General features: G+C 39.0%; 2 protein-coding genes across 10 annotated transcripts; both read right to left on the bottom strand.

Annotated features, from left to right (window-relative positions):
* Nucleotides 1-33,961: 33,961 nt before the first annotated feature.
* Nucleotides 33,962-64,024, bottom strand: gapvd1 (GTPase activating protein and VPS9 domains 1). 9 transcript variants are annotated; one of them, XM_086076511.1, is made up of 30 exons: nucleotides 63,878-64,024; nucleotides 62,053-62,123; nucleotides 58,113-58,339; nucleotides 57,715-57,982; nucleotides 57,056-57,628; nucleotides 56,846-56,929; nucleotides 56,621-56,755; nucleotides 55,586-55,778; nucleotides 54,926-55,006; nucleotides 53,560-53,717; nucleotides 53,217-53,346; nucleotides 52,679-52,804; nucleotides 52,332-52,505; nucleotides 48,822-48,959; nucleotides 46,643-46,777; nucleotides 46,078-46,191; nucleotides 45,768-45,845; nucleotides 44,812-45,155; nucleotides 43,562-43,649; nucleotides 42,809-42,841; nucleotides 42,152-42,223; nucleotides 41,920-42,048; nucleotides 40,484-40,610; nucleotides 40,257-40,369; nucleotides 39,781-39,940; nucleotides 39,526-39,713; nucleotides 39,167-39,380; nucleotides 37,513-37,585; nucleotides 36,446-36,643; nucleotides 33,962-36,241 (listed from the first exon to the last, which is right to left on the bottom strand). In XM_086076511.1, exons 3-30 carry the CDS (start codon nucleotides 58,295-58,297, stop codon nucleotides 36,101-36,103), a joined length of 4,452 nt encoding a protein of 1,483 aa, XP_085932637.1. In that variant the 5' UTR covers nucleotides 58,298-58,339; nucleotides 62,053-62,123; nucleotides 63,878-64,024; the 3' UTR covers nucleotides 33,962-36,100. The 9 variants fall into 9 exon arrangements, with proteins under 9 accessions (XP_085932637.1, XP_085932642.1, XP_085932636.1 ...); XM_086076516.1 differs by lacking the exon at nucleotides 62,053-62,123 and having other exon boundaries at nucleotides 44,812-44,933; nucleotides 45,060-45,155; XM_086076510.1 differs by lacking the exon at nucleotides 62,053-62,123.
* Nucleotides 64,025-64,846: 822 nt separating this feature from the next.
* On the bottom strand, nucleotides 64,847-71,625 carry unm_hu7912 (un-named hu7912). The gene is made up of 2 exons (XM_086077017.1): nucleotides 71,417-71,625; nucleotides 64,847-69,235 (listed from the first exon to the last, which is right to left on the bottom strand). Exon 2 carries the CDS (start codon nucleotides 69,184-69,186, stop codon nucleotides 65,989-65,991), a length of 3,198 nt encoding a protein of 1,065 aa, XP_085933143.1. The 5' UTR covers nucleotides 69,187-69,235; nucleotides 71,417-71,625; the 3' UTR covers nucleotides 64,847-65,988.
* Nucleotides 71,626-72,089: the final 464 nt, after the last annotated feature.

Raw genomic sequence — 72,089 nt, 5'->3', positions numbered from 1 at the left:
TGGCGCTGTAATGCTACCACAAGTAGTCACAAAAAAACTGAGAAGAATTATCCATTCAGCCATTTTGAATTGCTTATCCTCACTTGATGTGCGGGATAAACAACAATTCCAGGAAATGCAAAGCAAGTAAGAAAGGTGACATGTGTGCAGCCTGACAAAAAGGTAGGAACTTCTACTTCCGAACCAAAACCTTCCAGATACGGTGAAACATGTTTCCGTGTGAACATTGTCTGAGATCTATACAATGAAAACTCTTGGAGACTTCTTCGTATGCAAGTACAAAAATAAAATATTTGATTTTACAAATTGATAAATTTGGAATCGTTCCAAATTGCTAAAACTCGTACTTTGAGTGGGAACGTTCATACACGCGCTTGATAAATGAGGCCCCTGGTTTATTAAAGGTTTGCATTAGTTTTCGCATTGTAGGAGTATATGTGAAACTACATTAATTTAGCATGGGAATATAATTTATCGAACCTGATACACACAGTAGTACAGGTGCAGCACAAACAAAATAAGAGGCAGCCAGGAGAGCTTTGAAATGCCAGAAATGGAATTTAATGCTCAGGGTTGGGAAATCCAAATCCAGAAAGTAAAAACCCAAACTCGTCTCCACCTGTTGAGTAAAAGCACCTGTGGCTAAAGCTGTTTCAGGGTTTTTACTTTTCTGGATCTGGATTCCCCAATCCTGCTAATGCAGCATTTCATCCATCAAAATTTTAATTTTGGAGCTTCAGGATGATCCAAAGGCTTGAAAAGTTCAGATGGGAACTTTCACCGGTTATTTTATTTTGAATGCTCGCTAGACTAATAATAACAGGCAGGAGACTGCAGATTCTCAATTGAACTATTTACTGGATGCCAGAAAGATCGAGTGCACAGCTTTTGAGCCTTATCTGCTGAATGCAGAAGAAGGTCTAATCTATTCAAAATAGTCTCTACTCTTATACTGTCTTGGCCGCCCGCCTACACGGGGACGGCTCAGCCCAGCCCATGTGAAAATGTGTGGCCTGATGGTCTTAACTGGTTTCAACTGAATAAGGGTGCCAGAGTGCAGATATAGAAAGGTGCCAAGCCAGGACAGGTCACAGCGACATAACGGCCTAGCTCAAGTCACCTGTCTCATCTTTAAAAGCCCTAATCTAACAGGCTGATTTGGAGCCAGTCACAAGAAGGAGTCATGCCACATTACCTTTGAATTTCTTTTTCATTGGGCCATGTGGCAGTTGGTGCTGATCTCTCCGAGAGCAGTTTTTTGGGGGGTGCGGTCTAGTTTGGCTTGCAATGTTACGCAAGATGAGCAGAAACATCAAGTTTACGCACACTCAGAGAGCGTTAAATCAAACAAAACATGAGATATGCCCTAAATTCTCAGAGCTTTTTCTGTAGTTGCTGTTTGTCTTCCACTAACATTTCCAATTTTATCACTTAAAATTTCATCATATGCTTGCCCAAATGCTCCATGGTAGAAATCATCAGAGCTTCCTAAAATGCAAAACTCATCAGTTTTACACCTGTTGCCAATCGTGCACGCAATCTGTTAGAGTGAGACAGCATGCAATTTAGCATCCATTGCTTGGGATCTTTGGGGAGAAAAATGTAATCTTAGTAGATCATCAACACATGCCCGATCTGTAATTAAGCATTTGCTTTGGTTGCTTTTACTCTACGCCTGTTTAGCATTCCACAGCATTATATTAAAAATGGAAAAAAAAGAAGTTTGAAATCAAAGTCACTCATTGAAGGGCAAAAAAGGTGGCTGACATATTGATGACTCAAAATATTTATTTTAGCGTTATTATACCATGCAAGTTAATGTTGATTTTAATGTGCAATTTCCATGATGCATACAGCCATAATTTGTCAACATCGTTCATAAAAATCAATTAATATCTACCTGCGTGTGCTTCACTCAGATTAATTACGACAGAATGACAAGGACAAAACCATGCAGAATGATTTGATTTATCTGGTGTGATTTATAACGCGAGTTGTATCGCAATCAAATGTGTGTAAACTGCTCCTAGTCTATTGTTGAGGTTGCTATCTGTGAGTGCGGGTGGCGGGGAGGGGTTGCTGTGTGTGTGTGTGTGGGGGGGGGGGGGGGCATAAAGATTACCACAGTTTAGTGGCAGCAGCGTCCTGCAGAAGAAACCAGACTAACAAGAGCTGCTTAAAATGATGCTGCTTGTGCACCGCAGGGTTTTGACATCACCTTTTTTTCTGCTCAGATAAACATCTGGCACAGCTTCCACACCTAATTGTTACAAGAGTCATTTGTGGCCTGTCCGTAAGGTGGACACTAACAAGAAAAACAAAATTATAGCAGTTACGCAAGTCTTTTAAAAGTGGGTTGTTATATATGTTGACATTAACTCATTCACTGCCATTGACGGCTATAGACGTCAAAAATTCCTTTTAACTATTTGTATTAGTTTTGAAGAAAAAATCCCATTTATGTTAACAAGTGTATGAAAACCTAGATTTGGGGGGGGGGGGGGGTTAGAACAGTTATGAAATCGTGAGTTAACTAGTGAAGTCATGCGATCAATTATGATGACAAATTTAAAAAATAATAATAATCTTTTCTTTTTTTAAATATTCTTTTTAAGAAGAAAATGAGGGGTGTCAGGTGATTACAATTTTTAATTGTAATTAATCGCATGACTTTACTAGTTAACTCACGACTAATAACAAATGTTATATCTGTTCTATGTGCAATAAAAACAAATTCTAGGTTTTCATATCTTGTTAACAAAAGTGGAAAAAAATGTTAAACTAATTAGTTCAAATGAATTGTTGACGTCTATAGGCATCAATGGCAGTGAATGAGTTAATAAGACACACACTGAGTAATTTATTGTAATAAATGACGTGATGAATAATTATCATTTATTGGAAAGTCGCATACATAGGATTAGCATGATTGATATCATATGAATTTAACTTCAAATTGACACCATAAAAAAAAAAAAATCTAACACTGTTTTCAAACCAATATGTTCTAGTGCTGTGTTTAACCAGATTTGGTCAGTTTGTGTAACTGTGCCACTAAGCAATTGAATCAGGAAGTTCAAATACTGTATTGTCAGTTAAACCACAAACATCTGATTGACATTGTATGTGTGCGTGCAAATAAATGTGTGTGCTGTGCTTTGACATGCACAGAATAGATAGCTTCATAAATGTAAAAAGTGATGTTAAGTTGTTAAGTGAACGACGGCAGAGTAGATACGAACGCAATAAAACTGGTACGAGCCATTTTGCAAATGACAAAAGATGCTTACTTTTAGTACATTCAGAGGACACATTCTTGTGGCAGTTGTGAGGAACAATTACTTAAATAATTGGGCTTTCAAAGGCAAGATTGATTGTCTAAAAGCTGTTTTCTGTGGAGAATCCATTAGAGGAAACCATTTTTTCTAGTTCTTGACATACTGTTTTTATTAATTTCTACTTGCAAAGAAACATGATTCTTGGTCTTTTTCCCCTGCTCTGTCAGTAGCCTGTGTTATGAACGATGCAACACACAATGCTACCATCACACAAGTAATTTAGAATCCATCTCCAATTTGCTGTAATTACATATCTATTTATTTCTAAAGCAAAATCTTTCGACGCAGAGGAATGCAGTGAAAACAATGTAAGTGTGGAGACCTACGATGAGTGAATGGTGATGTGTTTTTATTCTGCATCATGTGATTGTGTCTATATAGTTACAAAGCTTAGCACCTACTTGGTATGTGATGCTTATATTGTACAGGCTGTTATACAGGTTATATTCCAAGCTGCTCCTATACCACAGCATCATCCATATCCAAGCACAGGCCAGGTCAAGCGGGTCGTGCCCCCTCTTCTTAAATTTGACTTGGTTCATTCCCATTTTGTGGAATATTTCCTCATTGAGATCCCAATTTGGCTTATCTGTGATAGAGTCTACCCTTGATTTTAATGTGATGTTCTAAGTGTAGAGATGATTGATTCAGCATCGCTAGGAGGCTGGGTGGAGGGTGGGGGTTGGTTGTTGTTAAAAGCATATCACTGTGGGATGATAAGGCATCTCCCTGAGCGGTGCTAAGCGAGGGGGCCCATGGCCATCTTGAGTCCCCCTCTGTTGTGCTGATGGTACACAGCCATTGCCATCTGTTTCAAATCCTTCCCATTCCCTCACGCATGGGCCAGCCCATCTCTGGTGTCATTCAGCAAGATTGTATGGGCGTCCATGCCTTTTGTTGACGCTGTGTGTGTGTAGGGGTGGGGGTATAGCATGGTGTGTTAGCGCTAGTGTTGAACCGACTAGTCTACTTGACTTTACTGTTCCGCATCCACGTTTCGAGTTTGAGGTCACCAAAACTGCGGATCACGGTATCTCTGGCATCTATAGGTTGACCAGATTTTCAAAATAAAAAACTGGGACACTGCAATTTTGCTGAAAATCTAACTATTTACAACAAATGTAATCGCTAGTTTAGCTAATACTAAATGGTATCTTGGTTGACTCTACAACAGCACTAAAGTCAATACACTCACCATAATCCAACCTTTTGCACGGCCCTGGCAGCTTGGAAGCTAGCTGTGTTTATCTCACGCTGGTCCCGCATTCTAACGTTGGAAATATGCCGCCACAAAAGCTTAGCTTGCGTTGGGTCTGACCAGCGACCGCATTAGCCTAGTAGGACTACATTTCTCATGATTATTAGACACGGAAGCAGGAAGTGGTTCTAGTTGCAAAAACATGCCTGTTCGTGGTTATATGTAGTTAGATTAGTTGTATGAATCGCTATGACAACTGGGTAATTGACATGGCCCAAACAATTGTCTTGCTGACTGGACAGAAAAAAAAGAAAGAAAAAAAACAGGACAAGACCAAACAATGGGGACTCAGAGCTCAAAATAAGCCAATTAACACCAGACTTTGGACTCACCCGTGTGCTAGCATTGCAATATAAAAACCCTCTGTGAAACTCACACATTCTTCACACCTGTGCATGGGTCAGAGAGAACTAAAAAGAAGCTAGGCTGTGATGGTTAGCCTCGGGTTGCTAGCTTTGGCTAGTCTGCTTGCTGGAAGATTCATGCCAGACCACGGAACAAGGGAAGAAATGAATGAAACTCAATCTTTGTCGCCAAATATTCTGTCCAACAACGCAACCCTGTGCAACGAGAACTTTATTTATCACCGACAGACAACATACCAACATCACAACATTTCTGTGTGTGGCATTGGCCATAGGCTATATGCAAATGGAAATATTTGACCAAAAATTAAGTCGTAGTCACGTGCAAAAGTCTATCCTGAAAAACAATCCAGAATCCAGAAATGGAAACAGAGAAATGCTAGGAAGTTTTGAAGCCAGCCTAGTATGCCCCATCATATTACACGCTTCGCTAAGAAACACAAGATGAGACTGACTGGCTTGTTGAAGAGAAAATCGTGCGCATGGCTACCACTGATTACAACTGCTGTACATTCAGCATAAATTGTTTTTTGAATCATTAGTTTTTATTCGTTTCTATGCTGTTCTTTACATGAAAACCAAAAGTTGGATACCTCTGTACCGTGCTGAAAAATATCAGTGACATTATCGACTTCGACTCGACTTTTATCACATGAGTGTGCGCAACAGCTAATCCAGCAAGAGTAAGCATTCCCTCTGGGAATTTGATGCTTCTTTCAGCAAAAATAGTGACAACACAGAAATTGAGTTGTTTTCATCGGATTTGTTGACAAACGGAAAAGTGTTCTTCTTTAAGGCATCTCTACTTTCTATGATTTCTCAGCATTTACATTTGAAAGAAAAATACATTTTTATTTACACTTACCTACTGCATGTGACCCCTTTTAAATATGGTAACTAAATTGTGGGAAACAGTCCTTCACTACAACCACAATATGGTGATGATAAACATTTGGTCAAATATATGCATCTCTGACATCACAACTTCTAACATTTGTTTGCTGTATTGTGTGATATACAGCAATTTAAAAAAGAAAATTGACTTATTTTGGACTCATTTATATGTATTCCAAATATGTCTTCTTCTTTTTTTTTTAGCAGCAAAATACGACGATTTGGGTTACAGCTAATATTGTGAAGGTTGCTATGAATTACAAGGCGACGTTGCTGCTACACGCATGGCCACATGACTCCATAAACCTTGGGGCTGATCGAAGTGAGGAAGTGCACGGTGGAGTATTATGTAAATGTGAGGCGAGGGAAGTGTATTTCAGGAAGAAGAAAAAAAAAACACTTTATTTATGTGTCCTACATCTCAAGTTCTATTTCAATCATCCTGCACCCCCCTTCGACACAATCCCACCCCCCCAACCCACCGCCCGCCCCTCCTTCTGAGAAAAGGGACCGGCAGCTTTGCTCCGGGGCAGTCTGGTCCTCCTGTGACTGACACCCTCCACTGACGCCCCCCACCAGGATGCTTCCCATACAACCTGGGGGGTAGTGTGTAGAATTAGCTTTAAAAGTAGGACACAGATAATTGTGTGGACAAGAAAGTGTATCACTGCTCTGTCATGTTCAAGTTCCTGCCACTCAGCCTCATACGCTAATCCAGGGGAACTAGCTCACGCTGCAGGGGCACAACAGCTCTGCTTTTTGGACTTATACGTCTGCACTGGGACGTACAGTACATGCTAATGCACTCCTCAGCCCTTGGCAGCTCCATGTAATTAATATGTATGAAAGGTAAAAAAAATAAAAGCGAGAGTCAGGGTGTGGGTTTGATTCATTGTTCCTCTACATCGGCTTTATCGTATTAATAACGAGGAGGATTAAGAAGGTCAGATCTGACCCGGTAAACATGTCATAGGAGTGCTGTTGACAGTCAAAAGACAGTAAGCATACGCACACTGGCACAGATATAAATTACTGGCCTAGTGTAACGGCGCGCCGATCTGACAAAAGTGCTCGTATTCCATTAATTACACCCAGACAGGCTCCCATTTATTAAAATGGTGAAAAGTCATGTTTTCTGCAATGTGGCCTATTTTAAAAGCGCATGTGTGGGAATAGAGATGAGATTCCAGAAGCCTGCTGGGCGGAGGTATGGCTCGCAAGCAGCTCTGTGCACTCGTCTCACTTGGCTGGGGAGGAGGGAATATTTTCAAGAATCCTCACTCAAGCTTCATTTCCATTACACTTTGTCTCCAATGTGCTTATCATGTAAAGATCTGCGGGTTTATTAGCCATGAAAAGGATCCGTATATTTTTATGCAAGAAGCTATTAAATGTAATGAAAGGAGAACACCCCTCTGCGCATGAAAATTCTCCAGATTTGAGACGCACCGCAGAATATTGCCGATACAAGGCCATGGGGTCCATTTTTATCTTTTGATTCTTGCATTAACCTTCCATTAAAAATTATCTATGTTATCATCCCCCTCGATTTAGGCTAATAAATTCCAGTTTATGAGCCATCTTGGAGGAGAATTATCATGATGTTATAGTTTAAGTAACATATGTTCCAATTTACTGACATCCACTGAATTTGATGTGGCATCAGCCATCCATCCACATCATCATCATCATCATCATCATTATGCTTCTGTGGCATGAAATTCCCCTCAATAATTCGCCTTTGAATTTTGGAGATCAAGCAGCACATGGAGCCAGAAATTAACAGCGTGCTGCTGAGCAAAGAACATGAAGGAAGCCTCTCTGCTCATTACAAATAGAGAAAATAAGAAAGGTTTCTGACTTCGTATTGATGATGATGCATTTTATTATATGAGAGGGTTTTTTGGGAGAGGGGATTATTGTATTCAAAATTCTAAAATGTGATTAATCTGATTTTTTTTTTTTAATGGATCGTTTGACAGCTCTACTTTGACATATGTTGGAAGAAAGTCACCAAGGTAACAATACTATTTTATCCAAATTCCCTGATGACAACTGTGTCTGAAAGTACTTTAATATGAATTCAAATTGAAATTAATAAATATTTCGTTCCAATATTTTCTTACTCTGTTGTTATGACAATCCAATCATATGTGACTGTTTTGGGGTTGTGAGTTGCGATGTCCCATGTGATGATGAAGTTGTCAGTTGCTATGCAGTATATATGTTCCTGTAATTGTCACTCTAAGGTCCTGTATTTTACGTTCTGTATTTGTGACTCTTATTTTGTGACATGAGCTTATAGAATTGTGCATAGCCCTAGCGAGAGTTACTGAATGACACTTTTGTCAGTACATCAAAGTTTTTCGGTCAAGTGTTTACTTCGAAGCCATCTGAATGAATCCAGCCCTGCTCTCTGTTCTTATTTTGTATTTGTGTCTATGAAGACTCAGTTTCCCAACTCCCGTGTCTTGTCTGCATTTGGGCCCTAATTCCACACCTCACGTGACACTCTGTATCATAATGAGGCTTTATGATAAAACTGTTGTATTGAAAGTAATTCCAATTCTGCAGTTGCACCAAATGTATACTAATTGAAATTGAGGGCAGCGACATTTACACTAATGCCAAATTCAAAACACAAACTCAAAATGCAATTTAAAGGCTTTAATGAATGTAAAGTCAACACAACATAAGCAGAGTAGGAATCCTTGCGAACCTGCCTCTCCCACGTTAAGCAAAAGACACTCTACACATAATTATGCTCAGTATAAATTAACAATCCTTGCATTTACAAAGGGAGAGGTCTTGGACTCTTTATAACATGTTTATTTTTATTACGCCAAATTGAATGTCACAGCAAACACTCTGGGTGACACATTTTTATATTTACAAACTTGTATTAGCATGTTTCTCACAACACAATGCAGACAGCATCAATAAAGGCGAGGACGTGCCCATCAAATCATATTAATGGTGATGTTGATGCTGCGAAACCGAAAACACACACGTCATTATGGTCAACCGCTGTGAAAAAGTGACCACTCAATCCAATGTTGACTTGTGCCTCTTAAAAGAAGCACAACACTGAGGTACTTTTGATTGCAATTTGTTTTAATGTTTGTCGAACTTTGATTTAGTTAGCCAGCATATTTGGAATGATTTTTTTAGTGTCCAAACTGTCCACTAAACTAGTCAGTATCTGCAGATAAAATGGGAAATTGTTAAAAAATATATCCCTGACGGAGTGCATAGCTATCCGATTTAAATTGAGATTTAAGACTAGGCCTGCAAAGTAAAATGAAACAAAAGAAATACATTCTTCTGACATATCACCCCCCCAAAATTGTTTTGGAATATTTGCCGGGACAGGTCCCAAAAAAACCCACATTGACTTGTATTAGAAATTCACCCTTCACAGCTCACGCCTCCGAATCATACACCTGTTTGGTTTCAGCGTGCCAGTTTTCCTCACTCGCTGTCTGCGCAGCCATGTGAACACAGTGCAGGTTGGCCACAGCGTTGCCCTTAGGCCCCACAATGTGTTCATAGCCCGGCTGGCAAGCTGGCTGGGTGGCACGCAGGGGGAGGAAAGAGGAAATAGGAATAAGGGGGAATTAGATATATTTTTTTTAAACTGCCTTTTCTATGGGCGAGTAAGCAGAGAGAAAGCCGAATTTACAAGTGGCAAGCACGGCGTCCTTTATATTTTACAGCCCTAACAGTCTTTTCTCCAAGATTACAAGAATATTTGACAGTTTACTGGATATATCTGAAACATGTTGCTAAAGAGTCAATCAACTATGGTTGTGTATGTGCCTATTTTTAACTAAAGCCAAGCATGTTTTAAAATATATATTTTTTAAATCACTCAAAACTAATAGCCTATACATCATCGAGAGTATTATTGTAATGTTACAGATGCCTAAATAGAGTCCAATAAGGACCTGAGGACTTCTCAGAAATACAAAGACAAGAACGAGACACAAAAACATACAGTGAAAGCATCAGTGGAAGACAGTTAAGGTGTTCACATTTGGATTTGAAACCATACTTCTCTACTTTCCGCCTGTTTACACCGGAGTCACATTGGCAGGCAACCAATATACAGTATATCGCATTTTTATCCACATTTGCTAGAAGCCTGATTCCTATCTAACCAAATCAGATTCTGCACTTTTTTCTCATTCCACCACCATGACAGTAACAAGAAAAATGTGAGATAAAGCCTCTAAGAAGCCTTTTTTCAGAATGTTGCATGAACCTCATTTTAGTGGAGGGAACCACAAAAGGGAAGAGAATTATTACAAAGACCATAGATGTGACGTGGGAACGAAGTTCTCACTTCCTTGTCGTGACAATACAATACAGTATTGCTAATAAAAGAACAGCAGAAAGTGGGCTGCATTTAATTGGTAGGTAACTGTCCTTTTGCAAAAAGCGCACCCCCGTTGCCTGCCCTGCCACCCCATTGTCCCCAGTTATGCTGTCACAGTGGCAGTAGCTCGTTTGTAAGGTCTAAGGCTGCGGAACAAGAAGGTCATGGATGCAGTTCCACTGAGGACAAATACAAAAAAAATGGCTGAGGTGGACCTAAGGCTCATTGGTAAGGGCTTACTGTATTAGTGTTACAACCAGAGATAGGAAGTAACGAAATACTACGTATACTACTACTAATTTTAATACTGCATTACTCTACTTGAGTTTTTTTTTTTCAAGTACATTGTACTTTCCTGAGTATTTATTTTCTAGGCTAAATTTTACTTTTATCCGTTACATTTTAACATGAGTGTCTGTGCTTTTTCAAAACAAGGTTGTTACTTTTGTTTTTAATGCATGAAAACGATTAAAATAGCCGTCAATGTCTCCTAGCTCGCCAATCATATATGAAGGGTTAAACATGGTCCCCTACATCCCAGCTTGTGATTGGCTCTGTGACACGTTATATGTATGCCCATTTTTGATCCAGTGGCTATCGTTCAAATTGACGTAGGAGGAAACATCCTGGAACTTTTTACTTCTACTCGTTGAGTACATTTCGGACCTGTACTTTTTTTTTACTTTTACTTGAGTAATTATTTGAGTGAGTACTTTTACTTTTACCAAAGTTGTTTTTTACCCAAGTAATTTACACAAGTAATTTTTTCCCATTTCTGTTTACATTTTTCACTTCTGAATACGCAGGGCAGGGCCCAAAATATAAATAGTAATAATTTCAGAGGCCCATGCCTCATCCCTCCAAAAAGTAGTTTCTATGGTAATGTTATCAGCACACCTCTCTCGAAGTTATGTCACAAAACCGGGTCCCGGAGGTCTGAAGAAGAAACCAGAGATCTTTCCAGATACTTTGAAAAGATTGGAGCTTCAGTCCACAAAGCAGAGAAATTTAACCCAAAGTCCTGAATCTCAAAATAACGTGACACAATGGTAAACGTTCTTTGCTTTGATATCACGTTCCGATCTTTAAATGTTACCTCCACAAAAAAAGAAACGGCTTTGAATCTTAGTTTGCCATCCTTGGCAAGCGAACAAGGTAATTATGTTTATAACAACACTAGCAGTTGGTATGCTTCACTGTATTTCGTTCTGATCTTGGAAGTGATATTATGTTTGATGACAGCGAATGTGATGTCTGACTGCACGAGCTGCAAATAAAGTGAAGCGCCTGTTTGAAAGTCTACCAACTGTTCATTGAGCTGAGGGACAGCTACAACCTTTTTTCCTAATTAAGTTGCATAACATTTTGTGCAAAATCCAACAAAAGTACTGGTAGAATACGTTGATTACTATACACAATGGAGGAACAACTTTAGCATCAGTTCTGGATATAGAGCACATCCTCTACCTTTATCACAGCAGCACAAATATCACAGCCTTACTAAAGAGTTATTTAACTCATTCACTGCCATTGACGCCTATATACATCATTAAATCATTTGAACTATTTCTATTAGTTTAACATTGTTTCCCACTTTTAGTATGAAAACCTAGAATTTTTTTATTGCACATTTAGAACACATATCAAATTTGTGATTAATTGTGAGTTAACTAGTGTCATGCGATTAATTACAATAAAATAAATTAATCACCTGACTCCCCTAATTAAAAAAATAAAAAAATAAATCATGAGTTAACTAGTGAAGTAATGTGCTTAATAACAATAAAAAAATAATAATCACCTGACGCACCTAATTTTTAAGAATCTTTTCTTAAAAACAAAAAAAAAAGATTTAAAAAAGAAAAGATAATAAAAAATTAGGGGCATCCGGCGATTAAAATTTGTCCTCGAAATTAATCGCATGACTTCACTAGTTAACTCACATTTTATATCTGTTCTAAATATACAATTTAAAAAAATCTAGGTTTTCATACTCTTGTTAACAAAAGTGGAAAAAATGTTAAACTAATAAAAAATAGTTAAAATGAATTTTTGACGTATATAGGCGTCAATGGCAGTGAATGAGTTAAAATGTCAACATTTTAAGGTTAAATAGGGAAGAGGAGGTGAGAATGAGGAAACAGACAACAGGTGTGGACCTCCTTGTGGATACCGCTTCTTAATACAAGGTGAAGGACTGATTTGGGCTGGATGGATGCCTCCCCCGCAGGGTGAGTGATGGACACGATTGAGGCAAAATGCCCTTTTCCCATATAAGGAATTAGTCAAATGATGACAGGCCAAACATGAACAAAAAGTATTTGTGTTTGAGTATCATACTGCAGCTTTGTCGTTGTAAACAAGTAAGATACACCCCCAAGACGGTCAGCCATCAAGAGGGCGAGGTGTAGCTGCTAATTAAAATGCAATTTCTGCTGCTGTGCCCCCTGGAGTGGAGGTGGCAGCGGACTCACCCAGGAGCCTTGGGGCGAGAGGTTCCACCTGCACTACCGCACCACCTGCGCCACCACTGCCTCCCTTCATTAAGCCTGGCATTTATACTAGTGTCTGGCCACCCCCACCGCCGAGCAGTCCTGGTATGGTCTTTACGGGCCCGAGTACGGCAGTGCTTTATTAGAATTAATGTGGCACTTCAGAGGAGAGTGTCAATGTGGTGTGTACCGGGGTGCCAGGAGAAAGAGTCCCCAGTTCTCTTCTGTCAGGTTGAATAAAGCCGCCAGCCCCAGCCCCGAGCCGAGATCAGAGTGGACAGCCGATGACAGAAGTGTTTTCCAGAGCCAAGGGAAAAGTAAGTATTCTTTATTTAATCTGTGTTCATGTTTACAGGATGAGCTGTTTCATTTTGCTTAGGAGCTAATCCAAGCCTCGTCGTTAAACATGGTGCTAAGCATTTACCGATAAAACAGAGTCTGGGTGGAGCACTGAGGAAAGACTATGAACACTTTAAATAAAAAAACATTTTTTATTTATGGTTAGTGGACATCCTTACTCAATAAGAGCAGCAACTAAGACAGGGTTTCTTAATGCAACAATGATTGAACAAACATTGTTTATGTATTTATTTAGTTATTTATTTATGTATTTATTTATTTATTTATTTATTTAATGCCAATGACATTGTTAGCTAGCTAGTTGCAGTGATACATTATTCAATAATGACTGCCCTTTCAAGTAACTAGTAATATAGCGTTACTATTCAAGGATCAAATGGGTTACTTGGTGATGAAACAAAGTTCAGGTAAAAAAAAAAAAAAAAGACTGCCTCTATTTTATATCAAACAAAAAAAAATAGTTTTGTTAGGTGAAGTCCAGAAAGACTTTTATTTTAAAATAAAAACAAGTATTTATTTTCATAAATCAAAATGCTGTTTTTATTTTGTTTTTGGTTTTTTAACTTCGCTCATCCAATAAAGAATTGGTACAGTAAAACAAGTCATTTTTTATTAACCCTACGCCAAACGTATTATGTTAAAAACAAGACATTTTGAGGCCCCTATTTCACGAGTGAGTATAATATGTGTTAGTTTTTTCATTAAAACCCTGATGTAAATGATCTGACACATGCATTGCACGGATGATCCATTAGAGGGCAGTGTCACCCCACTGATTGATTTTCAGCGACCTTGCAAGATCACCCCAATTGAGAAAGGAGAGACATCTATACTTATTAAAAGTGGGAAATGTTCTTTCTGATTTTTGGAAATACTAATATGTTTGATATGTCTATTATTAAATTTTTGACAATTATAAATGTACGAATTTAAAGCATTGTGACCAGATGTATCAAATATGACGCAAATCAAACGTCATATGTGGAAGTTGATTTTCAAAAATTATTAGCATTATTTTTGCTTGTTCAAAAGGACCAATAAATACTCTACAAAGAATCAGAATTTGCTCTCATATATTTTAGGTTAAGCGTATTTGTTGGTGTCTGCTGAACTTGCAATTTAACTTACTTTTAAAATCAAGCAATCAGTAAAGTAATTTTGCAATTTAACTTCGGACACATAGATAATTGCAGTGGACATGACATATTTGCGTGTCTAAACCAATAAAAAACTCATCATTTGGATGATGTCAACACTTCTGGTTCTAGCTAACCGATCACAATCGCAAGTTGATTTGCGTGATGTTCATGTTAAAAATGTTGCATATAAGCTTGGTAACTTTACAACACGTTACAGCCATACGATCCTGGCAACCACTATAACAAACAAAAATATGAGATAACCCCCCCAAAAAAATCCATGTTGTTCCTATGTGGAAAAAGAGTCAAAATCAGTAAAATAAATAAATAAATAAATTGCCCAGCAGAAAGAAAATGCGGGTGTGAGGGGGTTAATGGTAAATATTTTACTACAGTGCATCCCTGAATCACATGCATTACCCGTTGTCAACATAATTTAGGACAGCAGCCAACAGTGCAGAGTCCACTTTTATGATTTCCAGGATCCTCCCAGTTTGTTTTAGAGGAATTTGTCTGCATTTCATCAAATAGTCGCCTTCATTGCTTCCAAATAATGCAATGCATCATATTAATGCAACCTGCCTCTCTGCTTTTACCTGTTGGTTTTCTATTAAGTCAGACAGAACTCAACATTCCAGGACTGATGACTTCAGGATAACACCATAAATCCCTTTAATATGGCTGACCCTTTTGCCTACTCAGCACCTTTAATAATGGGTAAATCCTGTGGGTGAAAAGGCAGTGAGGATTTGGGATAAGTTGATTCTCTGGTTAATCAATAAAAATAAATAAAAATCTTAGTTTATTGTCTGGCTGTGATTAAATTGCTTTCTAAACTAAATCCTACCAATGAAATTTGAGTCCCCCAAAATGTTGCTTTTTACAGTTATTTTTTACTTCTCACGTGCCAAAAGTAAAAATAAAAAAACTGTAAAATTGTACACGCATTTAGCATCTAACCTCTAAAACTTATAATAAAATGTGTTGGAAATTGCGGTTATTTGTAGCCTGATATGTTATTTCTTTCATGATAGATGCATCAGTGGGGGGCAACACTGATGCTACTTGTAGTCGGACAGCAGGGGAGGACATTAAATGCTAGTTTGCATCTCCCGGAGACTCCAATTAAACACGAATAAGCCGATACAAGTTCTTGTCTTCAGACATGTTTTATGTGCTCTTGTGCAGCGTAAGGGAATTCTCCAGAATGTACTGTACATTTCTCTGCAGTTTGGCCATCTCGACTGCACGCCTCAGTTCATTAGTGTTATAAATGGAAAGCATTTTAGAGCCAGATGTACTTCTTAAGTCTTATTAGCTTCAGATGATGTTGTTTAAGGGGCATATGAGGCCTCCAATTAAAGCTGGAGAAAAGTAAAACAGAAGTTTCTCCGATATTTGTCCCTGAGCAAGTTGCAACTTTTTACAGGCAATAGGCCAAAGTCTTCTCTTTCTCCTAATAAAATATTTTTAAAAAATATATTACGTTGAAATCACAACTATTTTTTTGTATTTGTGAAACCTCATTGATGCGTTCAGAAATGTTGATATGTAATTTGACGATAAAGTGGTATACTCTATTCAATCTGGGCTGATGATTGTCCTCTCAAGCCTGCTCTTTGTTGGATTTTTTTTTTTTTACAAAAAGTGGAGCACTTACAACCGAAAAAAAAAGAAGATATTTTGTAGTTTGCATGAACTCCTTGCGTTTCATAAATGAAGTTGTAACAGTAATATGCCTCAACAACAAAAAAACACCACCAACAACAATGACAAAATAGTATCTAATTGGTCATCAATGTGATTAGTCAAAGTTTGTTAGCAGGATCCTTTTTGGTTCATTGTGGACAATCTTATTGTAGCTTTTATCCAATTGAGTGTAATTTCTTTCTCTTTCTTTTTTCTTTCTTTCTTTCTTTCTTTCTCTTCACACTCTAAAAACAGTTGGGTCAAAAATAACCCAACAATGGGTCACAAATGGACCGATCCTCTACTTGGGTCCATTTGACCCAACTCTGAGTCAAGAAATGGGCCTTTCAGCGTAAAACAACCTCTTTACATGATTAAGAAAAAATTGGGTCATTTTGTAAAAAACAACCCAGAAAGTTGGGTCAAATTGACCCATAAAGTGGATCTGTCTATTTTTGACCAACTGTTTCTAGAATGAATGCAGTCTCCAACTCTTCTCTGTTTCAGACCCAACACTACCTCAGAAGATGAAATATTGACAGAGCTCTTCAGTTTCCAATTCCTCATCTTTGCTGTTGTTACGATGCTGCCAGACCAATTACAAAGGTAACAAATAAACAAATATTTACTGAATATTCATTTTTAATGCAAAATATGGGTTATTTTAAAGTACAGTGAGTGCTGACTGAAAGCGAGAGAGAGAGAGAGAGAGAGAGAGAGAGAGAGAGAGAGAGAGAGAGAGAGAGAGAGAGAGAGAGAGAGAGAGAGAGAGAGAGAGAGAGAGAGAGAGAGAAGAGACCACGCGTTTTACTCCACACAACAGCTAGCCAGTACAGTAATCATCAATTCGGGGTTTGTGATCCTGTGATGCAGACAGCAAAGAGTAACATAACATCACTTATGGGTCTGCATCTGTGACCTTTTTCTCATAAGTGAACATCGAAGGGTGCTCACCACAGCAACAGGCTTTGTCTAAAAGTAAAAAAAAAAAAATCTCAGAATATGATGTCAGCAAATTACATACAAGTCTTGTGCTTGGAATATGGAGTGCTAACCACATCATCACACTTGTTAATACAATATGTGAATTGAATTGAGTATACATCCAGGAATTGGCCAAAATGCTACAGTTTGTCTCCAGGAGGAGAACACTCGGTGCCTTGATTTCTTATCACACCCGGGTTGTGAATCACGAGCTGAAACCAGAAGCCTCTTGGGTCACTTCTCTTACAGCAGAACAACAGGAGGTTTCATCATCATTTACAGCCTTTTCCGTGCGCTTGAAACATGGACTTGAGCCTCTGGTGAAAGCTTTCCTTGTGATTCAATGTGATACGCAAACCGAGTACAGTGCTTGACTGACAGCTGCTGGAACACCCGAGCAAAAACACACTACATAAAGTTTGTCCCTTGGTCAGTTTGAACAACCCTGGGGAGTCCAAACAGCCCGAGCTGTAATTGTGCGTAACGGAATAGCTTCAGGGAAGTGTGTAGCAGCGCACATAAGGGTCAACAAATACTGATTGGAGGAAGTGGGCCAGCACAATCAGTCACGATTCGCTCAGATGACTCACCAATTGCAGGAGTGGGATGCAAAGACATGATTTTTTGGCTGAAGTTTACCAACAGTTTGGCACAAATGACATGTTCTACAGTGTTGCGCAACAGACTATTTAATATCATATCCCCCCAAAATGCCTTAATATCCAGCCAAGCAAGGCAATAATCAAAAGCACTCAATCTTGAAACCAGCAGCCATCAAAAATGGTCATTCCGCAGTCTTTTGACACTCCCTTGTTTAAAACAATGTTTACTGTGGTGTTGTAATAAATATCATACTTTTGTCATTTTTATAATTAGTCTGAATCACTGTCCTATATGTCTTCCCTTGAGCCAGGGTTGGAACATTGTGGCTCGTCCGGGATGTAAACTTGGGAAACAGACAAAAGATGTAATAAAAGCAGCTTGAACACACTGTGTCAAAAAAATCTTGGAAATCTAGGGTGGGCCCTTCCATAAATACACTACATAATAATAATAATAATAATAATAATAATAATAATAATAATAATAATAATAATAATAATAATAATAATAATAATAATAATAATAATAATAATAATAATAATAATTAGGGGGGTCAAAAATAGTGTGTTAATTTTGAGTTAACTTAAAGTTCCTTTAACACCACACATTTTATGGCAGTAATACATTTAATAACAATGAATATATTTGTGGAGACTTGGGTCAAGTTGTGCTTTACAATTAAAAAATGTGCAGAATATGAATATAAGAAAAATGCACCAACGTTTTACAAATGCAATTATGGCATCTAGTGGCAGAAAAATGACCTCAACAAAAATCAATATCATGCTCGTTTTTTACAGTACAGTACATATTTTTTATTTTAACTCAATTTTATGAATTATTATGAAATTACTATATCAATGACTAATGACTAAATTGCAGTCATATTTCTATTTAACATTTTTCCACTTTTATGTTAACAAGAGTATGAAAACGTATTGTACATTTTATTGTACATTTAGAACAGATATAAAAAAAAAAAGATTAATCGTAAAGTCATGCCATTAATTATGAAATTAAATCACCTGACACCCCTAATAATAACAATAATAATAAAAATAACACAAAATGTGCTGTGAAAATAAATTCCTGCTTTATCCATATCCTTACCAGCAAAGATTCAAATAAATTGATTGTCATTTTTCCATAATCAATTTTCAATTGGTCAATTTTCTATTTCTTCACAAATTGATGCAGTCAGTCCCAAAGATTCCATCCAACGCTAGCAATATTTTGCTTTACTAAGGCCAAACGAGTGAAACTGGTGATTTTCAGGTTACTAATTGACAAAATGTTGCACTTGTAATGGCAGTCATCTGGCATTGGTCCTGCCCGAAGCTCGAACCCACACGACCACCATTGGTTGGAAGTCGAGTGTTCTAACTGCTGAACGAAGAGCTCAGCAGCCAGCGTCCTCTTTTGAGGATTCCGAGTTGTGACCAATATACATTTTCACAGCGCAAGCTGGCGTCCGTTACACGCTGAAAATTATTTGCAATTGTTTTGACCAGAATCAGCTTTTCTTGTTGTCTTTTCCTTTGCAGCGAATCCACTAAATTGGTTCTTCCTTCACAGCGGTAAAGGCAGGAACAAAGCTCCTTAGCATCCCCCAGCACAGGTAGGCGCCCCAGGCCGAGTCGTGCCGCACTTCCCATCCTTTTCCAGACCTGTCACTATTCATTCCTGGGCTGCCCTTCTCCTCGCGCCACAACCTCAACAGGGGCATCGCTCATGATAGAAAACAAAGAGCGTGATTTGTGAACTCTCTGCGTCTTTGTAATTTCATCAGTGTAATGGGATTATATTTCAAATCACCAGTCCTTTGTTCATTACGCGTTTAAACTCCTCTGACAGGCAAAAACTTAAATAAAATGTGCATGTCAACCCTGGTTGACTCTGGCTGCTCTCGCACTTGATTAGACAAACAGTGCGCCAGGGCTGTGGAACCAGGGAAATAATGTGCTCATTTATTCATTTTTCAGACAAGTCACAATAGATTTTTAACGACCAGCGTCTGACCTCCCTTAGGTACTTCATGCTTAGGGGGGTTAATAAAGCCTAACGCTAGAGCGCCAAGGCGAGGAGCACACTGAGGAGACGGCCGTGATGAAATAAAGACAGGGCCAAATCAAGAGTCTCCCAATGTCCGCTCCAGCTTCACTAGAGGGGTGGGGGGTGGGGGGGCGGTTGCGGTGTTGAGGCTGAAGAGAGAGGCTAGTATTCCACTTAGAATCCAATTCCACAAGTCTCTGTGGGACAATTAAGCTAGGAGGAAGAAGTCGACTTTTCTCAATGCATCGGGGCGTACATATTAGACGCTACAACCGTGGCTGTACTCCCACCCACAAAGAGTTTGCAAAGATTTCAACAAGAAAGCCTCTTAAGACTTGTTTTTTTGCCATTCGAGAAAACAGCGAGAAAAGTCTGCAAATTGATGTCACAGATGCATCGAGTGAGTTTACGTATATTTTTCACAGCCAGAGTCTTTTAAATGTGTGTTTGCTGGGCTATTACGTGTGCAGCCAATAGGCTTTAGATGGCTGGTATCTTGGGAAAATGTCACAAGTTTGAGAGCGGCAGCGACACGCATTGACAGAGAGAGCGAGAGAGAGAGGGCGGCCTCTTGCAGATGTGCTGCCACTTCAAGCATCCGTCTTGTTTTCCTGCTTGGCTCATTGCTCTATTTGTCTGAATCGGTGTCATTTTTGCTCACTCAGGTCAGCAGCAATTCAAGCTCCTCTTTCGTCAGAGCCACTTCACAATTGTAATGTGATGCATGTGGGATAGCAGGCAGCTCAACGTAGTCACTGTCACTGCTCACACACGGTTGGGTATAAAAGGTATAACCTGCATGCTGTGATGTTTCCATGTGTTGTTTACACCACTTCTTCCCAAAGCCTCACATGGTCATATATATATATATATATATATATATATATATATATATATATATATATATATATATATACATATATATATATATATACATATATATATATATATTAGCTGTGTGAATTGCCAGCAGAAACATCCATGTCAAAATGACAAAATACACAACATTTAAGGGGCAGAATGTTTGAGTGGTGGAACCAGTTGGACTGTGTAGCACGACTGCCGGTTCTCTCCTTTGAAAGAACGCACTGGGTTAGCCGTTAGCAGCTCCAGCTCTCCATAAGGCGTCCATGGGCACTCTCAAACTCCTGTGAGAGCCGAATGGACGCTGTCTTGTCAATTGAGTGACTCCAAGCCACTTGATCTTGAAATGTGAGGCGTATTTTATTCATCAACTCCAGAAAATAGCTCTTAAGTGCTCTTGGCCCGCTTGCAGCAGTGCGACCGCGTCAATTCATATCAATGTGCATCCGAGAACTTAACACAGCTGATATATGATCAGCTCATCAGCAAGCTCTGCATAAGCCTGATAACGATCCTGTTGATTGGAATCAGCTTGTGTTGGAAGAGGGAAACCCCCAAAGCCTGCGGGACTTCGGCCCTCGAGGACCGACTTTGCCCACCCCTGCCCTAGGAAATGCACAGATAAACAGATATAAAAGTAATACAATACTGTGTAAAAGTAAAGTCATCATTAGACTTGAGGTGTTATTTCAGGGCCGTTAATGTATTTATCATGTCCTGAAAGCCCTCATTCTCCACAACGCAGTATGGCTTAAGTCTTTAACAATAAACCGGGTTATTAATTGTCGTTATTACCTTTCCTGTTTCCAAGTGATGGTTGTTTCAGTTGGAAGAAGTCCTCTCTCGGTCCATGAGGTTGAACACCGGCTCCATGCCATCTAATTAAGTGTGTACGAACATCTGCCGCGCGTCTTTGTACATGGCGACACTTTTATCCAGAATTCCATTGTTCATATAAAATAAACATCTCCTCCGTACTCGCATGTTGTGAATTTTGTCATGGCATTCACATAATCCTCACAGCAAGCATAAAAACAAGTAAAGCTTTAAATTAAAAACAAATACTCTAACATGCTTTTGTGATTAGCATATTTCTCTGCACAAAATCGGAACTGTACGACCGCAGGGGTGGACTTTAGAGCTTCCACTGTACAAGAAGAACGAGCAACAAAAGTATTTGCTCACAGCAGTCAATGTTTCATTCTTTATTTCTGGTCTCTGCCTCATTTGCCTCCTTTCAGTTGGTGGAGCTCTCCGTTGGGTGCCTCTTGGGAACAGAGAAAATTACATCCTACCTGATAATTAGCAAAGTTCAGAGCAAACTAAAATCTGCCCTGCTCTCCTATAGCTCTCAACACTGGCAGCTTTCTCTTAGCAACTAATTAATTCCGCCTCTGAGCTTTGCAGACAGCAATGGTCCTGGATGCTGCAACAGCAGAATTAAAAAACAAAGGAAAGAAGGATGAAATGAAGAGTAAGTGTTTTTTGTTTTTTTTATGTTTTTCCGTTTCATCTTTTTATATTCCCAAATAAATATGACAATGGTATTCCTGGAGGGAGTATTATTATTTCACACATGGATGCATTCTTCAAATAGAAATAACAGTGTTTGGCTGCCATTAAGACAAGATAGCAAATAGCAAAGCTCCCTCCGTCCATAATGTTCTTTAATTATTATAATGTCATCATCCATATCCGGCAATGTTGCATGAAAAAGGAACAGCAAAGCCCAGCCGGTATTAAATGCAAATCACTAATCTCCCTTCTTCTTCTTCTTCTTCTTCAGAATGAATGAAATCTCACTGCTCACATGGAATTATTAGTTATGTTATCCGCACTGTTGCAAATCCTATTTTCAATCAACTTGTATGTTCACAGCCTGGAGTTGGATACATTGTAAATTGTATTGTATGTACATATGAAACCAGAGAAGAGTGTGCTCTATGACACGTGGACTTCCAACTAATGTCTTTTCAGGTGAGTTTAGAAAGATTTAGTCATGTGTATTAGGATTACTTTAAAAGGGTTTGTTTGTTTTTTTAGTAAATGTTAAGAGAGTAAGGGTGGCAATGGTGGATTAGCATGCGGGATGTGGATAACGCGTTTGCCTCGCTGTTGAAGGTACCCGACTCGATTTGGGTCTTTTTGTGTCAAGTTTGCATGTTCTCACCGTTTTTTTTTTTTTTCTCTTGGTATTCCAGCTTCCACCCACATTCCCAAAACATGTCGGGATAATTGAAGAGTCTAAATTCCCCATGGAGTGAGTGTGAATGTTTGTTTATCTACTGTCTGTGTGCCCTGCTCGAACCGCTTTGAAACGAATATTTTCCTATAGTGTTAACAAAGGAAAATATAAAATCCAAACCCTAAACCTCTCCTGTGCACGTGCAAGCTTTAATGTTCGTTATAGAGCACTATGTCTAACAATGGGCCTAACTCACTTTAAAATATTCACATTTTAGCCTACAATGACTCCACTTCGAACTTGAGAAAACATACACCGGATTTCTACGTAATTGCAGCCTGTCGAGCTTATACACTTTTCTGCGTTTTCATATTGGGAACAAAAATTTATGATTTCTTGTGGCTGATTTAGGACCTTGATTTATGCTGCTTTAAGAATATTAAATGAATTATAGTTTTAGTTGAAGTGATGATGGACAACAGCTGAAGTTGACAATCTTATTTTGTATTTGTGTCTATTTGGTAATATATCTGATGTTATGTTGATGTTAGTACTCGAGTAGTTTTTAACAGTATTTATTAATTAATTGGTAATTATTTGGAGAACTACTTATTACCTTTACTTATGTCAGACTATTATAAAGTAACAGTCGCAAATGTGCAGTTTTACTGTACATTTTTGTGAGAACACATTGGAAATCATGTTCATGTCAGAATACATTAAATCCAAAAACAATGGATTTGAAGCAGGGTAAATGTTCAAATTGCTATTTTCCTATTATATCAATTAACATATGTGCATTAATAGAAAAAAAGAAGTTAATTAGCATTGTTTATATGTGTTTGTGTTTACTTCTTGAACCCATTGTTTGACAGCATACTGCATGTCATTTTGGCGCTGGCTTTTTTCAAATTCTGTCTATGTTAAGCCAAAAATACAATAAGGTCTTCTGTGTTACCTTTTATAATGAACAATTATAACTATTTAATAACACATTAACTCAAAGTCCCTAATTAAATGTTATCTGCAGAAACTAAGTTTAAATTTCTATGATTGGAGTGCAATAAAAGCAGCAGCTAATTGTGATCTGTCATAAAGCTTGAGTTAAACACTCGAGTACAAGTTGCTCATTAGAGACGCTGGGGCCACTGGGCCGCCGATGAGTGGCTGTGTAAAAGCTTTAAAAGGCAACTCAACAACCTCCTTGATAAGGCTGCGGGTTGCACGGAGGTTGTTTGTGATGTGCAAGCCATGAGAGACGGAGGAAGCGGGCAGTCATTATTTTCTCAACAATTACCTGAAGTCCTTGATAACGAGCAAAAAAATGCCATATAATTAGAAAAACACCAGCGACACCATTATTGTCAGGAGAACGCCACGGTATAATGAAGCAATTATAAATGAGCCGCTTTGTGCTTGTCATTAATTTCTGCTTTTAAGGATGTGGAGATGAAGCATGGCTGAGCGGCAGCGGCAGAACGAGCTCAGATGATGTTTTGGGTGGGTGAGGCTGGGGAAAACACCGAGCTGTGTTGTGTGGGGTGCGGGGGGAATTGGTGATGAGTCCGGCAAGTCTCGCCCCCAGTGGACATGCTGCGTTTTTTAAACATGCTTTAAAGACCTTCGATAATGCACGCGCTAGTTAGAGTCTCAGGTTGCAATAAAAATAGTTGACGACACAGGGCCTCCATTGTGGCCAACGGGTGGATGAATATCATCCGGCTGTGATCAAGATGCCTTGTCACCAGTTAATGAAAGAAGAAAATAATATGGTGCAACTCAACATTAGATCATGTATCACAAAGAACAATGTCTTCCTCTTTTACTCGGACATCTTGACGCAATTAGGCTAAATGTTTTTATTTGTTTAGATGTGAATAGAATTGGAAACAAATGTACATGCTGTGAGATATTTTTACCAAGTTTGAAACAAATTTGGGGAAACATTTGGAGGAAATCAAAGCAACAAAAGTAAAAACTAATAAAATGTTAAATATATTTTTTAATTGATCTTAAAACTGCTGGGTCAAAAAACTAAAACAAAAAAGGGAATAAAAAAACGAAAAAAATACTGCTGGGTCAAAATTAACCCAATTTTGGTAAACCCAACTTTGGGTGGAAGGTGGATCAAATTGATCCAATTTTGTTTTGTTTATCAAAATAACAAAACAACCCAAAGTTGGGTCAAATTGATCCAATTTTGTTTTGTTTATCAAAATAACAAAACAACCCAAAGTTGTGTCAATTGAACCCAAGTAGCGGGTCGTCCAATTTATGACCAAAATTGGGTTATTTTTGTCCCAGCAGTTTAAAGGGTGTAGCAATATGAGTACTTGTACTTTTGATACATACAATTTCGCCCCCAAAAAAACAATGGCAAATCATTTTAAAGAAAGACCTATATGTGCCAATATAGATAATTCCCTAAAATTGCATGAAATTAATGTCAATTTCCTATTCATCTAATAACTAATTTAATTTTGACAAATCTATAACAAATGTACTAATGTGAAGGGTCAGTACAGGAAGTGATGTTTTGACCACTTTTGTCATCTTGGCAATGGTAAGTCTGAATAGATGCCAACAGTAACTCTTGTTAGTTTTTCTGCATCCTGTCTAAAACTGCATTGGCAATCACCAATAAAAGACGATTTTTTTTAGCCCCTATAGTGTCCATCTCATTCCAAGAAATTAAGTCTTGTAGTTTGAAGTGCTGTTCAGCTTATCTGAGAGGTTGTACACGTTGTAAGGTCTAGTAATCTTCCTTTTATTTCTAGTTAAATATGTTTGCAAAACAAAGGCTTAAATCACACTTCAGTATGATCCAACGCACCCTTCAACAACAATGTTGCGACCGGTGAATGTGGATGCAGCTGACAGGCGATGTGGCAGAAAAGCATCAAATTCCGTTGTTTGTTCCATCAAAGGCATCCAAAAGACCAAAAGAAAGCACAATATGATTGAGTGAACGAAGGCAATTGGCATCCAGTGAGAACACAACTCCAAAGACTGTCCCCCTCAATTAGAAATGCCGTCTTATTAATAGATCCTACAGCGTACTTTATCATATTGTCTCCAGAAGGCTATTGTAAGGAAGGGGCAATTAGGACCCAGAAGCTGCGAGGTTGCCATTATTTTAGAATTTAATGACCACGCAACACAGAAGTAGATGTAGAAATGAGGGCTACAATGCTACAATTATGCATAATCTGGCAGATCTTACTGCATCCCCCCCCAACACGCACTGTCCCCGCCTTGAATAAATTTACATGGAAATGAATTTCTGCCTAATTTATTCAGAAAAATTAGAATATACATTACAAATATTTTCATGGACGACATCAGCAACATGCGGTTAGACATTTAATGACTTATTTTGCCTATATGCAGGCTTGCGGATTAGGTTAGAGGGGCTCTTCCCCAGGCAAGGTTTTTGGTGTGGTCAGATAATTAATAATACGTGGACGTAGTGATATGTATATTTGTATTTTATATACAAATACAGTATATAGCTGTATTGGGATATTTAGTTTTTTATTTACTACTGTATTTGATGATGGTATTGATGACTATTCCAAGAGTTGGGTGGCTCGTATGATAATCTAGCTGAGGAAAAAAAAGTGGTATTGAAGATAGAAAGAAGATGGATACATAGATAAATAAATAGGCATGGATGGATGGATGGATGGATGGATGGATGGATGGATGGATGGATGGATGGATGGATGGATGGATGGATGGATGGATGGATGGATGGATGGAAGGTAAATCGCTGTTTTTCGAACTGTCCCTGAAGGTAGCTCCTCACATGCTAGCTAGCTGGCTCAATAACTAGCTACATACATACATACATACATACATACATACATAGGTATGAATGATGGATGGATGGCTCGAAGGCCATGTGAAACAATTGCTGTTTTCAAACACACATGCTAGCTGGCTCAATAGCTAGCTGGCTCGATAGATAGATAGATAGATAGATAGATAGATAGATAGATAGATAGATAGATAGATAGATAGATAGATAGATAGATAGATAGATAGATAGATAGATAGATAGATCGATAGATAGATAGATAGATAGATAGATAGATAGATAGATAGATAGATAGATAGATAGATAGATAGATAGATAGATAGATAGATAGATAGATAGATAGATAGATAGATAGATAGATAGATAGATAGATAGATAGATAAATGTAAGCATGTGTAGGCCTATGTGTGTGTGTAAATATGCAGTAAATGTAAGCGTCATTTAGTATTAGTGGCAAGATGCACGACTCTGGACACAACCCAAAAGCAGGGATTATTGACATGGATGCTCAGCCATTAATAAGACGCTGTATCCTTTGTGTTCGGGGTCGCCGTTGCCGCAGTTAAGTATAACTTGTCAAGGCTGCTCGAGCCGCACAATGCCTACCTCATGCATCTCCTGTCAGCAGGCATAATTCCTGGATGCTGGCCCGCCGCTGATTTCTGCATAAGTGATGCGAGCCTTCGAGTAGAGTTAGAGGCATGAGTCTGTTGCCATTGAGAGATGTTCATCATTCTTGATCTGGCTCTGTCAAGACCTGGTGTTTTAGTGCCTCTCACGATTAGGCAGAATTGACAGGCCAAGAAGGCAGTGAATAGCAAAAAATGTGAGGAGCTAAAAGGGGGTGGTGTGGGCTGCAGGGTGAAGTGGAGTGTGGCCGCCATTTAATCTGCAATTTATCAGTTTAGGCTGCACCATGTAACATCAGGGAGATTACATTCGAGGAAGAAGGAGCTCTATCTCCCCCTCGTCCCCCTCCCCTATCTGCTCTCACATGCCTCCTAATGTTGTCTGACGGTAGATGTGTGCAGGACAAAGAGGGAGGACTATCTTTATTGTCACCATTATTGTTTGTGAAACCCTTAATTAATATATAGCACTGAGGACTCCTGTGTGAGTAAGTGTTTGTGCAGTATCCACACAGACGGCCTCTTTTATAGAGGCTCTTGTCATGAAGCAAAAGTTGAGCAAGATTAACACACGCCCGTTGTATTTGCACACACACACACACACACTGCCATTGACGTCTGCTCATGACCTTGGACAACACTGATCACATCGGGCCAATAAATGCTTAATTGCCATTTTTCCGTAGGGCTGCTTTATTGATGGCGTTTCCAAAGTGATTAATATGAACTGCTAACAAGATGTTGCACTCGACTCTAAACAAAGCTGAGCAGGCATGTTGGAATACATTGACTTCTTGGAATTTTGTGAAAAGGGTGAATTCATTTCAAGGATTACAAATGAACCCCAATACAAGTTCCAACGTGACACATATACAATTACAATGTCATTGTCAAATTCATTAAGCATATTTCTCAGTCACACCATGCAGACACAACATCTTATTTAAAAGGGTCATTAAAAGGGCCACTGACTCCATAAACTGTGTACCAACACACAGTATTTCCTCCTTTAGGACCGAAGCAGAAATATGAAGATAGTGAAGCGGGAATATGAAGATAGTGGCTTAAAGGAAGGAAAAACCACAGCAGCCTGATATTAAAATGGTTCATGAGTCAAGTAGAACAAGTCAAGTGGCTGGAGGGCAAACAAAGGAGGAAGAAAGAGGAGGTCGTTCTCAATAGCTAATGGACTGTCAATGGTCCGATTGTAATATGTCGAATGTTATGAAATATGTTTGCATTGATATGCCATTGGCCATTTTTAAATCTGTGCCTAAAATTTATAAATGCATTCTCCACAGCAGACGTCACCAGCATGGTGCCCGTGGGCAATAGCTCACCGGTGACAAGACATTGTGATTTCCTCGGTAGGCGATGTTGTAGAAAGGATTATCTGAAAATGTGAACACTTCCAATTATTTATCTGTTACCTTCCTTGTTAAATCATTGCTGATAATTATTGTGACAAATACTATTCAGTATTTTCACATAGTTTTTTATTATTATTATTATTATTAATTAATTAGAATAAAATCAAATTAAAGGTAATTAGGGTTAGACTTTTCGTTATTTTGGCATTTTCCTGGTAGAAGTGGGCATTTAATTTAATTTAATTTTCATTTTATTAGTTTATTTGACAGGGATATTGCAATCAGACATAGTTACAAAACAAAGCTTGCAGCTGATGTTAAGCATATACAGTATGTAGCTATTGTTTGTGCCGTTGTGGAAGAGAATGCAGCCGACTCCCGGCCAATGGAAGCGGCTCCCTTTCAAATTGAACTTTAATTTAATAAAAAAGATTCTAGAAAATTACTATGGACATTTTGAATGGGACAATAGACACTTTCAAGGTGGAAATCCCCATTGGGATTGGATTTTGGGACACATCCTTCACTTCCTGTTCTATTTGGGTCACTTCCTGTTGATTTAAGGGCACTTCTGAATCACTTTCTGTTCTGTACTTTTGGGCTACTATTCTATTTTAGGCACTCCAAAGGCAGTTCTGTTCAATTTCAACTTACTGTTGATTATGAGACACTTTTGGGTCACTTCCTGTTCAATTTGGCGCACTTCCTGTTTATTTTTTTGGCACTTCCAGTTAGTGATGGGAAAAAGAAGCTTCATGAAGCACTTGCAATATTTTTTTTTACTCTAGATTTAAAGATAAAGGCTAGTGCAATGGAAATTAATTACATTTCCACTGCATGTTTAAACCGAGAGTGCCATCTAAGGGACTCAAAAAATATTACAAGTGTTCCATGAAGCTTCATTTGTCCATCACTACATCTAACTAACTTTCTCTTCAATTTGTGATTTGTGGGGCACTTCCGGGTCACGTCCTGTTTGAATTTGGGGCACTTCCCGGTCATTTCTTGAAAAGGAACTGCAAGAAGCTCTCCGCTTGCGCATGATGTAAAGTTGGCAGTGATGGATGGGCACTTGGAGACCACCTTCCACCCCCGACTGTGTGTGCCCCACCCACCACCAGAGGAGTACTATTTTTAAGATGATAATAATAATAATTTGTTCAAGGAAGGGATTTCTACAATGTTACAAAGGGTTTCTCCCACATATTTATAATATTTATTTTAAAAAACAATGCATTAGATTTATATGGCGCTTTCTCTTTAGCTTTCACACACACAAATACAATGTCCACCACACATCAGATCTGTAAATAAAAATCGCCTTAGATCACCTGCATCACAACTTAGACATGCTTTTAGCTTGTCTAAAATGTAGTCTACTTTCGCACCGGGAGCATTCAATAGACTATGGAGGTGTAACGTGGTCTACCAAATTTACAAACACGCTAAACTAGACTTTCCCCCGGGACCAAAATGAAAGTACGCCGAGCGCCTGTCTACAAAAACAGGACCTTCAGTTTTTAACTCATTTGCTCCCAAAAACGTATACATATGTTCTATTTCAAATGTTTTAAGTGTCCCAAAGACATGTTTATACATTTTTTTTTATGTTTTTTTTATGCTGGAGCATAAAGAAAGCTTTGATTCAGCCTTTGAACTGCAGAGAACGGGTGAAGCAATGGTAGTAATTACAAAAACGGCCAGCAGGTGGTAGCAAAGTACACGAGATCAACCAGGGCCGTGTTGCAAACAAGCTCATTTACCCACAGTTCTAAAGAGATTTGTGAATAATGATGAAGCTTAGCTATATTAAAATGTGAATTGCTGCAAAACGGACACAGATAGGAATATACTTTTTTTCTGATAAAAGAAGAGACTCTAATCTTTCTTTTGGTAAATTCCATGCTTTTATAGCAATAGAACACAATATTTTGTGGGCCTTGCAAAATCTGTCAAAATGCAGGAAAACAGCCGGGAGCGAAGGGGGTTGCTTCAGTGAAAATGGCTGGGAGTGAATGAGTTAAAAGGTCGGTGACCCTTACATAAAGAGTAGTCCGATTACAATAGGGCGCTGCAGATGATAATGTAATCTCACCCCCTAAATAAGACACAGTATCCCAAGGGATATTTTGTACACAACAGCCTCTCCACTTTTGGGACAGAGAACTTGATCCATCCTGAAAGGCGGATTGAACTCTCACAAGATGAAGACGTGACATCTTTGGCTTACTTGATGTCACTGATAGGACAGCTCACTTGTAGATCGGGCATGTTGCCAGCCAGCCAACTCTCTCCGGGTCTTGAATGTTGTCTCTGAACAGAGGCCAATGACACAGATGACATTCAGGGAAACCCGTCACCTGTTGCGTAAGGACGGGATAATCGTACGGGCAGGGGGGTGCATGACTGTGTCTGTGTGCGTGTGCGCGTGCGTGTGTGCGCGTGCACGTGTGTGTGACTTGTCAGGGCAGCAGTCAGTGCTAAGCCTTGAAATCCACCCATAGTGACAGAGATGATCAGCATCAGCAGCCCATCAGCAGCCGAGATCATGTCCACAGCGAGGGTCATGCCAGGCACTGACACCACCACACTGTCCACTTGGAACACACGCAAAAAAAATAATATGCTGCGTCCTTCTAACAATGTTCAAGTCAAGAGGTTTATTGACGTGGACGCATGCAAGTCAAATCTAAAAGTTTTTAGCCTCAGGTACAAACACTTGAAAACTGCTTAATTGTAACCCCCAATGAAAGACGTGTGTTTCAATCAGAGAGGGAATTTACTGTTAAATTTATGGAAATGCACGAGCGAGGCTTGTATTAGTTGTAGGCTACACCTGTGCTTGTCAAGGTACTCAAGTATGCCGGATAATTGGCTGTTGATTGCTGCCATTAACATCTGACGGCTAAGTGCATCTAATTCCCGTTCCATTTTCATGGTTCAATTTGATGTCGCCACCCACTCGTTCCTTCATAGGTGATTAGCTCTGCTGATAGTTTTCCCCCTCTTTTTTTTTTTTAATGATATAAGCACAATATGAAGAAAGAGTCGTAACACTGTAATTGACACATTTCCCTAATTGATAGTCTTTGTCGTGAGCAGTAAAAGAAAATATGGGTAATGTCATTTATCCTCATTCCACTTTTAATGCTCGAATAGAAGAATTGGTACCAAAGGATGCAATATGTCTGTCTCTGGGAATGACGCAATAGCACGTTAGTGTTATTATTTACTGTACCTCCAGCAAGAACCGAACTAGGTGGTGGTTTATTTTTCTCGAAAGCTTTCCTTTTCAACTCTTTGTCTTGCCAGTTTAGCCTTGCACAGAATTGGTGCTCGCTGTTTGCATGTGTACAGCATCACCACCTCAGGGCGCCGAGACGCGGCATCCCTTTGAGTTTTAATCTCCTCGTCTGCCTGCAGCCTTGCGGCTATTTCATTTTAGTTTTAATATGTGTATTTGACATTATGTTCATTTAGACCTCCCTCCTCCTCCGCCCCCCATATCCTTAATTTAATTGACGTGCTTTTGCCTTATGTTGTTTGTTTTGTCCTTAGTGATGAGATTGGGCCACCATCAGCATCTGAATGGTGGATGGGGGATCGTTTTTAAATGATTTCACTTGATTTTGGAGCTTATTCAAAACAGCATTACACGGTCATTTTATATTTTGTCATTTATTTTCTTTCTTTCTTTTTTTACTTTACACTGTTTAACTTTACCTCATCATTCCTTCAGGTTATACTATTACTACTTTACTTGGTTTTGTACCTTACTCAAAGCACTTTTGCACTGTCACCTTGTGATGTGTAATTAAATTGTTATTTTATTCTATACGTCTTGTCCTCACTATCGCCATGTGTTCATTCAGGTAGTTTTTTCTATCACTACTACTAGTACTACTACTGCTAATACTACTACTTGATTTGCTTTTGCACTTTACTCAAAGCACTTTTACACTGTCAATAACACATTTTTACTTTATTGTATTCTGTTTGTCTCACCATCATTTTTCATTTAGTTGCAACTACACTGATAATATATTTCACTTGCTTCAACACCTTACTCAAAGCTTTTTTTATGTTATCACATTTTAATTTGTAATTTATATTGTAATTTGTATTTTATGTTTGCATTTTCATCCATCATCCCTCCCGCAGTACAACTACTACTATTACACTTGCTTTTGTGCCTTACTCAAAGCACGTTTACAATGTGAACTTGTGATTTACATTTTATTTTATATGGTTTGCCCTTTTTCCCTTTTCACCACAACTCATTCAAGGAATGTTCTACTACCAACCACACTGTAGTATAATAATAATAATAATAATAATAATAATAATAATAATAATAATAATAATAATAATAATAATAATAATAATAATAATAATGTATGTCCACAACAGAAAAAATTATATATATTTTTTCTTCTTTTTTTGCCGACAGCCAAATCCCCTTGCTTAAAATGTCACGTAGTCGTGAACGGTGGTGTTCTTTGTCTTGAGCTGCTCCAAGATCAACTCGACCGTGCTGGCGAATGGTGTGTCTGCCATCTGCAGGCTCCAAGTGGAATAGCAGGCACAAGTCATAATTCAGCTTTTCCTTCTCTTCAATGCTTTTGGTTGAGTTGGAATGTAAAGTAAAAGTCAATCATGTGTTTATAGCTCGTGCGACTCCCTAACTAGTCTTGTGCTGCCTAACGAAGAAAGCACAATGTTGGGTGTGGTTAATATGATGTTTTGTTTACCATTACAGAACTTTACCTAAAAATATATTTTTTTAATTTTGCCTTACATTTACACCTCGTTAAATTTGCTTAGGATTGAATCTAATATCAGTATGAATAATATAACATTGCTAATATCACGTACCTTCTTTCCTTGCCTAAAAAAAAAAAAGACCATCTTCTTGAATGTGCATTACCTCTAAAACAAACTAGGCTTGCTGCGTTTGAGGACTATTTAACTCAACTACTAGCTCTCAAATTTATGGTGTAATCTGTTGCTTATTCTGAGACAAAACAGCAGGCCTTTTTGTATCCTTGAACAGCTTCAGTCAAAAAGATCAAATCTCCAAATCTAGCCACTGGTCTGTGCAACTAATTAACTTCCACCCCCAAAATTTGAATTTAAATTAGCAATTGCCAGATATCATCAGGGGATAGATAACACCCCGCAAAGAAGTTTATGATGAAAAAAAAAAAAGATGGAATATTAGGGAAGGCAATCGGTGAAGTAAGGAGGGCTTAAAATGAGGGGATATCGCCAATTACAATTTGCTGAACACTTGTCAGCAGTAATGAAATGTTTGTAGAGGGGTTGCTATTTGTGGCCGCTCGATTGGATGCCGCTGCTCTACTGCACCCACTAACAATTATATTGCATGCATAATTTCCCTGCCATCTATTCTATTGTGTGAAGCGCAGTCCAGATGTACATACAACTGTCCTAGCCACTGAATAAAACAACACTAATGTGCAATTGTGCATTAATAGTAAGTGTGATTGACACGTGACAAAAGAAATGCGTCACACAGTATAAGGGGAAAACACCATGTTCTTTTATTGTTTCTAAAGAATTACATCATTAATCACAGTAAAGACAAACCGACGGTCCCTGCACGGCATAGTGGAGCAACGTTTAAAATTAGATGCAAGGTGTTCTTTTTCTTTTCTCTGCTCAGCCATTCGGCACTATTGCACAGGAAGCAGAGCAATAAAGCTTGAAGGGACATGACTTAAAAATATGGTTGGGTAGTTTTTGTTTTTAAATATATATTTTGATACGGAATTTGGGTCATTTATACAATAGCTGCTTTGTAGATTTGTGCAGTGTGTGTTCCCCATAAACGCAATTAGTAAAGATGCAACCTATAAGTTGATTTTCCAGTGGGTGGTTCTTCTGGAATTGATTACAGACTGGCGTATGTAAGGTTCATGAGCTATTGTAAACTGGAACTCTTAAGTTCACACTGAAAGTAACACTCAGGTCTCAAAATGGACTACTCCCTGCCAATTTATTGAAGGAACATACATGTTTTGTGCAAAATAAATCATTTACTCAAAGTAAAGTGTTTCCGCATCCTCTGACAAGGTCACTTACTGGCCTGTTGCAAGTAGTGACTCTATAACGAATAAAAATGTGCAGACCACTCAGTGACTTCATGCAAGAGGGGCCAGCAGTTCAACCAATCACCCCCCCCCCCTCTCACATACCCACTAGACAAAAAAAAAACACAAACGGCACAGAGCATGAACTGAAAGGCAGTAACAAGTGAACAGTGTTGATTATTTGCTCTCTCTATCTAATGTGTATTGTGCTGTCAGCTCATTAACTATAGGTCAAGTAATGGCTTAGCAAAACTATAATTACACATGGCACATCAGTGCACAAAACGTAGCCAAACAGGAAAATAAATAAGTGCACTGCCTGTCCCTTTCTTGAATGCAAGAGGAGGTAGAGAGCTGAGTTCCAATCTGGCGATAACGTTACTTCTCAGGCATACTGTAGATGAGAAATAAAATTGCTTTCACCTAAATTAAGAAAAAGCTTAACGCCCCAAATGCAATTCGAACCCCTAGACAAGCGATCTTGTTGTGTAATTCACCGATGCAGCAGTCAGTGTAAGCAGACAGATAACAGTGCTGCCAGCAAAGAGGGACATTTGTTCAAATTCAAGTGCATTAAAGTGACGGAGTCTTGGCAATCAGTAACATGTGAAAGACGTGTTGAATGCAGTTGGCCCAGTGAAGAGCGTGCATTAATGTGTGCGTGCGTGCACGCGCGCTGGTATGGGGGCATGTCATCTATGCAGAAATTTCATCGTAAACTGTACAGGGCGCCCCGCATAAAGGCACTATTTTCAATATACAGTATCTTTACTAGGTGTGCACAAGCCGACCCTGTTTGTCCTCATCGCCCAGCATTCCCAAGGCCTTCCTCACTTTGATCAGGATAGCATTCCTTGCCTCCAACATGGGCACGATATGCATGTTTTAAACAGTGAGTTCAAGCATTACACACAAGTAGAGAATAAATATGTGGGCGCTTGTGTCCAAATTATCACATTGACACACATTTGGGTTGAAAGTGACCTTGAATAAGCTGCCATATAATTTGACTCACTAACCGAATAGTGGTAGGTAAATGGGAATTCACAATGGTAAGAGTCGCCTGTTGACTTCTAATATACAATAATCCAAACTATTTTCCTCTCACTCTAGGGGCAATAAAATGAGACAATCACACAAACTAATTCTGGTCCCTTTAAATAAGTTTATCATTTAGGGTTGAAGAGTTTTATCATTTAGGTTGAATTTGTGTAGCTGCTTGGATATAAAAGTCCTAATACATACACCCAAAAAGTGAAACATGACTTAAGAGACAAAAAATAAAAGATAAAAACAAAAAAACAAATCAAGTTCAAGGTTAACATGTTGCAAATTTTCCCCATAGCCGTTTTCCCACCACGGCTAAAACCTGGATTTATCCACATACGAACAGTAATATATATTTCTGTCATCTTTGAGCGTCTGTAGCTATGTACAAGCTATACACACGAGGAGCAGGCTGAGGGCCAGCTTCGAAAAGCCGTGCAGAGGGAGCAGTTGGTTGGGAAGGTTCCCAGTCTCTCGGCTCCTTCCCCCACAGTCTGCCCATACAGGTGGCTGTTCTGCTTCACTTGCGATCGTCGATGGTCTTAATGAATTCCACCGCCGCGGTGAACTGCATCCACCAATAGCACTCCTCCCCACTCAGCCGGCTGGCGTAGAAATTATTGATGTACTGAACGGTGGACAGCAGGCAAGGCGGGTTTGCCTGGAGGGGAGGAGACGCGGGGATGGGCCGACATTAGATTGTGAAAAAAAATCTCACGCTACACTGTTCAGGTTACAAATGCACATATGGAATGAAGGATGAAATATTTTGGGTGGTGTTGATGTTTCAAAAGCACGGTGATAACAAGTGCGTGAGTTAAAAGGAAGGACAAAGACGAACGAGGAGGACAACATGAAGACTCACCCTGATGAGGACAAAGACAAGCACAGGAACAAAGTCGTCAGCTCCGGGGACAGAGTCTTCGTTTGCCAGACTGAGGAGGTTCATGATGGTGGAACACATGCGCAGGATACACTGGACTTTGTCTCTGGGTGTCTTGTAGGCATTGATGGTCTTGATCTCAGACTGTGCGGACGGCCAGGGAGCCTCCTTCAAGTAAACCTGCAACCAAGAAACACACACATAAGCAGCTGATCAAGTAAAAGGGAAAATAGTCATTAACTCATTCTCTTCCATAAATAAAAAAAATAAAATAAAAAATAAAAGATTATTAAAAATTAGGGGCGTCAGGCCATTTAAATTTTTACTTGTAATTAATCACATGACTTCACTAGTTAACTCGCGATTAATTACAAATTTTACATCTGTTCTAAATGTACAATAAAAAAGTATAAGTTTTCATACTATTGTTATAAAAGTGGACACAAATGATTACCAAATACAAATGTGGCTGTATCTTTTATTCAGACAGTCATTTTATAGTCAGTAATTAAGTTATTTGAAGTTACAAAGACATACTAAACAGTTATCTCATTCACTGCTATAAATTCATGAAAACATTTGGTATTCAAAATTAGTGGCGACAGGCGATTACAATTTTTAATTGTAATTAATTGCATGACTTCACTAGTTAACTCACAATTAATCACAAATGTATCTGTTCTAAATGCACAATAAAGAAATTCTAGGTTTTCATACTCATGTTAACCAAAGTGGGGAAAAAAATGTAAACTAATAGAAATAGTTAAAAATGAAATTTTGACGTTTATAGCCGTCAATGACAGTGAATGAATAAAAAAAAAAGAAAAAGAAAAGACAAGATTATTAAAAATGTTGGGCGTCAGGCGATTACATTTTTTTACTTGTAATTAATCACATGACTTAACTCACGATTAATCACACATTTTATATCTGTTTTAAATATACAATAAAATAAATCTAGGTTTTCATATTGTGAAAAAACAAAGTTAAAATGATTTTTTCACGTTTATAGCCGTTAATGGCAGTGAATGAGTTAAAAGACCTCATACCTCTGGGATTTGAAGTGCTTTATGATTAGCAGTCACAACTTTGGACAGCCGCTGGATATGTTCATGGAAAAGCCTGTCGGGATGGAGAAAATTCTGTCTTTAAAACACAACCATGTAGCCACTTGTTTTTCAAAATTCACCAGTGTCTGGTTGTTCAGTTCTTGGTTATCTTAATCACTGGTTAACCCCTAACCGCTGGTTAAATTCTTAACCCTTGGTTAGCTAACCGACCATTAAAGCACCAATATATCCCACAATTAATTTTGATTACTTCTGGTTTTGCAACAAAAAAAACCGGATGGCCAAACAATCCCGAGTGGAATATTATCAACTATTCTGAATTAAGCTCATTCTTTTGGCTATATTATTATATCTAATGTAATCAAATTTTAGACAGTTATTCAAGTTACCGTGAACAAAGAAAATAGACATTTTATGGGTGTTTCATACAGAGGCAATATTTACCTATTTCCAATATCTGTTTTATCTTCATTTTGAAAGGATGTTCAATCGTCCACATTGAATAAATCTTTTAAATTGAATAAATCTATAAAATATGTAATTTTATCTTTTTTTCTTCTTTACTAAAAATATGGATGAAGGATTTATTTCAATTTACCATCTTGAGAGTTAAATAAACTGGCTGTGTCCGAATGTCCACCCTTGTCCCTTAACCCCTCATTCACTACATATCCGCGCACTATATAGTGGCTTAATATGTAGTGCCCTTATTCTGTTTGGCGATTCGGACAGCCAGCTCACTACTTTCGCCTCGTCAAATATCACGTGACCAGCTTAACTGTTTCGACGCACCAGCGCATAAATCACCGACTATTGTGAATGATTTTTTTTTAAACTGTACTTTAGTTTCTGTGTTGTATATATGTTCTACTCAAACGCATTAATTATTTCCATAGCATATATTAATGCGTTGCTTTGATTCGCACACCATGACAACATGTTTTGACATTAAACATGTAAAAATCAAAGTGCAGTGTGGAAAACGTATGTGAAGCATAGCAAGCTTAGTAAGTGCTTGTCCTAAGACCTTCCTCTGTGGAGTCATCCATTAACATCCATTCTGGTTCATGTCTTATTGTAGATTTGTCAACAGAGATGTAGTGTAAGCTTGTGCTAGAGACTTCAGTAAGTCTTTAGGCAACAGTAAGATTATTTTCACATCATGGACGATTCTGCGTCATCTTTACAGGATGGCCACTCCTAAGGAGTGTATATCATTGGGAGGTGCTATATTAGTTTATCTGTTACAGTGAAGATCACATCACATTTTATGACTAATTCCAGCAGAAAACAAGTTAATTATAAAGGGTTCACTTGCAATTGTAAATCCCATAGTGCTGTGAGCAGCACACTTTGATTTTGAAATCCTTATTTTGGAATTGTGAAATCCTTATTTTGGAATTGTGAAGTGTTTGGGTTGATAAACTTAGTTTATCTGTTTGAATGCGTGACATTTTTTTAACACAGTTAATTTGCAGCTAAATCAAGTGGCAGAATAATAATATTTATTAAATACTTTTATGCACAACAGTATTAGCAGAAATTATTTCCCCTCAGCATCCACAAAGATAGAAAAAGCCAGAGTGATAACGGTGTACGGCATCATGTCACTGGAGAAAGTGCAACTACTAACTGATCTCTGAGAATGTCTCCATCCTGGTTGGGGTAAAAGGCCAGCTTGAAGATGCGGTTCATAACGCTGCGCTCGATGGCCATCTGGGCATCCTGCAGCTGGTCCTCACTCGCATACTGCCAAATGGCATCACGGGCCATGGCGCCGTACAAGTAGCGCAGAAAATCCTCCACCGCTGCAGTCTTGTCATCTGATGCTGTGCACACTTGGAATGCTGAGAGGGAGGGGGCGGGGGGAAGCAGAGGTACTAGTTGCTACTAATTCTTTCGCAGAGTTTTTATGAATCTTGTCAATTATGGCAAGATAAAACTTTATTTTCTTTTTTTTTACAAACTATTATAGATAAACTCAAGAGGTACCCTTGATGAAGTCAAGCATCCTGGACTCCATGTGTTCAAGAAGGAGGCGAACGCACACTGTGGTAAAATAGCGGTTTGCTACCTCCTTGTCTCTCAGAACTCTCTGGAGGAGCCTTTCCAGATGGGCCTGGGAGGTCTGCAGGCCCTGGCGGGATCTCGTTAAATAGGCTATGTATGGAGCTCGCTTTCTACAGGAGACAATCAGAGGACTTTGTTTAATTACCATTTGCATGACGCTTAACTCTTGACGGTTACCTGTAATCCTCCGCAATGGTAGCAAGCAACTTCCTACAGGTGCGAGGGTCGAAACGGCTGACGCAACGCGTGGTCTCTTGGATCTGGGCCATCTGATTTTTGTCCTGGAGGTTGATGGCCTCTGCTAACTGGACCTTTAGGAAGCACACAATCTCATTGTCTGGGAGGGAAGAGGGAATCATTAGAAATGCAGCAAAGGTATGCAACATCCAAGTTTGTAATCTGACCACACTGTCGCCTCTGACAACTCTGGAGTCGTGTGGTTTTACAGTTAACCATTTCAGAGTGTCAATTCATTCTATCAACTATTGTTCTTTTATGAGACAGCGGAGCCTTTTTTTGTACAAAAATCTATTAGATTTATCATCTGTATCAATTTATTATTGTACCGTTCTTAATGCACAGGTTCTTATGTAGTTTTTCATGCACCCTAATGGAAACTGCAAGCATGTTGGATTTGTTCTGCGATTTAATACCTTCTGGGTCCATGTGGTCAGGCAACCCATTTCTCGTAGTTGTAGAGGTCAGAATAGGCAAAGCCACCGAGTCTGCAGAACACAATGCCAACCGCAACTTTTTCTTGGCATCGCTGGAAGTCAATAACGATCAGTTAACAATCAATAATGTATTATCACTTTTTTTTTTTTTTTTTTTTTTTAGTATGGATAACAGTAGTGTATATGCTGAATTTTGAATGTCATACCTAAAGGAGAACTTTGAGCCATGCTGCTGGGCTGTCTGACTGGCTGAATCCGGGAGGTCATCATTAGAAATGTTCTGCAGAGCATCTTCTCTGGGAGAGTCATGAACACTTTCCTCAACACACATATCTGTCAAAATAAAATAAAATTGGACTGTTAACAGGTTTGAGGAGAGCTGACCAAATAAAAATGTAGATGTTAATGGCACAATGAGGAAGACCTCTTTTTTGGGTGTTTGCTGGTTATGTTTGTTTTTGTGTTGTGATGAATTGCATTTCTTTTGTCTAGATAGTCTTTGGTTAAGACTGTTTGTCAGATTCTCTGTCTTTTTTGTTGTGTTTTTTGTTTGTTTTTTAATGAAAAAAAGAGAACAATTGTTGAAATAGGAACGTACAAATGTTTAAATTATATACAGTAGGTGTTCTCCTTTATGTTTCTTATTTTCATTTGAGCTGGGAAGTATTTGATAGGAGATGGCTTTGGAAAGTTAGGTTTATATTCTTGTTTATTAGTCTGTACTTTATTTTCTTCCTTTGTCCTTTTTTTAACGTCAAAATAAAAACTATTAAAAAAAAAAAACAATGAGGAAGACCTCTACTATGGGTGCCATGTTTACAGATTATTACAGTAATTTCTGGACTATAAACCGCTACTTTTTTCATTTGCATTCGACCCTGCGGCTAATACAAAGGTGTGGCTTATCCATCAGATAACAATGGGGCGCACTATAAAGGAAGCGCAAGAGCATCAGGCAGAGCAAACCAAACCAAGTGAGCCCAAATACAGTAGGAGAGAGAGAACGAGAGCGAGACAATTTGGGCCCTTATTATGGAAAAGAGAGTAGCGCGGCGTATAGTCAGGTGTGCCGTATAGTCCAGAAATGACTATAATAGCAATATATTTCAGTTCATCTAATCAAGTTTCAATAACTCATTTTGATTGACTGACCAAAAAAATGTATTGGTCTAACTTGACTATTTTACAATATAAACTTTCTAGGCTGTCATTCAAGGTGCGGAAATAGGAGTACACATAAGTACAAAACTAGAAACAGCTCCTGTGTACACACCACAGACAAACCAGGTGAGTTGAGTAGTATTTTGTAATGTTGATGTACTGAGTTTTACAGCAAGCAAGACCATCTGTGGTAAAACACAGAACATTCTTCTAAGTGTGCAGCAAGGACAATATTGTTAAGTTTGAGGGTTTGCATTTGTATCAAACTGCACTGTATCTTACCGCTGGTTCTAATTGTATTACAGTATTTTTGCTACATTTAAAAAAAAAAGCAAAGTTGTTAATCATATCAGATGGTGAACGTTTGTTTACCTGCTGTAATTCAGTTTTCACTCAAATACTAGAGAAAAACTAGGCAAGTGATTGAAATGTTTTCATCATTTGAATGAATCCTGTAAACCCAAATGGTGTCGATTCTGACCTCCTGCACCCTCATAAGCCGCTCCCGCTGTGGCACTATCACTCGGGTTGGTCCTCTTTATATTTCGGTACTTGTCCAAGATGTCTTCTGCTGCCTGGACTTGGGAGCTTTGTCTGGGCAAGGGGTCATCTGATGAATCAACCAACACACACACACAGACAAAAAAAACAACTCATAACAATTCAACTCATATTGGATTTGATTCATCCAATTGGAAATTTGATTAACAAACCTTGTGGGATTCGCTCCGGAGCAATATCATCTTTCTCATGCTTGTCTCGTTTCCGAAATGCAGCTATAGGAGCTGTGAAGAACATGATTGTTTGATTTGTATGGTGTGAAAGATTTTGATATGACTGCATGATAGGCTGACCGTGTACAACTTATTAGCCATCTATTAAATGCACAAAGGCTGAGGTCGTCAACTGATGAAAAATCTCATTCCAGTTAAATTACCAAAAGAAGCACACACAAAAAAAAAAAAAAAATTATAATTAAAATTGTGAATAAACCACCAGAATATCATTAAAGTCCATTGAAACTCATTATGGGTAATTAGGTCTATGAAGTCGAAATGTCTATGGGGGCTTATCCTATTAACACAAATGGTGAAAACAGGACAAACAATTGAGGCGCAGAGTCTAACATTTGATGAGACACAGAGGAAACACTGGATAAAAGTGTAATATAAATGCTGATATTCTGTATTGTCAACACAGTAGGGTTGCAACATAATGCCATGGAACATGTAAGGTACAAGATGCATGGATGAGGGCAGTGGGTATTGAAAATGCACCATGTGACATCCACAACTCTAAAGGGCAACATCTACTATGCAGCATGGCGCGCAGCCCCAGCAGTAAAGCCAGCTCAATGGCGACAGCGTTACCTGGGACGTCACTCTCAGCCGTCCAATACAGCACTGTGAGGGACACAACAGACAGGGTTGCTGCCACTCTGCAGGACAACCAACTGTGTTGCCAGGCAGAGCAGCAGAACAAACACATTGCACTCTGCACAGGTTGGCAGCAGACTGGTGGTTCAGGCTCCAACGGCTCCCAACTTTACCATGTGTCACCCATTTTATGAATATCAATTTAATGTTTACTTAAGAAACACAATTATCTCAAAGAGTAATGTGCAGTCACTCTGTGTGGGCGCAGCTCATTATTCCCCAGACAGATGCATGAGATATGGTGGTAGAGTAGAACTGCAACAAGAGATGTGCCATCTATCAGTGGTGATGACAGAGAGGTCCATCTAATGACCATTAGCTGCTAGATGACAGCACAGCTGGGAGGGCTAGCGGCCATACAATCAACACAGCGAACGCTCCTCTGATGAGTGATTAGCTTCGAACACTCTATATAAATCTACAGCTAGTGAGACGTGAGTGAAAAGGGACTGGACGTGTCTGCAAAGTAACTCTGACAAACAAAACGCGTCATTTTCCAACTGGAACATCGGCAGTATAGAACATACATCATTCTTTCTCATGTTATAAATGGCTTTTCGTGCTGCTCTTTAAAGTGTGAGATTTTATGTCACTTGTGATTAAAGAAAAGTTTTTTCATGAAACGAGAAATGAAGGAGCCCTGCAAACAAATATTAATTTGAAAGGAAAAGGAGACCATTTTGTTACCTTTCGGGATAGCTGACACGAAACGTTTCTTCCACCATGGCCTGTTACGATCAGACTTCTCATCATCACTGTCTTTTTTGTCCTCAGCCTATTAATAGAAAGCACAGACATTTGCATGCTGTAATAATAATTTAGAGCAGTGGTTCTTAACCTTGTTGGATGTACTGAACTCAAACAGTTTCCTATGCACATTCACCAAACTCCTCTATTGAAAATCGTTATCACGGTCCTGTGAAAAACACTTATGTCAAATGTATGTGTTTATTTATTTTATTTTACATTTTTTGGATGTCTGCATTCAGTTTCATTCCATAAATGTAAAATGTAAAAAATGGACAAATGTTTTTCACAGGACAGCGACAATATACTTTTTTTCAAATTCAAGACATAGATATAGGGTTTACTGATGAACAAAGTGAACAGGAAATTTTAACTGTCAACTAGTGTTAATTTCATCAACGAAAACTAAAAAAAACATTTTTTTCACCGGACTAAAACTAGACTAGACTAAAACCCTCATTAATAAACAATAAGTGGGACTAAATCAGTATGCATTTTTGTCGACTAATAAAGACGAGATGAAAGTTTACTTCACTTAATAAAAACTTGGGACTAAATTCTATAAATGTTGTAGCCCATGAACAAAAACGAGACGAAAATTATATGTTTTTGTTATATCTTGTCTCTGCTCATTCGTTACTTTGACACAGTCATGTGACACGCCCCCTTTCAAATCTGCAACATGGGACAAACGGGAGGTGGATTCACGGTGAAAGGTAAAAAAATACAAATAAATCTGGCTAATTTACTAGCTCATAGCATGGAGCCATAGTATCAATATTGCCACTTGTTGATATACTATAACTGTGTGAAGTTGTTTTTCATCAAAAAGATGAACAAATTTTATATGAAAAAGTTTTAGATCCAAAATGTTCAACATAATCTGCTGACAAAAAATATATATACAGTAGTATGATTGTCCTGTGTTTTTGTTGACTAAAACTAGATGAATAAAATTATGTTTTCTTGGACTAAAATGCTAGATTTATAGTCGACGAAATAAAAATGGGATGAGGTTGACTAACTATGATAAAAACTAACAAGTGTGATTAAAACTGGATTAAAACCAAGAGTAAATTTAAAAATGATGGCTAAAATTAACGTCAACTAATACTGAAAGAGGAACATCACAGTGATCTTGTTTCCACAATGTACCTTAGTAGTGTAACACATCACAGATGAATAGTTACCTCTCCTTTCAAGGAGTCCTTGCTGGGCGACGAAGATGGCCCTGAAGCAAAGGCGCCGGCGGAGTCACGCTCTTCAACTGCAACGCGACGATTCAGCCCAGGGTCACTCGTGGGTCGACGGCCTGGGCAAACAATGTCAGAGCTGCGACTACGGACCAGTCGGTCGGGAAAGGAGTGGCGCTGCTTGTGCTCAAACTCAGCCTGAGCCAAGCTGTGGGGCATGATGAGAGAGTGGCGCGTCTCCTGACCGAGGGCACTGGCTTCAGGGATTGGTGGATCCGGTGGTGGGTGAGCAGGTCTGGCATAGTGCACCTTAGGCCTCACTATTGTCCCAGTGGTGGAACCTGGGACAAAAGAACCCACAGGGAAAAAAAATATGTACAGGAAATATGAACTCTCTAGGCAGCACTTCATTTGGTACGCCTCTAATTTAATGAGATGAGACTTTATTATGGGCAATATATGGATGAATTTTGAAGTGTCCTTTCATATAATCATGACATTCTGAGAGTGCTAACGAAAGACCAACATGGGAACAGAGTAGGCCACCTGTTCCAAGGGTACACCCTCTCATCTCCTGAAAAGCTTCCAAAAAGCGTATTTTTTATTTTTGCTATAAGCACAGTAGGACAAGGAGACCGTGCCAATGTGCTTGGGGTGAGGTCTCTCAACCTGTCATCCCTTCACCTTGCCACAGACATGCAACCACTATCATTTCTCTCCAAACAATCCAGGTAGTACAATTCAAAGCGTACAACAATCTTGAGCCAAAATGAAAATTACACATGCATGACTGCACTGAACAGTTGGTATTAAAACTACGGGGGGAGGAACAAGCATACTTTTGGGTTATTTTACTCAAGCTGTGCTGAGTGCCTACAACATTAGGGTTAAGCTTTAATGACACTCATTTCTAACCCTGATTGGCTCTTGAGCATTTTAGGAGTGAAAATTACCTTCGCCACAGGAGAGCGGATCAAACATGACCAATAAAGAATCAACTTGTGAGGCTGGCGAAGTCAGATGGTGTGCTCCTGTAACAGTATAGGCAGACATGAGGTCATTAACAGCCGTTACAAATCCACCACCAATACACTGCACATTATGTCTTAGTAAAAATGGAACTGTTGAAATGTCAATTTGAATAAACTGTGATTTAGATTGGCTACCACTCAGGAAGAGACAGTGATTGATGGTTCTGGCTGTTTTGGACTGGACTAATGGCTTAGCATGCCTAGTGGGGATGTGGCAATCTCCTACCATTACCTGACTCTTCCCCATCTGGACTGGTCACAGAGTCCTTCCCTCCAAAGTCTGAGCTGCACTCTGAGCGCAAATCCTCTATCTTGTTGGGGATGTCCTCTGAGGTTGCACTGATGCCTGCAGGGCAAACAAAAAAACAAAACAAAAACACACACAGACTGTGCTGTTTATGCTCAGGACAAAAGCAACTTTGTAGCAGCACGATCTAATGGGAAATGCGCTAGCGGTCAAAAGAAAGACAAAAACAAGACCGCTTACTCAGGTGGAAACCCAGTGGTAGCTTTAAAGTGGTGGCGTAAGCTCCCATGGGTTACAGAGGTAAGAATAATACAGACTGCATCCAGTGGGCAGAGGTTGCTGGATCTAATCTCAGTTGTGACTGTCCATTTGAGCAAGACACTGAAAACTAAATTGTCACTGAAAACTAAATTGTCTCCAGGTCAGCATTGCAAATAAGATGCTCTCTATTGCTTTACATGACTAATATGGACATGTATCAATTCAAGCAAATCGGCAGTTATTGTTTTGTCTTTGTATGAGTGCATATGAATGGAGTTTAGATTTATACCTGAGACGACACTGAGGCCAGGGGTGCTTGGTCTCGAGCTGACCTCCCGGACTTCTGTATCATCTGAGGTGCTACCAACCCCTGAGCAGCTCTCAAGCTCCTGCAGCCGTTCCTCCTGTTTCAAATCTGGGGCTTCTGTAAATGGCACACACACACACACACACACACACACACACACACACACACACACACACACACAAAAGAACTCCGTCAAACAGATGATTTTTGAAACCTCCTCTTCTTACTACGGTTAAGTCTCATTTCAACTGTGGTGTAATCATAGGGCACAGTTGTTGCTCCAGATACAGTGGTAGTGGTTGCTACACAGTGGTCATTCTGTCACTCCACCCCTTTGCCTCTTGACTATTATTACCAAGTACACACATATGCATGGAATCAAAGGATACATTACCACGAGTGATAAGAGCCAAACAAAACCATAAAGCTAGTGAGGCCAATTCTTTGGCTGCCCAATGGAGCTGTTGGGCTGAACCCAGAGGCTCCATATGAGCAGCAGTACTCATTTGCATGCTCGTTAGTAATAATGTGCTGGTGAAGTGGTCTGCCGAGTGTAGTTTTCTGCTTCTGAACCATGAAACAAGCATAATATTTGAAAAAGGACTCTGATTGCGCTATTACTGAGCAGAACAGGAGCAGAAACAAAATAAAAAGCAATCAAGAAACTCATGCATGTCATCTACAGCATATATTAAAAGGTGTACAGATAGAAAGATTATTGATAAAAAAAACTAAAAAAAAAACTTTACAACAAATTGCATATCCCACTTAGAAAAATAATGCATTCTTGTGATTAAAATAAGATTATTTATGTTTATTTATTTACTTTGCTTTCAAATGTCTAACATAAATAAAGCTGCCTTGCCTAACGACTTACCAGTCACAAATACAGTAGAGGTAACCATGAACAATCTAATCCAATGCGATCCCACAAAACCTGTGCATCTCAATCCAGCCTTTACAAAGACTATAGAACTACATTTTGATTGGCAAAGTACACATACACCAGTGTGAGTAGCATTGGAGGCAATTGTGTGTGAAGTGCCTTGCCCAAGGACACAACGACACATGAGAGTGGGGATCGAACACTAACAAACTAATACCTTGAGTGGACCATGTCAATCAAAACTGAGGTCAGGTGAGTATACTGTATAGGGATTGACCGATAATCGGCCATTATCAGCGCCGATATTGGCCGATTTTGACGAATATTGGTATTGGTCTTTTTTCAAAATCTGACGGCCAATAAAAGGTAAAGCTTTTAATCTCAGGGAACTATTTATTTAAAATATCAGTTAACTTTATAAGAGATGCTGCTGACCCTGGGAATTTTTTTAACTTTTTGTTTTTGTTCGACATTAAAACAAAGAAATGTAAAAGATTAAGATTTTCGTTTTGTTTTTGGTTTTATTTTGAATTTTTAGAAATTGTAAATGAAGTATATTGTCTAAGATTAGAAAAAGAAAAAAAAAACTTCTACTGAAAATTGTTCAATAAGCATTAACGCTTTAAGACATTACAACAAAGTCAAGATTGGCATTTGTATTTTAAAAAATGTTGGCGCCAATATTTTCCCCCTTTTTACTGAAAATGAATATCGACTTCAAATATCGGTTACCGGCCTCCTTGACAACTACTAATCGGCCCTGAAAAAAACATATCAGTCTATCTCTAATATTGTATGTATGTTTACTTATAACTGGACAACTACCTAATATCCTAATACCTAATTATATGTGGTCGACAACATGGCACGATAAAAAGTACACGTCTAGAACTGACGCCATAAAAACTGACTGAAGACAGCTGCTGTCCTTGCGCTTCCCTCCCCACTGTTCCGCCACAGGTGCAAACACACCTGGTGGTCCCTCTAAGGAAACCCAGAGCTGCCTTTTATTGGCACACAAGGATCTGCCCTGAAAGACAAGCAAGTGCATACAAACATGATGACAGATGTGTACACACATTTTAAGGGTGTAACACATAGTGCAACCACACCTGGTGTCCCAGCCCCCACTTAAAAGGAAGTAGAAACATGAATATGCATACAAATGCGTGCGTGGAAACACATATTAATGACTGTTGTGCGGGTGAAATGCAGGCATCACAACAGCGACCCAAGACAACAAACGGTCAGAAGGTGACAGTCGGATGAACCCACCTGAATCACTTGGCAGGACCTCCACACTCCATGCCTCGCTTGTGGTCTCTGAGATTGTGGAGCCGTAGGGGTCCAGCAGCACTGAGCCTGATCCTGGGAGGCACAGCAGGCTGCCGAGCATGTTCTCTGCAGCTGCCCCTGAAAACAAAGAGGAAAAAGACTGAATCTCCTTCACTACCTAAAGTCACCTTCATTGTCAAAGCCATTTTTTCATCCTTAAGTTTTTAAAGGTTCTTGTTGAGTTTTAATGGTCCTTTTTTTTTTTTCTGTGAAAAGAAAGTACAACACTTGATAACAATTACAACAGACATTATGTGTGAGGTAATTTGGTAACAATAATTTAAATAAGATTGGTTGAAAATGGAAAAAGTAGAGTAACTCATGGTGGGATATTATCAAGAACGTGGGTCTTAACACAAAGAGAAAGAGATAGGCAGTGAACATAAACCGGCACCAAAATGGTAACATGAGCTGAGAAAATGTGTTGAGCTCTACATACACAGATCCTGAAACAGCAGGATTATATAACCTTGCACCAAGGTTCGAGGTAATCGGGAAAATATTACCTGGACTTTGAGCTGTTGATTACACTCACATTCCTATAAACAAATGAGTCTCCTGCATACTGTCCACTTCTATTTGGGAGAACCTGACTTAACAAGGCGGAAGAACGCAGAGGAGTGGCAAATAACAAGCAGGTGTGTAGGAGTCAGTGTTCTACGCTCAAAACTCAGTGATAGCCGCTCGCTCAGGTCCATCATGCGTCCACTTAATGACGCACGCGTACCACCGGCATGCACACACTCCAGTATGTTGTGATGGGAGAGCTCTATCCCGCTGTCCATGTTTACAATGTTCAAGAGTGCTTGTCTTTCAGGTGGATGATTAAATGAGTGGCACAACAAGAAGCGAAACAATTAGAATTTCTGCCTCATTATCATGGTAATCTTATCAGTGGGATAATGAGGTATTAATGGATATTTAATGTGCATCTCATAACCCAATCCCTTGGAGAAAACACATAAGGAAATCGCTGTAAATTCACTTAATGATGGAAAAGTCCCCCAACGCCATATTCCGAAGAATGAAAAATGGCGCATGCAAATGAGAAGGAACCAAGGTCAATAAGACTGCAGGGACCAAATGAATGTCAGAGAGAGAGGAAGATGGAGAGAAAGAGAGCTTGATAACGGAAGCACTGAGGAAGAAAGATGGAGATATGAATACCATATTTAAAGAAATAGTGCAAGATAATATTCATGAAAATTTTGAAGGAATACTGAAATAATTTCAGGAATAATATAACTTATGATTCAATATCTCCTTGTGAAATTACAACAACAATAATGTGATGTAATACTATAAAAGCTTACATGAAGCACTGAAATTGCATCTAAAATGTTACTCTAATGTATGACACTATAACACTTTGTTGCTACATTATTGAAGTTATTAAGGTAAACCTTGTTTAAGGGTTGCCAGTAATACTTTTTCTCAGGTCCAAACTGATTTCTTTAGAATTTGGCATGGTGATTCCTCAACGGACAGCTCAATGTCCCATACTTAGGCTTTTAAACCCTTTTATTTTTTTATTTTTTATTTTTTAATTTAAGAGTAAAATCTCCTGATTCACCTGATCACCTTTAAGCACAGCACATGTGAAGTTAAATCATATCACTGCACAAAAGTGGTTTGTGCAATGACTGAATAAATGGTCATTTTTTTTGAAGGGGGCTAATAATAATGTCCCATGTCATTTTTGTTTTTTCTTGATTAACTCTGTTTTGGTGTACAAACATGAATAATATGTGCCTTCTAAAAATAAAAAATAAACTTAAAACTAGTATGTCCAGAAATGCTATTTTGAAAATTCCTTGCTCTGTAAAAAGAATTACTTGATAAAACCTTGAAAAAAAACATCATATTTCATAGGGGGTTAATAATTTTGTCCTGAACTGTACGTACGGCTTTAAATAGAATCGATCACTCAATCATTTTGGAGGTACAAAGATTCCGCCAGATGCCAGTGATATGAAAAAAAATCAAAAACAAGTCGCTGTAGATTGACATTGGCAGTGAAGTTACTCAGACAAACTTAACTTCGGAACTGTAGCTATTTGTTCTCATATTTATTCTTTAGTCTTTATTTAAGGATCCCCATTAGTCTCTACCACTGCAGAGACTATTCTCACAATTCATATTAAACCTAAACAATGACAATTATTACATTTTCAAAGCACATCCAATTAATCATCAACTCAAATGTAGGCTCAATTTTTGTATAATTTCAATTTAATGGTCTCTTTGCACAAATCCACTACTTCCTGAATACCACTTCATTTCCTGTCTTTCTTGATTGGACAAACTGATTCATCTAGGTGTGCCTAACCTCCGTAACCACGACGACAATGGCCAGACACACCTGGATTAATCAGTTTGTCCAGTCATGAAAGACAGGAAATGAAGGAGTGGCATTGAATTCAGGAAGTAGTGGATTTGTGCAAAGAGCCCATTTTCTATTGTAAGTGATATTTGATGTGTAAGACACAATAAAAACATATTTTTATTAAGTTATTTATAGAATAACTTTCACAGTTGATGCCTTTAACAATATCCTATACATTATCTTGTTATCATTATTCAATAGCTTGTTTGGTCTCAGGCCAGCAAGAAAGACATCACAGATCGCGAAAAAAAATAAGATAAACATCTCCACTTTATTTGACAATAAATATGTTTAACATAGTACAAAAAAAATAATTAATAATTCTGCTCCACCGCCATTTAACAAAATCCAGCTTCATTTGGAACAATGAGGCAAGGCATCCAAGTTCATTTCGCAGTCCCAATACCTGACCTCACTTTTGGACAACACTTTTTCTTTTCCTTTCTTTTTCAAAGCGGTTTTAAGAACATGTATTTTCACAGAATCTTACTTGATTCTCCGATATAACTGACCGGCCTTGTTACCATAAACTTGTTGTTAATGAACTGTATTGATAACTAGCAATGCTACATGCCGGGTCTAATATAATGTAATTGTGTTCAACTCATGTCTATTTCATAATCCATGCAGTTACGTCATGTGGAAATTTGATTTAGTTGTTGAGTCTGAGAATAATTCATTACAATTCTAGAGATGTATGTATTTTGTGCAACTTTGCTGTTTTTAAAGAAAATACTGAAATAAAAAGTGTGCTTGTGGCATGAAATAACATCATCAACTATTCCTAGTGATCTCATCAAATTTGCTTTTCACTTCAACCATTAAATGTCAAACAATGTTTTTTTACCCCTCTCCTGCAGATGACCATCACAAAATACTGTAGAAATCTTCCATGTTCAATAATTGCCTCATGGTGTTATTTCACAAATGTGCCACAAGGTGATGACATTTTCCTGAAGTTATTTGACCAACAGAGACAAAACAGTCCTGATAAGGATGAAATTAATATTTACATCTTAAAAGCAGAGAGAACAAATTCATTAAGTAACAAACCCTGCACATACCTGCAATTTCCTGCAGCCGATCTTCATCTATGTTGGGGTCAAAGTCACTGCCAAGCACGTCGGTACTCCAGGTCTCACTGACAGTTTCAGAGATGTCCCGATCCTCTGTTAGGCCCATCATGTCTCTGATCTCAAACTTGCGCAGTTTATCATCTAAGTTGTCCTGAGTGGTAGCTGATCGAGACACACCATATATAATTATTTATGTTGCACTGGTATTGTCACAGTACCAAAAGTTTGACTTCAATAACTATACTGCATTAAAAAAAAAAAAAAAAAAAGATACCGGTAATTGAAATTTACGTCTTGAAGTAAGAATGATGTAATTTAAAAAATAATAAACACACCTTGCTCATGCTCCAAAAGCTGGAGAGCTTCCACCCCGTTGCTTCCAGAGGGCCCAGCTCCCAGCTCGGAAACAGACTCACCCTCAAGGTCAAGAGATGACACTGAATTAGAACGATTAGAAGGCCCTGAAGAACATATAAAACAAAAAAAACAAATTGACATCCAGTTTTGGGGAATCCTTGACTCTACAATATCACGTTACGCTCACCAAATATAATCTTTTTTTTTATTTTTTTCATTGAACTGTAAAGTTGATCTAAAATCTACAAGCCCATTAATATGAAACTTGGTGGAGAAGTCGGCCTTTGTTACTTTGCGGCGGAGCCCTGTAAAGAGGTTTCTTTCGCCCCCTGACTTTCAACATTGAGAGAGAAGATGCATATTTTGTGAGACTATTATTAGATGATCTAGCAAAGGTCCAGTGAAATAAATAAATATTTTTGTAGATTTGGCAACAAATATTGGCAGACATTTGCCCTCTCTCTCTATGCCTTTCTATTTTATTTTTATTTTTTTTATTGAAGAAAGAAAACTAACCCTCGGAAATGCCTTCCAAGTTGTCACTGCAGAGTGAGAAGCGCAGTGTTTTGTCTGGTTTTCCATGCAGCTTTGTGTCATCTGCATGGCTGTCGCCTTGTGCAGCATCAGCCATCTGCAAGTTCAAAACCTACGGTGGACAATACAGAGTATTGATTACAAATAAGTGTCTGCATTAAAAATTACTGATGATGATGCCCGTTAACATCCTAAAGTGCATGGCAAGATAACCCCACTTCCACTCAGTGAGTAAAAAAAATAATAATAATAAAATAAAATGTCATTTTATTTATAACCTCATTAGCACTACTGCAGTTAAATGCATTAATTCAAGTCACATTACCTCATTCTCTGACATCATTCCAGGGACAGTCTGAGGACCATTTCCAAACGATATCACAAGCACCTCTTCTGGCATCAGCTCCTGCAATGACTCTTGGGAGCTAGCCTCTGCTTCCCCCTCCTGGGCTATGTTGGTACGGCTACGGCTTCGAGCAGCTGCTGTATGGCGGTTGGAGAGAAAAATATAAAGATTAATAGCAGCCAATAAACTCAACATTTATGTTTAATGTCCAATTTATTTTCTGAATTAAGTGCATCTTCAAGATAAATTATGTTTGGACTTGCTGAATGTGGTGCTGCAGCGATCTATGATGAACTTAATGTTTTCATGATAGTTAACAGGCAATAGTCTTCATACATTTACCATTGTGATGTTGATCTATGTAAAAATGTGCTTGATGAAAGTCTGATGTAAAATATCAGTCAAGTAGGCATGGACCTTTTTCAAGATATAAAAATGGAATTCTGACACAATAATGATAATAGCACATGCACATCAATTTGCTTCCACAAACATAGCAAATCATAACATTACTGTAGAAAATCAGGTCTGAGGAATACAGCACTGTGGTATTTGTGGCTTTTCCTGCACTGATTCGGTAGAGTATCTCTCCATTTTACAAAGCAACAACGTAAGTGGGCATGTTTAGTCTTTGTGGACACACTAAGAACAGTTTAAGAAATGTCCTTGTGTTTGTTTTTTTAAATGTACACTAGGTTTGACAATGGAACCAGTTGGGCAGTGGAATGGATTAATTCAATCTTGTTTTCTGTGGAAGAAATGTGTACTAAATTAACATAAATCTGAGGTTGACCAGTGTCTTAAAAAACGTTAGTCTGCGACTTCATAAATTCCACTGTATTGCTTTGGCATTAGACTTTTACAGGTGGAAGCAAACTTGAAAATAGTCCTTTAATGGTATTATTGGATCCCTTTGAGAAGTGTAATGACGTGCTCTATGGGGTGAATTATTGCTGGCTGTGTCTTGAAATCCTACTGTATTCCATCACTTCTGCACATAATTCTATGGCAGACAGCTAGACATTGATCTACTGGATTGTGTGACTTTTCAGAACAAATACCTCTAATTTGTGCAACTTTATTCTCATCTTGGCTATAGTACATTTTTGGGGTGTTACAAAAACCAACAACAGACATCTCCTGGCCTAACTGGTGGAGCAAATTGCTATGCAATGTAAAGCAAGCAGGGTGAAAAGCACATGAAGAAGAGCAGTGCAAAGTGTCGGCAGCACCAGGGTTGAACTCCTAGCATGTTTGTTGCATGCAGAGATGCTGTAAGAACACAGTCTAACAGAAAGCTTGGTTTAAAAACTTCTAGCACCGATGCAACTGACAGGTTACCCACCAAATGGGGTTACTAATGGAATATGAGCAGACAGGGAGGTGGTTGTAGGGTCCCAGGATGTTATAGCAGCTAAGTGTTGTCCTGGTGATTCATTGGCAGCACAAGAGAGGGGAAAAGGACAAGGTAGGGAGTGGGAGAAAGAATACAGAATGCATCTCACACTTCAATTCAGAAGCAATTTGAGTATTTAGACTTTGCACAATCATATTTCATAAGCAAGTGGTCCATTTCTAATTAAGAAGGCGTTGCGTTAAAATCATTTGTCTTGAAAATACTAATGAAGGTAGTTGAGGCATCTTTTCCACCCATTCCAATTAAAGTTGAGTTCATTTATATTTGGTAATTTAATTGGTTGTCATTTCTGTAATTGAGCCCCAATCCAGACCAAGCTAATTATCTTTATAACAAGCTGGGAAGGAGCTCATTAACTTCCTATAAAAACACAAGCCTCTAACTAGCCATCACTGCCCAGCTTGTTTATTTTGCTCCTCATTACAAACAATATGCTAATTGTTCCTCTAGTTCGCATTTAAACATGTGAGTGCAAAATGGCCCACACACCTGCACATCAAGAATTTACAAGTGGTTGCATCATATTCAGCTGAGCATACTAATAAATTCATTAGAAAAGACGGAGAATCAGGACGAGGAGGTCGGTACCTATGGGGAGTCTGTTCTTCTTATTAGCAGGAGTGCTAGCAGGGGAGAGCTGGGGGGTGTTGGAAGGGGTAAGCTCCAGACTGTTGCTCTTCCCAGTTTGTGATTGGGGCACATTGGCCAACAGCGTTTCCAGGGCCACGTGCTCCTCCTCCCTAAGTTGGTCTCCAGTCATTACCCTACGCACAAAATCCACCTATGCATGAAGAGAATCACATTCTGTGTTGAGGTTTTCACATTTTGAACAAGCAACAACAATATTTTGAGATTCTCAACAGCTGCCAAAGACTTTAACAATAGGTAGAGATTGAGAGATGAACACATGCTAATGATAAGGGCAATTTGGAGAACTACCATTATTGTATAGAGATACTCCCATAGTGATAAAACATTTCATGAAACACACAGTCTTCTCAAATTAGTTATGTGATTATTTTATATTTAAGTATGACTTTGGTAGGCAACAGAGCCACAAGGAATGTGTGATTTATTTTTATTAATTTTTTGGTCTTATTTTCAGGGGGGAGAGAGAAAAAAAGAGAGCTTTTCCACAAATTCCAACGCAGAGAATTGTCATGAATGTTAAATATTTCTCTTGAGCCTCATCCAATCTAAGAGGTAAGTAAATCATAGCAATTTCCAAATTGGCGCAATTCAGTACAGCAGATAAAATGACACTGGCCAGACGCGCATCAGACAGCTGCATGAAATGTGATACGATACTCCACAGAAGTCGTTTCCACTGCTCGAGAGTCTAGTGGTTGCATTTACATAACTTAAAATGTTGTCCTTAAAAATATTCAGACTGGAAGAAGTTTTACAATCTGATATGTTGTAATCGCAGCTTTCAATTACAGTGCCACACTCTAGTAACGTGAACCCGCTAGGCTAGGCTAGTTTAGGTATAGAGTATGAAGTCTTCTGACTTGGATACAAAATTGGGTTACATCGCCATTGTCGGAACAGAACTATCGCAAACCAAGGGCCACCTTACATTTAAACGATATTAAGATTTTATAGAAGCATAATTTTTTTTACCAACGCTATCAGCTGATGATGCGTAACATAGACTGCAGTCCTGCTTAGGCCTTCGAGAAGGTTCATTGAGGACATAGGTGGTGTTTCAACTGCTCTTCCACCAATCACTACATCCAGAAAAGCAGCAACACAACTCTGGAAAATACGTACAGAAATATTACTTAAGAATGAGTTTAGGAAATAACGTTTTGTTTGAATAAAAATCTAACTAAATCGAATTCTTACTTTATCAAATTTGGACAAACAGCTTTTCCGTCTAGGGTCTGCATCGTCATCAGCCATTGCCAGCTGCTGCAAAAGCTGGCCAACCTTTAAAAAAGATATATATATTTCTATTATGCAATATCCAGGATACAGTACATAGAACTACACATGGTGAAACTGTAAAAAAAATAATATATATAAAAATAAATAAATACTTCTCATGCCACTTACCTGCATTAAATTGAAACGAGCCACTTCATTAATAGGGGCATCTGAGATGATACCATACTGTTCCGGGTTAACAATTGCTGGACAGATGAAGCAGGTCAAAAGAAGGTCGGTACACATGGTACGCACTTCTCCTACCTCTAGACCTTCCACACAAGACAACGTCTTGTACATCTGCGACACAATCCATCGCAGGCTATGGGGAAAGCAGTAGGTGTTCTGCTTCAAATAACCAATAAACTTGTTGACCAGAGCAACCAACTTTGCTTCATTGGTCTCAACAGCTGCCTGTACTCTTTGTTTGTAGACCTCAGAGCCCTTCTCTCCAAAGCGCTCCTGCTGGACTGGAGTCAGGCGCTCAGTCACTTTTCCTGGGTCTGTCTCCAGGTGGTCCTCATCTTCCACCAACAACTGCATAATGGGTTCGTGGAGGGTGGCAGTAAGAAAGAGTTTGGCTGAGTACAGGCCCTCAGAGAAGAGCTTAAAAAGGATGCTGAAGGCGCATGTGCCCCGTCGCAGTAGTCGCCGTGGGTTGTCATTCTCCTTTAGTTCAAACTCTACTAGATACCGCAACACCTAGGAGTAGTCAAGAGGGAAAACAAACAATTGTATTTTATCTTTGTCAAAACTGGTTATCAAGCGAGTCAGCATTTAGGCCAAACCTGTAACAAGTAGCTTTCATCTTCCTGCATGATGCAGTTGCCATAAAGTGAGGTGAAGACGGTGTGGATGACCCCCTGAGTGTGCTCCTGGTTCAGCCTTTCGCCTGCCACTAGGCACGACGCCACCAGTCTGGGGTTCTCCCTCAACCGGGCCAGGAATTCACCATAGATGGTCTCATGGAAGCCAAGAGTCTTGTAGCCATCAACAAACTGCGTGTCTTCCAGCATTTTGGCATGTTGGCAACATTCAGCTGGTGAGGCTTCCACACTTAACAAAGCGAAATAAAATACAAGACTCACTTTACTGTCCATTTTTTTCACCTCGCTTCAAGCTGAACATCAATCGATAGTTTTTCATGCTTCTACAAACAAGAGATGATTCTAACGTGTCATCTGACCTGGTGAGAATGAGCCGATCGAGGTTGATCCGCTGTTGCTTAGCAATCCATGCGGCCCGGTATAGTCGCTCGGCTGTCTTCAGGACATCGCTGTTGAGTCTCTGTATCAGCTGCTTGTCTGATGCCACATAAAGACGCTCCTGCTTCAGGTGGTGGGCCAGAGTATGAATATCTGGCTTCACCATCTTCAACAGCTCTCACAGACTTTGAGGCAAAGAGCTAATGCACTGAAAAGAGAAGAAACTGTATGAATCCAACAATTCCAAGAAAAATTCTAGCAAACCTCCTAATTATTAGTTAAAACAGATGGAAAAAAGTGTAACTTCTGAATGAAACACTCTTTTTAATGTCCATTTATTCATCCACGCACAATGGGACGTGTTAAATTAAGAAATGATACCGTTAGTAATGGACACTGTTAGTAATGGAAATGTGAGTTATGCTTAAGTCGGAGTTTCCCCAGGAAAAAGCAGATGTAGACACTCATTATTTATTATTCTACTATACAGAGGCTTATATCCTATTACATATGTGGTTGCTTACATGGTGGGCCATGTATAATGTACCTTTATGTTTCAGACACCCTATGTATTGAACCGTTATCATACTGTAGAAAACCCTATGTATGTATGGAAACTTATGGCCCACCCTGTATATTGACTTGAATCAGTCACTTATTATTCAGGCAATCAAACCCTAAAGGTCGCAGTAGTTTGACATAACAAATAAGTACACTGATTTAATTGCTCTCAGATCAATAAAATGTAAGAAATACAAGAGGCAAAGTTAGTGGCATGCAAAAAACAAACAAACAAAAAAAAAGCTTTTACTTGCATCGATGTTACACACCCACCCACCACAATTGATGTCACTCAGCCACAGACCACTTTTTCACCAAGAAACGGGATGCCATTTGTAAGCCGAGGACCAAGCACACCAAATTTTAGATGCAAAGCTAACATATCATGTTTAAACATCTTATTCTACTCTATTTTCTCTTCTATTGTTGCCATTTTCATCCACTTGTCCTCATTCTACTGTGAGTGAGAGGGAGGGTACACTCTGGACTGGTTGGCATTCCCCAGAGAAAACCCATGAAAATGAAAATTCCGCACAGGAAGGCCTGAGATGAGACTTGAACCCAGAACCTGGCAACTGTCTGTGAGGCAAATGTGCTAACCACTACCACCAATCCTGACTGTCACAGACCCCCGTTTCCACTTAATTCAGTATAAAATCAGATTTTTTTGGTTATGTCTTTTAAAGGGGATCGACAATGTTTGCATCACAAAAGTAATTTTTCACAAGCATCTGAAATCCCAACACAGTCCAATATGCTAATCATTCTCCCTTTTCAAGCTATAGAAAGCCAAGACAAAAAAACTGAGCAGAAAAGCACGAAAATTGAATGATTACTCGGGGAATCCTCTGCACAATAGTCTCTCTTTGTGGATGGTTAGTAACATAGTAAACACAGTTTGGGCTCTGGGGATTGGAATGAGACAAGACTGCTGGAAACTACCTCATAAATGGAACGGCTGCAAGGCAGAAACAATGCTCGCTAGCTATTAGACAACCACGGCATTAGAACTGATGTGCCTGACAAATTAAATTGGTTATGCAGATTTAAACACATAATGATGAGCCATACTTGGACTTCCTTTGGAAGGAGAACGAGGGATGCTGATCTCACAGCACAGACTCATGTTCGCAAATTCCTTATAAAACAACATGTATCAACAAAAATTGACTCTATACTCCCTTGGGTCCTGAACAACACACTTTAAATTTGGTTAGGATTAGAATGGATGTTGTTTAGGAACGAAATGCTTGAAACCCTCTTTAAGAACTGTTTTTTTTCTCTCTCTTTTTTTGGCATGCCATTATTCACAAACAAGCAAGAATTGAAGTACCAACAAGCAGTGTAGCCAGTTGCCAAGGCCAGAAAATTATATTTTGAATTAGCATCACTAACACATTATAAAATGTTATAGAAATGTGTCTTATACACAAAGAAAATAAAGACAATGTCAAAAATATCTTATTTTGTAAGATTAAGCAACCACTGTGGGGTGGAAAAATCCCTTTGTCAGAATCTGCACAAAAATGTAATGACCTTCCAACGCCTCACCCCTAAGAAGATGGAAAGGGTTTTTTTTTTTGGGGGGCTTAATCCTATTTGTTTAAGTGGGGTGACACACAGCTTGACAACCGGACCAAATGTATGCATTTTGCCAATTTAAATTCCTTTGATTCACTGATGTCTCTGAAATAGTATCCTGTGGTGTGAGCTGTGGTGAAAGGTTTTTTTTTCCTCCCTCCTGGATCTGCTCAGAATTCGGTCTGGGCCAAATATCGAAAATGTCAAACGCTCAATATCTACGGTTGCAAATCCTCAAATGTGAGGTCAACACAGACTTCGGCAGAGCCACTGTAGGAAGCGGACCTGCGGCTTACGTTGTTGCCACACACACACGCACACACACACACGTTAAAAATTGGCATGTATATCCTGCTTCACATACATACAATTCTTACTAAATGTTTTCGTGTACTGCCAGTCAAGTAGAATGTTCATGATGAACTTCCATGTCAGAACTCATGAAGCAGCACATTCCTCACATATTTGGATAGAACTGAAAAAAAAAATGGTCTTAAGTAACTTTCTGGGAGGTGAACAGGCATTTATCAAAAGGCCTCCTGCACAAGCTCCAATGCTGCATTGAACTACCTGGTGGGCCAGCACAGAGGAACTACAAAGCAGAAGAGAAACTACACGTTTAGGCAACCCAAGACCTAAACGTTTCATGACAATAATTTGGGTTGTGAAGCAAAGTAGATTAACTAAATAGAACGGTTAGAACCACCACCAATATTATATGGTAAATGTTCTAATAAAAAAAAAAAGTGCAAACATAACTGCACCATCTAAGTAACAATAGTTCTCAAACACATACAGACACAAAGCAGCCAAGGCAATAATCCAAAATCCTCTTCCCACTTCCCTTTCAGATAATTCCTCACACTGTCCATAAGCAAACTACATACTTTAAGTACTAAGTAGCATCCTTGGCATTTCCCATGACTATGACTGGAAACTGAATCAAACCACTTTCAGAGCTGAACCAAATATTTCTGTACCACTAATTTATGACGTTCAACTAAAGGGGAAGCTAACCCCAAAATTGTATTTTTAGTAATGTTCTATGTTCCCCCACCAGTTCAACACTTCATTTTGATTAATATTGCAATCAAGCAGAAAAATCCACCTGTTTTTTTTTTTCTTTTAATCCATGTCAGGGGGCTGCCATTTTGCCATTTGCTGTTAGCTGAAAATGACAACATAGTGAAAAAGGGCTCAGGTCTCCAGCGTCACATGACAAAACCCAGAAAACAGGTGAGCCATAACGGCTGTTACCTGAGCCCTTAGACACTGTGATGTCATTTTCATTCGACAGCACGTGGCAAAATGGCCGCCCCGACGTGGATAAAAAAAAAAAAATTCTGCCTAATTCAAATTCCACAAACACACTAACGAGGTATGTCGATCACAAAAATTGGTTAGCACAAAAATTATGCCTCAAAAGTTAAACTATAATTCATAATTCTAAAACCATACTTGCCATCCCTGGAACTAGTGTTAAGCCCATTTTGTGCTTCCGCACAGACATTTGTGGCGACATAATGATGCTAATCCATGTGGTTTGGGGTCGCCAAAGCATAACCTTTCACTAAATCATTGTGAACGGTTAAATTTGTCTCTTTTCAAGTTAAAGCTTCTTTAGTTAACTTAGCATAGCTTGCGCTTCATACCAGAGTAATTGATGAGATAATCAATAGGGTAATCAATTCTAAACAGATTTGTTTGTGACGGCCCCAATACCGTGTTTAGGTTAGTGGGGGCACATAGAACATATTGTAAAGATTGTTTTGTTTTTACTTGACTTTCAGCTGGGATGATGCTTGGTTTGTAGGTCGCTGAGTGATGTGTAGTGCACCATGCGTTCATGCCTGAAAAAAATGGACGGTATAAATGTGTCTTGTTCGGTAACGAAAGGACGACAACAGTACCATTTATTCCCCATTTTAACCAAATGGTACATATAATTACATTGTCAAATTATGTAACGGGTACCAACATGACTGAGCTGCATGAGAACGTCTGACACTACGCTGTTAGTTACGGATAATGGCATAGATACAAAAAGCTGCAGAAATGTCAAGATGTGACACAGGAACGGAATTGGAAGTTAAGTCCATAAACATTTGTAATTCTGTTGATAACTATTGATTGCATAGTCAGGGTTCACAAATGCGATTTTCATTGGCTCAATACCCGAACAGTTATAGTACTATACTCTTAATCAGCCAGTGATTAACTAATTAACAGCCCATTATTGTGTATTCAATCTTTAGCACTAAGTCAGGTGAGACAGCATCCCAGCAACCCTAGACCTGATGGATGGATGGATAGATGGATGGATGGATGGATGAACACAATTTAATTTGTCTAGTTTAGAATAGATGCACTATTTTCAAATTGTACCTATAGACCCTGCAAGTCTGACCCTGGCTGGTTCTGCTCCAAACAGCACCTATCAAATCGAACTAAACTGTACCACAGTCTGATTAGATTGGACTCGGAGAGGTACTCTACCTGAAACAAGCCAGAATGGCTTCATACACTGAGACAGTTAAAGTACACTGGTATTTGACAAGAACACTAATTTTGTGAGGAGGCAAAAGCAACCAAAAGATCTGAGCCCTAAATGTATGAGTCTGAACTCTGAATGTATGAGTTTAGTCATGTAAAACTACTTGATTACCTGAAACTCACTTTTCCAAGTAAATTGAAGAATAATGTGCAGTTGTGCACATTTCTATCCTTACTTGAACTGCATTATGTACAGTCGTACACACCAATCTAATTGTACCAGGAACATAAAGAACAAACAAAAAAAAGAACAGTACTGACTGACAGGGCACAATTTTCAATAACATTTTACAAGCCTTACATAATGACTTCTGTGTGTTCAAAGTTTCAATACTGTATGTAAATACTAAGAAAAGTGTTTTAAAGTGCAAAGTACTGGAGTTATACACTACTACAAAATAAATGTATTGCTAAATGTAATTGCCTCTTCACCTGTCAGTAAAAATTGAGCATGTTCAGTTTAAATAAGGTATAGCTGGTAAGTGGTAAATAATTAACCACAAACGTAATATGCATTTAACGAGACAGTAAGTACTACTCAAAACAACAACAATTCAATTTACTCTTACAAGCTGCGTCAAAGTGCTTCACTAGAGCAGTTGATTTGGGTACGTTTAAAACAAATTATCTACACAACAGTTTTGCGTGGAATTACTTGACTTTACTGCCTTAAATAACTTGTCCAGCAGCCTGAAAGCCGACCCAGCGAGCATAATTCGAATAGTACTTGAACATCACACTATGTAAAGCAAGACATTTACATTGGGTCACTCACACACAAGCTTTGGGGGACATCGACAGAAGACAAATATTATAGTCTTGCCAGTCAAGGTGGTCATGCGTTCGCACTGATTTGGTAGAAGGACGCTCAGACAACAAACATTAGCCTGCCAACGTTCACCAAGTTAGGCTGCTAACCTCAGCTAGTCAAGTGCGGAAAGCTAACGATGAGCTAACCTTAGTTGGCTAAGTTAGCTTAGCTTAGGTTGCAAGCTAAACAGTGATCAAATATGAGCGCAACGAAAGATGCAACGTACATCGGGCAACTCACCGAACTTAAATGGTATGTGTTGTTGTATCACAGTGCCGCCAAACACAGCGGATCGTGAGATTAATCAAGCACGAGAAATTGTTTGTCTGCGGTTGGCCGTCTCTTACTCACTGGGTACTGCAGGAGCGAACTGTACTGTCATTTGCTGTCATCACGAGGAGAAGCCCACAACGCGCATGCGCAATCTTTGTTAAAGGCAGAGTTCATAGAACTCAAAAAGGAAAACAACCTATATTTTCACGTTTACACAATTACTTTAATTCCTTGTACAAATAATTATGTCACGCTTGAATAGTTCAATAACGCGGTTTAATGGGTCCTGAAAACGAACTTTTACAGAATTGTTTTGTGCATTAAGTGCATCGTTGCTATTATTTAAGTAATTTTGTTTATTGCAATTAACTGAAATTGACTCATCAGTTTGGATAATTGTAAATAATCAGCAGAATACATTTGGCCTCATTTTACGCTACATTTACTTTCCTATTTACGACACAGACCCCTTTTTGCGGCACACTGACGACCATGCTGTAATACAGGCATTGCTCCCGCTAGATGGTAGTCTAATAAGGAAAATAACGCAAACATTTTACATCAGAAATACATGACAGTAGTACCAAGACTTTTGGTCCATAGCTGATCGGGCAAGTCATTTGAAATGACTCAAAATGATGGGGTTTTGATTGTTGTTGTTTTTTAGATCTATGGTAGACTTAAATTAATGTGAAGGAGCATCACACTGCATACTGGTATGACTTCGTTTGAACAATTGTAGTAATTCATGCACCATTAAAAAGATGAGAATTTACCCCCCAAAAATCCATAATACCGTGTTTTTCACTTTGAGGGAAATCCTTGAATTTCATGTTTGAGTAATCCAACAAATAAGAAAGAAAAACACAATAATGATCAACACAGATCAATAAGAACTAAAAATGTGTGTATGTAAAATAAATGCAAGCAAATGAATTCATTTGTTCAATTCCATTTATTATATATCTATATATAGATTATAAACATCACAAAATATAAATTTTAAATCTTGCACAAAGATATAATCCAGTAAAAGAGCAATCTTATTTTAGTCAGCAATAACAACAGAAGCAGGCATATTATATCTATGTATGTTCAGCGTCGCAGTTTTTTAGGAACATTCTTATCATTTACCTTTTAAAGAAAATAAGTCTTCACAAAACATGGTTTAAAAGAACAATTCCATATCAATAGCAATAATTGTTTTTACTATATTGTTTATTTTTGCTTTTGTATTGCATATTGTCCTAAAACAGTTAGTTAGTTTGTATTATTCAAGTGGTCTTTCAGTCATTAAGGTAACTTAATAATAAATGTAATATTGTTTTAAATTGAATTATAATCAATATTTATAACATACCTGAATAAAAAAAATTAACATGCTTTAAACAACCTGTTAAGCCAGAAGAAACTTTTAAAAATGATACTTTGCTTTGTTTAAAATAAATATTTTCAAATGAAGGCCACTTCCAAACTAAGCAGTTTACCCAAGCACGTTTCATCTAAAACACATAGTTGCTGTCTTGATTGTACTTCATTTTCTATCAAACAATAACTAAAAGACTGATATAAAAATAGCCACACAAATACAGTTTACTAAATGAATATACTCTCAATACTAGTCACCATTTGTAATATTACTATTACAGGGTATTATAGAAATTGAAGATACATTTGTTTGGAGGGGGAACAATTTTGTGGGACTTATCTGTGTCTATTGTGTGGAGGCAAGAAGATGTGCATATAGAATACTATAAATGTATGTGCTTTGTACATTGTAGAGCAGAAACTGAATAATTCATACACGTTCAAACACATGGATTGTGTTGTGCCCAGTTTGCATGCAGTCTATAAAGTTCTCTGAGAGCAAGAAAATCAAAGCAAGAGTAAGCATATGTGAGTGTTTGTGTGCATTCGTGTATATCATAAGTCAATGTCAGTGTGCTAAATGTCTTTAGAGGGGAAATTGGCCTTGTGCAAATGATTGCGTGTCAGTCTTCAATTTTCCAAATTAAATGTATTTACAATATTTACATTTGGTGTAACTGACATCATTATGATTCCCATCCAATGCTGCCCTAAATAATATCATCCAAGAGATGGGGGGTGTCCACCCAGTCTAATGTTCTCGGCTCTGATGCAGCCATGATCATGCACATAAACTGCTTCCCTGTTCTCTTATCTATTGGGTAAATGGTTGTTGGGGTGAACCTTTTGTTGCTCTCCACAAATTCACATAGCTGATTATAGATTTTGGGGTACTCGTGTCGAAGGAATACTCCTCTGATCCTGAGCTCACGCTGAATGTTGACAAAGCACACCTCCCTGGCTTTCCTTCCCTCCTCCCCCTCCTGGTCAATGTCTGGCGTTCCCGGAGGCGGAGTAAGGATGAGAGTTTCCATTTCACTATCCTTCTTGAGTAGCTTCTTTTCTGGGCTTGAAGAAGCCAAGGAAACCTTTGCATATTTTCGAACTGTTGGTGTTTGGACCCTTGGTGAGGGTCTGTTAGGCACGAGTTCACCAACAGCTAAAGATACATTCAAGAGGAAACATTCACTGGGGTCGTACTCATTCCCTGCCTGCTGTAGTTCCTTGCAGTATTCACCCAAGTTGTCCTGAAAGCCATCCAGCTCTCTGAGAGACAGGTATGTGGGCGACATGACAAGGCTCTCAAGCCCAATTTGCAGAAAGTTATCAGCGGTCTCTGGATTGGCAAAACCCAGAAAAAGGACACCTCTGCCTCTGGAGAGGTAACCAGCTTTCGCAATACGAGAGAAGGCTTTATGAATCTCAGAATTTTCTCTGCAGAACTTGATAGTGTGCCGACACACACTGCTCACACGGCCGTACAGGCACGTTTCTTTGTGGGACTCCCAGTCATCCCTGCGACAGTTTCGGGAGCAGTAAAAGGTGTAACAGCTGTGACATGATTTGAAGTACAAGCATGCGTTGAACATGTTTTCCGAACGTTTGCACGTTTTGTTAGCACACACCATGGTTTCTTCGTCCTCCACGCTGTGGTCTGGAGAACATTCTTCCGCACTTCTTTGTAAAGCATCACAGCCACTATCAGGATCTTTGATTGTGTCAGGACTGGATTTAGAAGATGGAAGCTGTGTGATCAGACATTCAAGATTTTCAATCTCAGAAGATCCCCTGACTTTTTCATCATCTTCAGTAATCAGTTGTTTAAGCTGATCCAAAAAGTCCCCACTAGGCTTCCTGCTGGTTGGTGGCTTGTAATCAACCACTAAGTCAGCTAACAACTCATCTAGTTGCTCCAGACTCTGCTGAAGGGAGACATTGTTACGCTTCCTTTCTTTGGTCATTTCTGCTGTGTCGAATGACTTCTTAACATCAATCACTCTTGGAGCAGATTTCTTTTCACTGTCCAGAGTATTCCAGCTGACGGCGTGCACACCACGCCGTTCACGGTTGCCTGCACATATGTCATTGTCAGTTATGGTGATCTCAGGAGTCACAAACCAGTGGCCACTCTTGCTGTTCTTCCACGGATTGCTTGGTCTGCGCTCTAACGATGTCTCAGAGAGAGAAAGGGCAGCATAGCGCTTTGGCGAACTTGAAAGGTTAAGAATAACAGGTTGAGATGAGACATTGGGAGATGCCCCATGCCTCGCTTGGCAAAATAGGTTCTCGTAGCTTCTTCCACGAAGCACTGATTGCTCTCTGTCATGGCGAGGATAAAGAATATTGTCCCAAGACTTGGAGTGGTTTTTGGCCTCTGTTCTTAGTCCACTTGCCTCTGTGCCGTAAGTAGAATACCAAGGGGGTATACCAGTGTCCGTCCTGACTCCTGGTGGGGTGAGCTGAGAAGACTGGTTGGAGTAACCAGATATACTTGAGCGATACCAGTCATCTGAAAAAGCCTGCGACATGCGGGGGCGTCTTCGACCTTCTGTGTGGTATTGCCTTGATGGAAAGTACCGCTCCTCGTGAGAGTTACATGGCTTGTTATAATATAAATTTGAGCAACTTTGGTGGTATGGATTGAACCGGGGATCATCCCCAAAGTAAGAGCTTGAGGGGGTTTGAGAAAAGCAGGAGCCTGCCTCACTGGCAGGGTAGGGTGTACTATATACTGAGTGGGATGGCTCTTGGGTTGAACAATTATCTGTATAATATGACCTGAGAGGAAGCGTGTGTACCCATCGATTCCTTGGATCATACTGACTGGTCATAGTACTTCCGCGGCTGGCTAAACTGGACCTATCGTCCTGAAAGTATGCCCGAGAATAGGGATGAATTGGATAACGAACTGGATCCTCTGTATAGAAAAATTTTGTTGGGATGTTTGGGTTCGAGTAAGCTCTTTGTTCCTGGTTTAGATACATTGCTGTCTGTGATGGCATTCGGTACATGTCTACATGCTGGTAAGAGACAGGCGACATGCTTGTAGCGTAGTGATATCCTTGTCTAAAGTCTCCATTGTAGCATTCACTTGGAGTTGGTGTAGGTGAGGACATCTGTCGTGGTACATACAAACCTCGACTGCTGCTAGCCTGTGAGTATCTTTGCCAAGCGAGTCGTTCAGGCCGTAAATTGGGGACCTGCCTCGATGTGTGTTGGAGTACAGCAGCATCTGGTTTAATGTCCACACGGCACCTGACATGAGGCGTTGTGGCCGCTTTTTCGGATTTACCCTCATCAAAACAATCAGAGACATAGAGGGGTGAATGCGGTTGTAGTTTAATAGGGTGGACCTCGTTCAAAAAAGCCCTATTGGAGGAATGTGCTTCTCTTTGTGTTTCAGAGGACCTCAAAGTGTCTGGGACATTCTTGGCCTGGTTGGCCTCAAGAGGAGACACGGAGATGGGCACAGGAGTGAGAGTAGATTTAATTCTGGGGGCACTTTGAGATCTTTTTCTATTTACAGAATCTGACCATGTGAGGTGGCTGGTTTTGTCTTGACTTGTGTGTTGTTGGATTTGCCTGGAGTTAAATAAATCGGGAGACGAGAAGCGAAGATATCCTGGTTGATCTAGTCCATTCCACGTCAGATCTTTGTGTAAGGTCTGCTGTTCTTGACGCTTAAAAGGACACTCCATTGGGGAAGACACAGACTGTGGGTCGTCCAGTGATTCAAGAAAATCAAAGCTGCGGCAATGTCTTTTGTTGATGATTTCTGCTTTATCAATCATCTTCAAGTCACATTGTAAAGAAGAGTGAGCAGAAATGGCGTGTTTGGTGCTTGGATATAAAGGAATGTCCTGATATAGCGTCGATGTCAAGATATCAGGGGGATGAGTCCGGGTCATCTTAATTGAACTTCGATGGCCTCCATTCAGTGTGATGTTTCAACACAACCTAGGGAAGGAAAATATAGGTTGAGTCAAACACTTTATGTCCCAGAGATTGTGAATAACTAGAAACTGCAATGGTGCTACTGTTCTATCTATCTATCTATCTATCTATCTATCTATCTATCTATCTATCTATCTATCTATCTATCTATCTATCTATCTATCTATCTATCTATCTATCTATCTATCTATCTATCTATCCATCTATCTATCTATCTATCTATCTATCTATCTATCTATCTATCTATCTATCTATCTGTCTGTCTATCTATCTATCTATCTATCTATCTATCTATCTATCTATCTATCTATCTATCTATCTATCTATCTATCTATCTATCTATCTATCTATCTATCTGTCTATCTATCTATCTGTCCGTCCATCTATCTACAAACTCATAATAAATGCACATGACTGTAAAAATGGCCCCCATTACTAGTATGGCACTATGACTACAGAACAGACCTAAGCCAAGGCTGAATTGTTTTTTAAAAGAAAACTGTGGAACGCTATGTTTGCTATTTAGCAGTCTACTTATTGCTTCATGTAAGATGACGAACAAACTGATGGTGCCATTATTATTTCGGCGGCTGAACAAATCCGAAACCATAATGAAATGAACTGTTGGAAGTTAATTGATGTATGCACACTTTGACCGGATCCAAATTTTAATGTTTTTTTTTATATTGGCCTATGTATAATGTTCACAAATAATTTCGCAATTGTGAAAAACGTTCATCAATATATGTGCACTGAAACAATACCCAAAATAGCCTGTCCTCACCAGAAATTACATTTGGTTTTAATAGAGCACACCCTCCCCACTACCATTACAATTTTTTTATACAAGTTTAATTACAAAATAATGTTGTTTAAACCAAGACAATTAATCTCAAATTGAAGGACTGTGAATATGTCATTAAGTTTATTTCTCAGGTATTTTAAAACAAACTGAGTTTTTTTTTCTCCGTGTGTAATCCATATATAGGGCCTCTTGTTGGCCCTCACCCACGAGCTAACCCTGAGCTGCCATCTGTTCATTGTGATGACAGAGAACTGCCCAGCTATCTCCTGCCATGTCTCACCAACACACCTATCACGTCTACTAGCACTCAAATGTTGCACATTTATTTTCGTGGAACTGCTTTTCAGCATACATTCTGAGAAAATGCTCATACAGTGTGCATTTATGTTATTAAAAGACCTCTCTAATTTTACATGCCAGATGTGGGGGGGGGGGGTCATATCTGATGTTTTTTTCACAATAATTACATTGTACAGTTATGGTAGTTAAAGTTACTTGTCCTGTACTAATCTATATGAAAATGGGAGTGTGTAGACTGAATGCCACTGGTACAATACAACTACACTGACTGCACTGTGATGACTCTGCAGTCCTGACACACAATCATAGGCATTAATTATGTCATCATAGCATTAATTATGTGTATCTAAAATAGCCTAATTAGCAGGAGAAAAAGTGCATTAACCTCGGCAAACTTCTACAAGGCCTAATAAAATCGATTTCAATGTTTGGATTTTTTTTCTTTTTTTCTCTCCAAAGTATTTAAAGGGCTTAAATTTACAAAGTGCAGAGTTATTTTTTATTCACGGTCAAATGCAGCTCCTCAAAAGAAGTGTGCAACCCCCTTTCTTTTCGTTTTGTTCTTTTTCCTCACCCCTCAAGTTTTAAAATCGCATGCCACATCCTGTCTCCATAGCGACAGCACACAGCACCATTCACCGCACAAGGGCCAAAATCTCTGACAAAATGGACACTGAATCAGCTAATTCGAAAAACAATCGTGCTTTTAAATGGGGTAGGCCCTGATTTTGTCATGCGTTTTGCTTTTACGTGAACTCTGTGGTAATTATCGGAATTTTTTCCGGATTTAAAAAAAACAAACCTTCGCAACCCGTATTGCTGTATTTGTAATGAGGTTAGCCATTCCTGAAGGCTTGCACACTGGCTTGTTGTTAAGTCGTCTGTTTTGAATGTAGTCTTCATTTTGGTGCTGCAGCACCATGGGCCCGATGCGTCCGATGTGGTCCGAATGACATCTTTTGCGCAGGAAAGAAAACAAATGACGGTGATTGGGTTCGAGCCGCGAAAAAGTAAAAGGGGGCTTGACTTTTGGCTAAGTTCGCAAAAATAAGACTTTGCGCGTGAAGGTCGTGGCTTACCGGTTTTCCCGTGTAGTTGAGCAGATGAGAACCGGCGGAGAAGGAAGAAGCGGTGTGTGATGCAGCCTGCCGCACCTGCAGCCTCGATCCATGCGTCGATCTCCTGTCTCGGATGCTTTACATCTCAGCTTCACCTCAAGACGCTCCCTCCAGTCGTGTCTGATGTGGAACAGAGCGTGCGTGGGTGTGTTTGTACGTGATGGAGGAAGATGAGGGGGACGGAACTGAGTCTGCGTCGAGAGGCGTGGTTACGTTCGTACTGTGTGTGCGTGTGAATGGGGTTGGCCTCCAAGTGATGCAGCTTCATCCTTCATCGTTCATGCACTGAACAAATACAAAATGTATGTCTCTTATCACAATTAACTGAGCTACACAACCTTGGTTCTTTATCTAGTAGGCCTACTTACCTACTAAAACATGTTTTTACTTAATTTTGGAGTTCAAGTTTGTAGTAGTGGGACGTAACGACGTCTCACTCTCAAGTGTTTTGCGGCCCCCAAGTTTTTCTTCTTGCACCATTCATCTTCCCATCACCTCTGATCAGATACCCTATTCTTTCTGAAGAAAGGCAACCCCGCCGCATGATGTTGCCACCTCCATGGTTCACAATAGCGATGGTGTTTTCAAGGTAGTGATCAGTTTTTAGTTTTCCACATTAGCATTTTGCATTTAC

This window comes from Leptonotus elevatus, chromosome 5 (genome assembly GCF_054856555.1).
Source record: "Leptonotus elevatus isolate MCC_2025b chromosome 5, RoL_Lele_1.0, whole genome shotgun sequence".
Taxonomy (NCBI): domain Eukaryota; kingdom Metazoa; phylum Chordata; class Actinopteri; order Syngnathiformes; family Syngnathidae; genus Leptonotus; species Leptonotus elevatus.
Note: the sequence above shows the minus strand (reverse complement) of the source record. Positions and strands in the feature narration are given on the sequence as shown.

Excerpts from the sequence above, each read along its gene's own strand:
- gapvd1 (XM_086076511.1), bottom strand. The coding sequence starts at position 58,297 with ATGGTGAAGCCAGATATTCATACTCTGGCCCACCACCTGAAGCAGGAG. Across the intron at positions 46,192-46,642 it reads TGGCCTCAGTGTCGTCTCAG|GCATCAGTGCAACCTCAGAG; the intron begins GTATAAATCTAA and ends TTTGCCCTGCAG. Across the intron at positions 43,650-44,811 it reads AGGACTCCTTGAAAGGAGAG|GCTGAGGACAAAAAAGACAG; the intron begins GTAACTATTCAT and ends TTCTATTAATAG.
- unm_hu7912 (XM_086077017.1), bottom strand. The coding sequence starts at position 69,186 with ATGACCCGGACTCATCCCCCTGATATCTTGACATCGACGCTATATCAG.